At 50.9% G+C, this 71,185-nt stretch overlaps 1 protein-coding gene and 1 long non-coding RNA gene across 4 annotated transcripts; one reads left to right on the top strand and one right to left on the bottom strand.

Annotated features, from left to right (window-relative positions):
• Positions 1-22,799: 22,799 nt before the first annotated feature.
• On the bottom strand, positions 22,800-31,887 carry LOC123462929. Its single transcript, XR_006638568.1, has 4 exons — positions 31,630-31,887; positions 27,013-27,128; positions 26,130-26,326; positions 22,800-25,290 (listed from the first exon to the last, which is right to left on the bottom strand). It is a non-coding gene; the product is annotated as an uncharacterized LOC123462929 (long non-coding RNA).
• A 416-nt stretch (positions 31,888-32,303) lies between these two features.
• On the top strand, positions 32,304-40,657 carry Igf2 (insulin like growth factor 2). 3 transcript variants are annotated; one of them, XM_004654215.2, is made up of 4 exons: positions 32,304-32,468; positions 37,038-37,200; positions 38,657-38,805; positions 39,051-40,657. In XM_004654215.2, exons 1-4 carry the CDS (start codon positions 32,307-32,309, stop codon positions 39,285-39,287), a joined length of 711 nt encoding a protein of 236 aa, XP_004654272.1. In that variant the 5' UTR covers positions 32,304-32,306; the 3' UTR covers positions 39,288-40,657. The 3 variants fall into 3 exon arrangements, with proteins under 3 accessions (XP_004654272.1, XP_045013204.1, XP_004654273.1); XM_045157269.1 differs by having other exon boundaries at positions 38,648-38,805; XM_004654216.2 differs by lacking the exon at positions 32,304-32,468 and adding an exon at positions 34,203-34,392.
• Positions 40,658-71,185: the final 30,528 nt, after the last annotated feature.

The following is a 71,185-nucleotide window of genomic DNA, read 5'->3' as shown; positions in this document are numbered from 1 at the left end:
ACACAGACTCCAGGCATCTCTGTGTAACTCGCATAGACTCCAGGCACCTTTGGGTAACTCACATAGGCTCCAGTCTCCTTTGCGTAACTCAAACAGATACCAGGCCCCTCAGCGTAACTCACGTAATCCCCAGGCCCCTATCGGTTACTCACATAGATTCCAGGCCTCTTATGTAATTCACATAGACTCCAGGCCTCTTTTGGTAACTCACATAGATTCCACAGCACTGTGGGTAACTCAATTAGACTCCTGACCTCTTTTGGTTAGTCACATAGATAGCAGCCCCCCCCCCTGGTAATTCACATAGACTCCAGGCCATTTTTGGCCACTCACATAGACTCCAAGGCCCTTTGGGTAACCCCCATCTTCTTCAGGTCCCTTTGGGTAACTAACATAGACTCCAGGCCCCTTTTGGTAACCCACATAAGCTCCAATCCCCTTAGGTCACTCAAATAGACTCCAGGCCCCTTTAGGTAACTCACATAGGCTCCAGTCCCCTTTGAGTAAGTCACATAGACTCCAGGACCCTTTGGGTGATTCACATGGACTCCAGGCGCCTATGGGTTAATCACATATACTACCGGCCCCATAGGTAACTCACATATACTCCAGGCCTCTTTGGGTAACTCACATGCATTCCACGGCACAGTGGGTAACTCAAATAGTCTCCAAGCCTCATTGGATAATTCACCTAGACTGAGACCCTTCTGGGTAACTCACATAGACTCCAGGCCCCTTTGAATAACTCCCATAGCCTCCAGACTCTTTAGGTTACTAAAATATACTCCAGGCCTTTTGGGGAACTCTCATAGACTCCAGTTCCCTTTGGGTTACTCACATATATCCCACAGCACTATGGGTAACTCAAATACACTCCAGGCCACTTTGGGTAATTCACATAGGCTTCAGGCCTCTTTTGGCATCTCACATAGCTTCATGCCCCTTAGCAGACTCACATAGCCTCCAGGCTCCATTGGGCCACTCACATAAACTCCAGGCCCTTTATGATAACTCTCACAGATTCCAAGCACCTCTGGGTAACTCGCATACACTACAGGACCTATTGGGTAATGCACATAAACCCAGGCCTCTTTTGCTAACTCACATAGACTCCAGATGCCTTTGGGCAAATCATATAGACTCCAGGCATCTTTTGTTAACACACATAGGCTCCAGTTCTCTTTTGGCAACTCATATAGCCTTCAGGCACCTTTTAGTAAAACACATACACTCCAGGCCCCTTTTGGTAACTCACATAGGCTCTAGGCCCATAAAGTAACTCACATAGACTCCAAGCCCCTTTGCATAACTCTCATAGTCTCCAGGCCCCTTTTGGTTACTAACATTTACTCCAGGCACTATGGGTAACTCACATAAACTCCAGTCCCTTTTGGGCAAATCACATAGACTACAGGCACCTTTGGTCCATTCAGATAGACTCCAAGCCTCTTTGTGTAACTCACATACTCTACAGGCTCCTGTGGGTAACTCACATAGACTGGGAAATTCATATAGACTCCAGGCCCCTTTTATAACACACATAGGCTTCATGCCCCTTAGGAAACTCACATAGACTCCAGGCACCTTTGGTTAACTCACATAGGCTACAGGCCCTTTGCATTAACTCACATAGACTCCAGGCTCCATTGGGCCACTCACAAAGACTCCAGGCCCTTTGGGTAACTCACATAGACTCCAGGCCTAGTTGGGTAACTCACACAGATTCCAAGCACCTTTGGGTAACTCCCACATACTCCAGGACCCTTTGGATAATTCATGTAAACCCAGGCTTCTTTTGGTAACTCACATAGACTCCAGATGCCTTTGGGCAAATCACATAGACTACAGGCACCTCTGGTCCATTCACATAGACTCCAGGCCTCTTTGGGTAACTCACATACTCTACATGCTCCTGTGGGTAACTCACATAGACTACAGGCCCCTTTGGGTAATTCACACAGACTCCAGGCAACTCTAGGTAACTCTCATAGACTCCAGGCTCCTTTTGTTAACTCACATAGGCTCCAGTGCTCTTTGGGCAACTCACATAGCCTTTAGGCCCCTTTTAATAACACACATAGGCTCCAGGCCCCTTAGGTTACACATATACAATCAAGGCCCCTTTTGGTAACTCACATAGGCTCTAGACCCATAAGGTAACTCACATAGACTCTGGGTACCTTCGCATAGCTCCCATAGTCTCCAGGTCTCTTTTGGTTACTAACATATACTCCAGACACCATGGGTAACTCACATAGACTGCAGGCCCCTCTAGGTACTTCGCAGAGACTCCAGGCCCCTTTTGGTTACTCACATAGATTGCAGGCCTTTTTGGAAACTCACATAGGTTCTAGGAACCTTTGGCTAACTCACAGAGACTACAAGTCCCTTTTGGTAACTGACATAGGCTCCAGGCCCTTTTGGGAAACTCACATAGACTCCAGGCCCCTATGGGTTAATCACATATACTACAGGCTCCATAGATAACTTACATAGACTTAAGGCCCCTTTAGGTAGCTCAGATAGACTTCAGCTCCTTTGGGTAACTCACATAGGCTCCAGGCACCCTTGAGTAACTCACATTAATACCAAGGTCCTATGGGTAACTCACATAGACTCTAGGCCCCCTTAGGTAACTCACATAGACTTCAGCCTCCTTTGGGTAATTCACATAGAATCCAGGTCCCTTTGGGTCACTAACATAGACTCCAGGTCCTTTGGGTAACTCACATCCAATCCAGACCCCTTTGGGTAACTCACATAGGCTCCAGTCTTTTTTGGTAACTCACACAATGACAGACCCTTTAGTGTAGCTCACATAGTCTCCAGGTCCTATCAATTACTCACATAGAATCCAGGTCCCTTTGGGCAACTCACATACACTGCAGACTCCTATGGGTATCTCACATAGACTCCAGGCACCTTTGATTAACTCACATAGGCTCCAGGCCCCTTCGGGTAACTCACATAGATTCCTGGCCCCTGTGTGTAATTCACATAGACTCCAGGCTTCTTTTGGTAATTCACATATATTCCACAGCACTGTGGGTAACTCAAATCAACCCCAGGTCTCTTTGGGTAATTCACATAGTCTGCAGCCTGCTCTGGGGAATTCACATAGACTCCAGGCCCTTTTGGTAACACACATAGGATTCATGCCCCTTAGGTAACTCAAACAACCTCTCGGCCCTTTTGGGTAACTCACTTAGACTACAGGCCCCTTTTGGTAACTCAAATAGGCTCCAGGCCCCTTAGGTAACTCATGTAGACTCCAGGCCCCTTTGAGTAACTCACATACTCTCCAGACTCCTGTGGATAAGTCACATAGACTTCAACGCCCTTTTGGTAATGTACATTGGCTCCAGGCAACTTTGTTTAATTCACATAGAATCTAGGCACCTCTGGTTAACTCCCATAGACTCCAGATTCCTTCAGTAACTCACATAGACTCCAGGCCCCTTTGGGTAATGCACATAGATTACACTGTACTGTGAGTAATCAAATAGACTCCAAGCCACTTTGGGTAATTCACCTAGACTGCAGGCCCCTTTTGGTAACATAGACTTCATGCCCCTTAGATAACTCACATAGACTCCAGGCCCATTGGGACCACTCACATAGCCACCAGTCCCCTTTGGGTAACTCACATAGATTCCACGGCATTGTGGGTAACTCATATAGACTCCTGACCTCTTTGGGTAAGTCACATAGATGACAGCCCCCCCCCTGTTAATTCACATATACTCCAGGCCCCTTTAGGTAACTCACATAGGCTCTAGTCCCCTTTGAGTAAGTCACATAGAATCCAGGACCCTTTGGGTGATTCACATGGACTCCAGGCGCCTATGGGTTAATCACATATACTACAGGCCCAATAGGTAACTCACATAGACTCAAAGCCCCTTTAGGTTCTCAGATAGACTTCAGCTCCTTTGGGTAAATCACATAGACTTCAGTCCCCCTTGAGTAACTCACAATGACACCAGGGCCCTTTGGGTAACTCACATAGACTCCAGCCAGCTTTGAGTAATTCACTTAGAATCCAGGCCACTTTGGGTCACTAACATAGACTCCAGTTCCTTTGGGTAACTCACATATACTCCAGGCCTCTTTGGGTAACACACATGCAATTTACGGCACTCTGGGTAAGTCAAATAGACTCCAAGCCTCATTGGGTAATTCACCTAGACTGCAGGCCCTTCTGGGTAATTCACATAGACCCCAAGCCCCTTTTGAAACACACATAGGCATCATGAAACTTAGGTAACTCACATAGACTACAGGCCCATTGGAATAACTCCCATAGCCTCCAGGCATTTTAGGTAACTAAAATATACTCCAGGCCTTTTGGGGAACTCTCATAGACTCCAGTTCCCTTTGGGTTACTCATATATATCCCACAAAACTGTGGGTAACTCAAATACACTCCATGTCTCTTTGGGTAATTGACATAGACTGCAGGCCCCTTTTGCTAACACACATAGGCTTCATGCCCCTTAGGAAACTCACATAGACTCCAGGCCTAGTTGGGTAACTCACACAGATTCCAAACACCTCTGGGTAACTCCCATATACCCCAGAACCCTCTGGGTAATTCACATAAGCTCCAGGCCTCTTTGGTCATTCACATAGATGTCAGGTCCCTTTGTGTAACTCACATAGACTTCAGGCCCCTATGGGTAAATCTATAAACTCAAGGACTCTTTGAGTAACTCACATAGGCTCTAGGCCCCTTTGGGTAAGTCACATAGATTCCAGGCCCCTGTGTGTAATTCACATAAGCTCCAGTCCCCTTTGGACAACTCACAGAGACTCCTGGTCCCTTTGGATGATTCACATATACGCCAGGCCCAATTGGGTAACTCACATAGAATCCAGGACCCTTTGGGTTACTAACCTAGACTACAGGTCCCTTTGGTTAACTCACATATACTCCAGGCCCCATTGGGTAACTCACATACATTCCACCACACAGTGGGTAACTCAAATAGATTCCAGGCTGCTTTGTGTAATTGACATAACTCCAGGCCCCTTTTGGTAACATACATAGGCTTCACACCCTTAGGTAACTCACATAGACTCCAGGCCCCTTTAGTTAACTCACATAGTTTCCAGGCCCCTATGGGCCACTAACACAGACTCCTGGCCAGTTTGGGTAACTCACCTAGACTCCACCCCCTTTTGGGTAACCTACATAGACTCCAGATGCCTTTAGGTAACTCACATAGAATCTAGGACCTTTTGAATAACTCACAGAGACTCCAGGCCCCTTTAGGTAGTTCACATAGAGTCCAGGCCCCTTTTGGTAACTCACATAGAATCCAGGGCCCTCTCAAATAACTCAAATAGCCTCCAGGAGCATTTTGGCAATTCACATAGGCTCCAGGCAACTTTGGGTAACTCAAATAAACTACGGGCCCCTTTTGGTAACTCACATAGGTTTCATGCCCCTTAGATCACTCACAAACACTCCAGGCTCCTTTTGGTAACTCACATAGGCTCTGGACCCATAAGGTAACTCACATAGACTCTAAGCCCCTTTGAATAACTTCCATAGTCCCAGGCCCCTTTAGGTTACTAAAACCTACTGAGGCCCTTTGGGTAACTCACATAGACTTCAGGTCCCTTTGGGTAACTTACATATATTCCACAGAACTGTGGGTAACTCAAATAGACTCCAGGCCTTTTGGGTAATTCACATAGACTGTAGGCACTTCTGGCAAATTCACATAGACTCCAGGCCCCTTTTGGTAACACACATAGGCTTTATGTCCCTTAAAAAGCTCACATATACTCCAGGACCCTTTGGGTAATTCACATAACCCCAGGCTTCTTTTGGTAACTCACATAGATGTCATCACCCTTTGGTCCACTCACATAGACTCCAGGCCCCATTGGCTACCCCGTTGGATAACTCACATACTCTCCAGGCTCCTGTGGATAGTTCACATAGAATACAGGCCACTTTGGTTAAGTCAGATAGACTCCAGGCATCTCTCTGTGTAACTTGCATATACTCCAGGCCCCTTTGGGTAACTCACATAGGCTCCAGGCCCCTTTCTATAACTTGTATAGACTCCAGGCTTCTTTTCATAACTCACAAAGATTCCAGGCCTCTTAGCGTAGCTCACGTAGATTTCAGGGCCCTTTTGGTAACTCACATAGACTCCAGGCCCCTTTGGGGTGCTCACATAGTCCCCAGACCCCTCATGTAACTCACATAGGCTCCGGTCCTCTTTGGGAAACTCACATAGCCTTCAGGCCCTTTGGGTAACACACAAAGGCTCCATGCCCCTTAGCTCACTCACATACACTCAAGGCCCCTTTTGGTAACTCACATAGACTCCAAGCCCCTTCGCATAGCTCCTATACTCTCCAGGCCACTTTGGGTTACTAACATATACTCCAGGCCCTTTGGGTAACTCACATAGACTCCAGGACCCTTTCAATAACTTGCATAGGCTCAAGGCCTCTTTGGGCAACTCACATAGCCTTCAGACCCCTTTGGGTAACTCACGTTGGGTCCTTGCCCCTTAGGTAACTCATATACACTCTAGGTTCCTTTTGGTAACACACATAGGTTCTAGGCCAAAAAGTAACTCACATAGACTTCAAGCCCCTTTGCATAACTCCCATAGTCTCCAGGCCCCATTAGGATACTATCATAGACTTCAGGCCTCTTTGGGAAACTCATATATATTCCACGGCAGTGTGGGTAACTTAAATAGACTCCAAGCCTCATTGAGTAATTCAAATAGACTGCAGGCCCCTCTAGGTAATTCGCAGAGACTTCAGGCCCCTTTTGGTAACACACATAGGCTCCACGCCATTAGGAAACTCAAATAGACTCCAGGACCCTTTGGGCCACTCACATAGTATCCAAACCCTTTGGGTAACTTGCATACTCCCCAGGCTCCTGCGGGTAACTCACATAGAATACAAGCCCCTTTGAGTAACTCACATAATCTCCAGGCCTCTATTGGTTACTCACATAGATTTCCGTACCCTTTTGGTAACTCTTATAGTCTCCAGGCCCATTTGGGTAGCTCACATAATCCCCAGGCCCCTTACGTAGCTCACATAGACTCCAGGAGCCTTTTCGACAATCCCATAGGCTCCAGGCAACTTTGGGTAACTCACATAGACTATGGGCCCCTTTTGGTAACTCACATAGGCTCTAGGCCCATAAGGTAACTCACATAGACTCCAAGTCCCTTTGAATAACTCCCATAGTCTCCAGGCCCCTTTAGGTTACTAAAATATACTCCAGGCCCTTTGGGTAACTCTCATAGACTCCAGGTCCCTTTGGGTAACTCACATATATTCCACAGAACTCTGGGTAACTCAAATAGACTCCAGGCCTCTTTGGGTAATTCACACAGACTGCAGGCCACTCTGGGAAATTCACATAAACTCCAGTCCCCTTTTGGTAACATACATAGGCTTTATGCCCTTTAGTAAACTCACATAGACTCCAGGCCCTGTTGGGTAACTTACATACTCTCCAGGATCCTATGGGTAACTCACATACACTACAGACCCCTTTGGGTAATTCACATAGATTCCAGGCATCTCTGGGTAATTCACATAGACTCAAGGCCCCTTTGGGTAATTCACATAGGCTTCAGGCCTCTTTTGGCATCTCACATAGCTTCATGCCCCTTAGCAAACTCACATAGATTCCAGACTCCATTAGGCCACTCACATAAACTCCAGGCCCTTTTGGGTAACTCACACAGATTCCAAGCACCTCTGGGTAACTCCCATATACTCCAGGACCCTTTGGGTAATGCACATAAACCCAGGCCTCTTTTGGCAACTCACATAGACTCCAGATGCCTTTGGGCAAATCACATAGACTACAGGCACCTTTGTCTTTTGCCCCTTGGATTAACTCACATAGGCTCCAGGCCCCTTTGGGTAACTCACATATATTCCTGGCCCCTGTGTGAAATTCACATAGACTCCAGGCCCCTTTGGGTTAATCACATATACTACAGGCCCCAAGGTAATTCACATAGACTCAAGGCCCTTTAGGTAACTCAGATAGACTTCAGCTCTTTTGGGTACATCACATAGGGCACCAGGTCCCCTTGAGTAACTCACATTGACAATAGGCTATGGGTAACTCACATAGACTTCAGCTACCTTATGGTAATACACATAAAATCCAGGCTCCTTTGGGTCACTAACATCGACTGCAGGACCTTTGGGTAATTTACATATACTCCAGGCCACTTTGGATAACTCAAAAGGATTCCATGGCACTGTGGGTAACTCAAATAGACTCCAGGCCCCTTAGCATAACTACATAGTCTCCAGGTTCCTATCAGTTACTCACGTAGATTCCAGGCCCCTTATGTAATTCACATGGACTCTAGGCCTCTTTGGCCAACTCACATATTCTCCAGGCTCCTGTGTGTAACTTACGTAGACTACAGGCCCCTTTGGGTAATTCACACAGACCCCAGGCATCTCTGTGTAACTCGCATAGACTCCAGGCCCCTTTGGGTAACTCACATAGGCTCCAGTCTTTTTTGGTAACTCACACAATGACAGGCCCTTTAGCATAGCTCACATAGTCTCCAGGTCCCTATCGGTTACTCACATAGAATTCAGGCCCCTTTGGGCAACTCACATACACTGCAGGCCCCTATGGGTATCTCACACAGACTCCAGGCCCCTTTGATGAACTCACATAGACTCCTGGCCCCTGTGTGTAATTCACATAGACTCCAGGCCACTTTTGGTATTTCACATATATTCCACAGCACTGTGGGTAACTCAAATAATCCCCAGGCCTCTTTGGGTAATTCACATAGTCTGTAGCCCACTCTGGGGAATTCACATAGACTCCAGGCCCTTTTGGTAACACACATAGGATTCATGCCCCTTAGGTAACTCACACAAACTCTTGGCCTGTTTGGGTAACTCACATAGACTTCAGGCCCCTTTTGGTGTCTCAAATAGGCTCCAGGCCCCTTAGGTAACTCATGTAGACTCCAGGTCCCTTTGAGTAACTCATATACTCTCCAGGCTCCTGTGGGTAGCTCACATAGACTTCAGCGCACTTTTGGTAACGTACGTTGGCTCCAGATAACTTTGTTTAGTTCACACCAAATCCAGGCATCTCTGGTTAACTCCCATGGACTCCAGACCCCTTCAGGAACTCACATAGACTCCAGGCCCCTTTGGGTAACACACATAAATTCAACTGTACTGTGAGTAATCTAATAGACTCCAAGCCTCTTTGGGTAATTCACCTAGACTACAGGCCCCTATGGGAAATTCACATAGACTCCAGGCCCCTTTTGGTAACACACATAGGCTTCATGCCCCTTAGGTAACTCACATAGACTCCAGGCCCCTTTGGACCACTCACATAGAGTCGAGGGCCCTTTGGGTAACTCACATAGACTCCAGGCCCCTTTGAATAAGTAACGTAGATTTTAGGCCCCTTTTAGTAACCCACATAAGCTCCAAGCCCCTTAGGTCCCTCAAATAGACTCCAGGCCCCTTTAGGTAACTCACATAGGCTCCAGTCCCCTTTGAGTAAGTCACATAGAATCCAGGACCCTTTGGGTAGTTCACATACTTTCCAGGCACCTGAGGGTAACTCACATAGACTACAGGCCCCTTTGGTTAATTCCCACAGATTCCAGGCACCTCTGGGTAACTCCTATAGACTCCAGCCCCCTTTGGGTAACTCACAAAGATTCCAGGTCCCTTTGGGTAACTCACATAGACTCCAGGCCCCTTTTGGAAACTCACATAGACTCCATGACTCTTTGGGCAACTCACATAGCCTCTAGGGCTCTTTTGGTAACTCACATAGGCTCCAGGCAACTTTGGATAACTCACATAGACTACAGGCCCCTTTTTGCAACTGACATAGGCTCCATGGCCTTTTGGTAACTCACATAGACTCCAGGTACCTATGGGTATCTCACATAGACTCCAGGCCCCTTTGATTAACTCTAGTGGCCTCCAGTCCCCTTTGGGTAATTCACATATATTCCTGGCCCCTGTGTGTAATTCACATAGATTCCATGCCTCTTTCAGTAATTCACATGGACTCCAGGCCCCTATGGGTTAATCACATATACTATAGGCCCCATAGGTAACTCACATAGACTCAAGGCCCCTTTAGGTTCTCAGATAGACTTCAGCTCCTTTGGGTAACTCACATAGGCTCCAGGCCCCCTTGAGTAATTCACATTGACACCAGGGCCCTTTGGGTAACTCACATAGACCTTAGCCACCTTGGGTATTTTACATAGAATCCAGGCCCCTTTGGGTAATTCACATAAGCTCTAGTCCCCTTTAGGCAACTCACATAGACTCCAGGCCCCTTTGGGTAACAAACATAGGCTTCAAGCCCCTTAGAGAACTAACATAGACTCCAGGCTCTTTTGGGCCACTCACATAGACTGCAAGGCCCTTTGGGTAACCCCTGTCTTCTTTAGGCCCCTTTGGGTAACTCACATAGGCTCCAGGCCCCCTTGAGTAAATCACATTGACACCAGGACACTATGGGTAACTCATATAGACTCCAGCCACCTTTGGGCAACTCACAGAAACTCCAGGCCTCTTTGGGTAACTCACATGCATTCCACGGCACTGTGGATAACTCAAATAGACTCCAAGCCTCATTGGGTGATTCACCTAGACTGCAGACCCTTCTGGATAATTCACACAGATTCCAGGCCCCTTTTGGTAACACACATAGGCTTCGTGCAACTTAGGTAACTCACATAGACTCCAGGCCCTGTTGGGTAACTTACATACTCTCCAGGATCCTATGGGTAACTCACATACACTACAGACCCCTTTGGGTAATTCACATAGATTCCAGGCATCTCTGGGTAATTCACGTAGACTCCAGGCCCCATTGGGTAATTCACATAGACTTCAGACCCCTTAGGAAACTCACATAGACTACAGGCCCCTTTGGTTAATTCCCAGAGACTCCAGGCACCTCTGGGTAAGTCCCACAGACTCCAGACCCCTTTGGATAACTCACATACACTCCAGGCCCTTTTGGGTAACTCACCTAAACTCCACACCCCTTAGGGTAACTCACATATACTCCAGATCCCTTTTGGTACCTCACATAAGCTCCAGGACCCTTAGGTCACTCACATAGACTCCAGGCCCTTTGGGTAACTCACATAGGCTCCTGGACCCATTGGGTAATTCACATAGACTCCAAGCCTCTTTGGGTAACTTACATAGACTCCAGGCCCCTTTGAATAACTAACATAGATTCCAGGCAACTTTTGGTTACTCACATAAGCTCCAGGCCCTTAGGTCACTCACATAGACTCCAGGCCCCTTTAGGTAACACACAAAGGCTCCAGTCCCCTTTGAGTAACTCACATACTCTCCAGGGTCCTTTGGATAATTAACATAGACTCCAGGCCCCTTTTGGTATCTGAAATAGACTCCAGGCCCCTTTGGGTTAATCACATGCCCCAAGGTAACTCAGATAGACTTCAGCTCTTTTAGGTAAATCATATAGGCTCCAGGCCCCCTTGAATAACTCACATTGACAACAGAGCCCTATGGGTAACTCACATAGACTCCAGCCACCCTATGGTAATACACATAAAATCCAGGCTACTTTGGGTCACTAACATCGACTGCCAGCCGTTTGGGTAATTCACATATACTCCAGGCCTCTTTGGGTAACTCACATGGATTCCATGGCACTGTGGGTAACTCAAATAGACTCCAGGCCCTTTAGCATAACTCACATAGGCTCCTATCAGTTACTCACATAGATTCCAGGACCCTTTTGGTAACTCACATAGACTCCAGGCCTCTTTGGGCAACTCACATAGACTCCAGGGCCCTTTTGGTAACTCACATAGGTTCTAGGAAACTTTGGCTAACTCACATAGATTACAGGCCCCTTTTGGTAACTGACATAGGCTCCAGGCCCTTTTGGGAAACTCACATAGACTCCAGGCCCCTATGGGTTAATTACATATACTACAGGCCCCATAGATAACTCACATAGACTCAAGGCCCTTTAGGTAGCTCAGATAGACTTCAGCTCCTTTGGGTAACTCACATAGGCTCCAGGCACCCTTGAGTAACTCACATTGACACCAGGGCCCTATGGGTAACTCACATAGACTCTAGGCCCTTTTAGGTAACTCACAGAGACTCCTGCCACATTTGGGTAATTCACATAGAATCCAGGCCCCTTTGTGTCACTAACATAGACTCCAGGTCCTTTTGGTAACTCACATACACTCCAGGCCCCTTTGGGTAACTCACATAGGCTCCAGTCTTTTTTGGTAACTCACACAATGGCAGTCCCTTTAGCTTAGCTCACATAGTCTCCAGGTCCCTATCGGTTACTCACATAGAATTCAGGCCCTTTTGGGCAACTCACATACACTGCAGGCCCCTATGGGTATCTCACACAGACTCCAGGCCCCTTTGATGAACTCACATAGATTCCTTGCCCCTGTGTGTAATTCACATAGACTATAGGCCTCTTTTGGTATTTCACATATAGTCGACGGCACTGTGAGTAACTCAAATAAACCCCAGGCCTCTTTGGGTAATTCACATAGTCTGCTGCCCACTCTGGGGAATTCACATAGACTCCAGGCCCTTTTGGTAACACACATAGGATTCATGCCCCTTAGGTAACTCACACAAACTCTCGGCCCTTTTGGGTAACCCACTTAGACTCCAGGCCCCTTTGGGTAACTCACATAGACTACAGGCCCCTTTTGGTGTCTCAAATAGGCTCCAGGCCCCTTAGATAACTCATGTAGACTCCAGGTCCCTTTGAGGAACTCACATAATCTCCAGGCTCCTGTCGGTAACTCACATAGACTTCAGGGCCCTTTTGGTAATGTACATTGCCTCCAGGCAACTTCGTTTAATTCACACCAAATCCAGGCACCTCTGGTTAACAACCATAGACTCCAGACCCCTTCAGGAATTCACATAGACTCCAGGCTCCTTTGGGTAACGCATATAGATTCCACTACACTGTGAGTAATCAAATAGACTCCAAGCCTCTTTGGGTAATTCACCTATACTGCAGGCCCCTATGGGAAATTCACATAGGCTCCAGGCCCCTTTTGGTAACACACATAGGCTTCATGCCCCTTAGGTAACTCACATAGACTCCAGGCCCCTTTGGACCACTCACATAAGTCCAGGGCCCTTTAGGTAACTCACATAGTCTCTAGGCCCCTTTGGGTAACTCACATACTCTCCAGGCTCCTGTGTGTAACTCACATAGACTACAGGCCCCTTTTGGGTAATTCACACAGACTCCAGGCATCTCTGTGTAACTCGCATAGACTCCAGGCACCTTTGGGTAACTCACATAGGCTCCAGTCTCCTTTGTGTAACTCACACAGATACCAGGGCCCTTAGCATAACTCACATAGTCTCCAGGCTCCTATCGGTTACTCACATAGATTCCAGGCCCCTTCTGTAATTCACATAGACTCCAGGCCTCTTTGGGCAACTCAAATAGCCTCCAGGCCCCTTTGGGTAACTCACATAGATTCCATGACACTGTGGGTAACTCAAATAGACTCCTGACCTCTTTGGGTAAGTCACATAGATGGCACCGCTCTCCCCCTGGTAATTCCCATAGACTCCAGGCCTCTTTGGAAAGACACATAGGCTTCAAGGCCCTTAGGTAACTCACATAGACTCCAGGCCCCTTTGAATAAGTAACGTAGATTTTAGGCCCCTTTTAGTAACCCACATAAGCTCCAAGCCCCTTAGGTCCCTCAAATAGGCTCCAGGCCCCTTTAGGTAACTCACATAGGCTCCAGTCCCCTTTGAGTAAGTCACATAGAATCCAGGACCCTTTAGGTGATTCACATCAGCTCCAGGCCCCATTGGGTAACTCACATAGACTCCAGGACCCTTTTGGTAACTCACATAGACTCCAGGCTTCTTTGGGCAATTCACATAGCCTCTAGGGCCCTTTTGGTAACTCTCATAGGCTCCAAGCAACTTATGTAACTCACATAGACTACAGGTCCCTTTTGGTAACTGACATAGGCTCTAGGGCCTTTTGGGCAACTCACATAGACTCCAGGCACCTATGGGTATCTCACATAGACTCCAGGCCCCTTTGGGTAATTCACATATATTCCTGGCCCCTGTGTGTAATTCACATAGATTCCATGCCTCTTTCGGTAATTCACATGGACTCCAGGCCCCTATGGGTTAATCACATATACTACATGCCCCATAGGTGACTCGCATAGACTCAAGGCCCCTTTAGGTTCTCAGATAGACTTCAGCTCCTTTGGGTAAATCACATAGGCTCCAGGCCCCCTTGAGTAACTCACATTGACACTAGGGCCCTTTGGGTAACTCACATACACTCTAGCCACCTTTGGGTATTTTTCATAGAATCCAGGCCGCTTTGGGTAATTCACATAAGCTCCAGTCCCCTTTGGGCAACTCACATAGACTCCAGGCCCCTTTGGGTAACACATATAGGCTTCAAGCCCCTTAGGTAACTCACATAGACTCCAAGGCCCTTTGAGTAACCCCCAAATTCTTTAGGCCCCTTTGGGTAACTTACATAGGCTCCAGGCCCCCTTGAGTAAATCACATTGACACCAGGACCCTATGGGTAACTCACATAGACTCTAGGCCCCTTTAGGTAACTCACATAGACTCCAGCCACCTTTGGGTAATTCACATGGAATCCAGGCCCATGTGGGTCACTAACATAGACTTCAGTTCCTGTGGGCAACTCACATATACTCCAGGCCTCTTTGGGTAACTCACATGCATTCCACGGCACTGTGGGTAACTCAAGTAGACTCCAAGCCTCATTGGGTAATTCACCTAGACTGCAGGCCCTTCTGGCTAATTCACATAGACTTCAGGCCCCTTTTGGTAACACACCTTGCCTTCATGCAACTTAGGTAACTCACATAGACTCCAGGCTCCTTTGAATAACTCCCCCATAGCCTCCAGACCCCTTTGGTTTACTAAAATATACTCCAGGCCCTTTGGGGAACTCCCATATACTCCAGTTCCCTTTGGGTTACTTACATGTATCTCACAGCACTGTGGGTAACTCAAATACACTCCAGGTCTCTTTGAGTAATTGACTTAGACTGCAGGCCCCTTTTGCTAACACACATAGGCTTCACACCCCTTAGGAAACTCACATAGACTCCAGGCCTAGTTGGGTAACACACAGATTCCAAACACCTCTGGGTAACTCCCATATACTCCAGGACCGTTTGGGTAATTCACATAAGCTCCAGTTCTCTTTTGGTAACTCACATAGATGTCAAGTCCCTTTGGATAACTCACATACAGTCCAGTCCCGTTTGGGCAAATCACATAGACTCCAGGCCCCTTTGAGTAACTCACGTTTACTCTAGGCCACTTGGATAACTCACATAGGCTCCAGGCCCCTTTGGTAATTCGCATAGACTCAAGGCCCCTTCACATAACTCAGTTATACTTCAGCCATTTTGGGTAACTAGCACAGTGTTCCAGCCACTCACATAGGCTCCAGGCACCTTTGGGTTACTAAGATAGACTCCAGGCCCCTTTGAATAAATCACATAGACTCCAGGTCCCTTTGGGTAACTCACATAGATTCCATGGCACTGTGGGTAACTCTAAAAGACTCCTGACCTCTTTGAGTAGGTCACATAGATGGCAGGCCCTTCCTGGTAATTCACATAGACTCCAAGACCCTTTGGGTAACTCACATACTCTTCAGGCTCCTTTGGGTAACTCACGTAGAATCCAGGCCTTTTTTCAGTAACTCACAGAGACTCCAGGCCCCATTGGGTAATTCACAGAGACTCCAGGACTCTTTGGGAAACTCACATAAGCTCCAGTCCCCTTAGGTCACTCACATAGACTCCAGGCGCCTTTGGCTAACTAACATACATTCCACAGCACTGTGGGTAACTCAAATAAACCCCAAGCCTCTTTTGGTAATTCACCTAGACTTCAGGCCCCTCTGGGTAATCACATAGACTCCAGACCCTTTTAGGTAACTCACATCACATCCATCCCCTTGGGTAACTCACATAGACTCCAGGCCTAGTTGGGTAACTCGCACAGATTCCAAGCATCTCGGATAACTCCCATATACTCCAGGACCCTTTGGGTAATTCACATAAGCTCCAGGCCACTTTTGGTAACTCACATAGATGTCAGATCCCTTTGGGTAACTCACATAGACTCCAGTCCCCTTTGGGAAAGTCACATAAGCTCCAGTCCCCTGTGGGTAACTCACATATACTCCAAGCCTCTTTGGGTAACTCACTTAGACTCCAGGCAGGTTTGGGAAACTCACCTAGACACCACACCCCTTTATGTAACTCACGTAGACTCCAGGCCCCTTAGGTAACTCACAGAGACGCCTGACCCCTTAGGTAAGTCACATAGACTCCACATTCCTCTGGGTAACTCACATAGACTCCAAGCCCCTTTGGGCCACTCATATAGGCTCCAGGCCCTTTTGAGTAACTCACATTGCCCCAGGCCCCTTGGGTAACTCACATAGATTTCAGGCCAAGTTAGATAACTCACACAGACTCCAAGCACCTCTGGGTAAGTCCCATATACTCCAGGACCATTTGGGTAATTCATAAAAGCTCCAGGCCTCTTTTGATAACTCACATAGATGTCAGGCCCCTTTGGGTAACTCACAGAGACTCCATACCCATTTGGGTAAGTCACTTGGACACCACCCCCCCTTTGGGTAACTCACATAGACTCCAGACTCCTTTGGATAACTAACATAGACTCCAGGCCCCTTTTGGTATCTCACATATGCTCCAGGCCACTTTGAGTAACTCACATATCCTCAAGGCTCCTGTGGGTACCTCACATAGACTACAAACCCCCTTGATTAATTCCCACAGACTACAGGCACCTCTGGGTAACTCCCATAGACTTCAGCCCCCTTTGGGGAATTCACAAAGATTCCAGGCCCCTTTGGTAACTCACATAGTCTCCAGGCACCTTTGGGTAACTCACATAGACTACAGGCCCATTTGATGAATTCCCACAGACTCCAGGCTCCTCTGGGTAACTCTTGTAGACTCCATACCCCTTTGGTTAACTCACATAGACTCCAGGCCCCTTTGGGTAACTTACATAGATTCCACGGCACTGTGGGTAACTCACATAGACTCCAGGCTCCTGTGGGTAACTCACATATACTGCAGGCCCCTTTGGTTAATTCACACAGACTCCAGGCATCTCTGGGTAACTCCCATAGACTTCAGACCCCTTTGGGTAAGTCACATAGTCTCCAGTCCCCTTTGGGCAAATCCCATGACTCCAGGCCTCTATGGGTAACTCACATGGATACCAGGGCCCTATGGGTATCTCACATAGACTCTAGGCCCCTTTAGGAAACTCACATAGAATCCGGGCCCCTTTGGGTTACTAACATAGACTCCAGGCCCTTTGAGTAACTCACATAGACTCCAGGCCCCTTTGGGTAACTCACATAGATTCCACAGCACTGGGTAACTCAAATAGACTCCAGGCCCCTCTGTGTAATTCATATAGTCTCCAGCCCCCTTTTGGTAACTAACATAAGCTCCAGGCCCCTTAGGTAACTCAGATAGACTTCAGCCACTTTGGGTAACTCACATAGGGTTCAGGCCCCTTGGGTAACTCACATAGACTTTAGGCCCCTTTAGGGAACTCACATATACTCCAGGCCCCTTTGGGTAACTCACATAGACTCTAGGCCCCTTTGGGTAACTCACATAAACTCCAGGCCCGGTTGAGTAACTCATATAAACTCCAGGCTCTTTTGGGCAACTCACATAGACTCCAGACCCCTTTTGTTAACTAACATAGACACCAGGCCCCTTTGGGTAATTCACATAAGCTCCAGGCCCTTTTGGGTAATTCACTTAGGCTCCAGGCTCCTGTGGTTCACTCGCATAGACTCCAGGCCCCTTTTGGCAACTCACATAGATGTCAGGCCCCTTTGGTAGCTCACATAGGCTCCAGGCCCCTTTGCGTAACTCACCTAGATTCAAGGCCCCTGTGTGTAAGTCACATAGACTCCAGGCACCTCTGGGTAATTCACCTAGACTCCAGCACCCTTTGGGTAAGTCACATATATTCCAGGAGCCTTTTTGTAATTCACATAAGCTCCAGACCACTTTGGGTAATTCACTTAGGCTCCAGGCCCCTTTGGTTATCTCACATAAACTACAGGCCCCTTTGGGTAACTCACATAGATGTCATGCCCCTTTGGGGAACTCACATATACTCCAGGCCTGTTTGGGCTACAGACATAGACGCCAGGCCCCTTTGGGTATCTCAAATAGGTTCCAGGCTCCTTTGGGTAACTCACATAAACTCCAGGCCCCTATGGGTAACTCATATAGACTCTAGCCCACTTTAGCTAACTCACATAGACAGTAGTCCCCTTTGGATAAATTATATAGGCTCCAGGCCCCTTTGGGTAACTCACATAGAACCCAGGCCCCTATGGGTCACTCACATAGACTTTAGGCCCCTTTAGGTAACTCACATAGACTCCAGCCCACTTTGTGTAACTCACATAGACTCCAGGCCCCTCTGGGTAACTCACATAGGCTCCAGGACTCTTTAGGTAACTCACATATATTCCAGGCCCCTATGGGTAACTAACAGACTTCAGGCCACATTGGGTAATTCACATAGACACAGGCCTTTTGGGTAATTAACATAGACTCCAGGCTCATTTGGGTAATTCACATAAGCTCTAGGCCCCCTTGGTTAACTCATATAGACTCCAAGCCCCTTTTGGTAAGACACATAGCTGTCAGGCCCCTTTGGGTAACTCACATATACTCCAGGACACTTTGGATAATTCACTTAGATTCCAGGCCCCTTTGAGTAACTCACATAGATGTCGTTCCCCTGTGGGTAACTCACATAGAATCCAGGCCCCTATGGGTAACTCATATATACTCTATGCCCCTTCAGGTAACTCACATAAACTCCAGCCCCCTTTGGGTAACTCACAGAGACTCCAGACCCCATTGGGTAACTCACAGAGACTCCAGGGCCCTTTGGGTAACTCACATAGACTCCAGGCCCCTGTGGGTAACTCACTAGGCTCCAGGGCCCTTTGGATAAATCACATAGATGCCAGGCCCCTTTGGGTAACTCACATAGGCTCTACGCCCCTTTGTTTAGCTCACATAGACTCCAGGCCCCTTTGGGTAACTCACGTATATTCCAGGCCCTTTGGGTAACTCACATAGACTCCAGGCCCCTTTGGGTAATTCATGTAGACTCCAGGCCTCTTTGGGTAACTTATATAGGCTCCAGGCCCCTTTGGGTAACTCACAAAGGTTCCAGACCCCTTTGGGTAACTCATTTAGACTCCAGACCCCTTTGGGTAACTCACATAGTCTCTAGGCCCCTTTCAGTAACTCACATAGACTCCATGCCCCTTGGGCAACTCACAGTTTCCAGACCCCTTGGAGTAACTCACATAAACTCCACACCCCTTTGGGTAATTCACATAGGTTTTAGGCTCCTTTTGGCAATTCACATAGACTCCAGGCCCCTTACCTATGTTTCTGTGGTAAGCTGCTTCCTTTCACTTGACCTCCATTTGGATGGGAGCAGTAGGGCACCAATTCATTCTGGCTTTCTTTTTTTCAAAAAAAAATTGTTTATTTTTTATTTGTTTATTTGAGAGCAACAGACAGACGGAGAGAGAAAGAGAATTGGCACGCCAGTGCCTCCAGCTACTCAGAACGAACTCCAGATGCCACCTTGTGCTTCTGGCTCATGTGGGTTCTGGTGAATCAAGCCTCAAAGCAGGGTTCTTAGGCTTCACAGGCAAGCGCTTAACTGCTAAGCCATCCTTCCAACCCCAGTCTGGCTTTCATGTGAGTTTTGTGTGTATCAAGAGTCGGATTCAAATTCTGTAGAAAGCAGCTGTCTCTGTGGCTCCCAGCACTTCTGTGAATAGTGGCAGGGACAAGCTTCTGAGGGATGGAGGATGGAGTCCTGCACTCATCTTGTAGACATGAGCAGGATGAAAGCTAGCACTCAGGAGAGGCCAGAAGTACCACAGATCAAACGAGAGTGTCCTCTGGGCCCGAGGTTCATTGTGGAGGAGGAGCTCATTACGGTTCTTTGCTTCCCATCCCAGCACCCAAAACAGCATAAGCCAGTGTCTCCCCCCATTTGAAAAGCTCAGCACTCCATCAAGTGTCAGGTTTAGCTTAAGCAGGTAGAGGAGCCTACATGGACAGATGTTCTTGGGCAACACACTATTGGCTATACAGGCTGTATTCCACATGATTCCAGAAATGAATATGTTGGTGTGAGCTGCCCTGGAAGCCTGGGAGAAGACACACTTGCTTTTGGGTAAATGGTGTCTATTAAGGCACTGTTTGTGTGTGGCGTGTTGAACCCATGAAGTCATGAGGGGAAATGTAGCCTTGAGGTGGACTGGCTCCCCAAAGTTGATGATTGGGGTGAGTTGTGAACCAGGGCAACCACCAGCCTCTCTTGCCCACTCCACTTCTGTGGTCAGTGGTGATAGTAACTCAGAATGGTCCCTTAACTCCTGGCACAGGGATACCCAGGGCCTCCGTATTGCCCAAGGATGGCTATCAGGACAGGCAAGGGTTGGGGACAAGATTAACATGCCTGGTGGAAGTGAGGATTTGTTTTTGCTCTGTGCTGGGCATAGAATCCTCTCATCTTATGCATGCAAGGTACTGGAACTCTGCTAATGAGCTTACATGCTGAGTCCCGGCCTCCTCGTCTCTCACTTCCCAAGGCTTGATAAAGGGTTCTGTAATTGTACCAGGGCAATATGGATTTTGGGCAAATTCAGGGGCTTTCTGATGCTACAGGTGCAATTTCGGAAGTGTCCACCAGATGGAAAGCTTGAGCCATGTTTGCAAACTCCCTTTCCAACGTACAGCAAAGGACTGTGAAAGGTAGTTTCAGATTTTGGGGGGCAGAGGACGCTTTGTGCACCCACAATTTCACAAGCCCTTGCAATAGGGAAAGGCCCAGAGAAAGGAATTCCTGATAGCAATTCTGTAACTCCAAGAAAGAGGCAAAAAGACAGTCTCATGTACAAGGCTGCAGAACTCATTTGCACCCTGATGTCGCAGATGGTCTCCCTCAGCCACATAGAAATAAAGGTCACAGGGGCATTTCCCATCATTTCCCCTCCCAGAGTACCGATAAATTTAATTCCTACAAGTTTTGGATTGTACTGGTGTCATTCCATAAATGGCCACCAGATGTCAGCATGCGGCCATTTAAGCAGCTCTTCAGGGAAACCAGTACTAGGGATTTCTAGGTGTACCTCAGATCTGTCTTTCATAGGTAAGGATGATATGACTCTCTTGGGCCTAACTGGGGGAGAGTAAGGAGCTTTTTTGCTGTGCAGTTCTATGTTCCTGCACCCCAGTATTTTTTTTAAATGATCCCTTTCAGCTGAGTCCCTAATAGGCTATGCCTCACCTACCACCATAGGAAATCCAATGCTCTAAGGGCCACAGTCATCAACCCCAATTCGCTGGTGCCTCAGTAGCACCAAGGCTTAGCCGTCCCCCATGTACCCTCTCCACCTTGCTCCCTTTTCTTTGCTTCCTTGTTTGTACATCCTGATGAGACCATGGAAGAATAAGATCGACCTGGGCATGGCCACAAGTGGGAATACATTCCAGGGCAGAGCTTGGATTCACTTGGGAGATGGAAAACTCCATGCTTCCAGTATCCCTGTGGGATGTAGCCTACTGTCTCCTCCGGTCCTGTAGCTGCCCCATCTGCTAAGAAGGTACTCCCTCTTGTGGGCTTCCCATGGAATACCCTCTCTCCAGCCCTTCACCGCCCCATGCCAATCTTCAACTTGGGAATTCCCAGCCAACTGTCCCTAGAGGGCTCCAGTAGGAGCCTCTCGAAACATCCAGGCGTATTGCAGCAGACACTAGGGGGCAGCGCGTACCACACACCTCCAGCCATAAGGCCTCAAAGCAGATCTAGTCAGCATGAGAAAGTGCTTAAGTAAGGGATGCCCTTTGCTTTGTGTTTCAGACCTGACTTGGGGGCCATTGCTATGCCTGTATATCTCGTCAGCAATCATAGTGAGTAGTTCCACCCAAACCCCTGCAATGGAGTATAGATCTGGGTACCGTGTTGGGTCACTCTATCAGATATGAATCACCCTCAAACTTGACTCTCTTCTCCATTGAAAAACCTCATTCTCTCCACACATGCCCTATCATTCCCACTAAGTCAAAGATTCTAAGTGTGACTTGGACAACAAAAGGAGAGGGAATAATTAAATTGCAGTTTGAGCTGATAAGCTGGGAAAGATAAACACCCAGAGTTAAGTGGCTGGGGTGCAAGCGTGCAGAAATGGTGGAGACTGGTGTCTCTCTAGGGAATGCACATGTCTTTGCTTCTTCCTGAATATTTGCCCTTTCTCCTGCTCTCAATGCTAGGAACAGAAGTTTCAAACTCTTAGTGCTTCTGAGTCCTTCTCTAGTTGCTGCCAGCTCTTAATCTGTTCTTGAAATGGATTTCAGCCAAGCTTAAAAGGCTGTCAGTCCAGCCTGTCATCCTCCTTAAAGTGCATACAAGTGTCATTACGTGCTGGATGCCAATTATACCAGTGGGCTTAGTACCTAGCCCCACACATGGGGGGGGTTGTGGGCCAGGTCTCATGTGACTGGGAAAGACTTCAAGTTATGTCCTCTACTCATGGAACATCAAAAGACATGGCGGTGTTGGACCACAGATGCACTGGAAGCACTTGTAAAGCAATATTTATTTTTATTCTCGAACCCTATAGGGTACTCATTAGGCCACGCCCCCTTTTTACCAGTGCCACGCCCACATTCCAGGGTATCAGGTGACTGCCAAATGTCACTCTAGTAAAGGTCCACCCACTCCCCACCCCTTCAACACAGTCCCCACCCTCTAGCTAACAGGAAGTGCTTCAAGCTCCTGTCCATGCCCCCATAGAGTCTTTCCGCCTGTCAAGGGTAGGCCAAAGCTCCACCCCTTAATGCCCTCATGCCCTAGTGTGGGAAAGTGCCAGTCAGCTGCTGCCCCAGCAGTCCTTGTTCTACTGAGTTGGCACGAACCTGCCCAAATTTGGAGGGGCTTGGGGACAGGCGTGGAGGGGACGAGGAGGTGAGGAGCAAGACCTTAGCTTCAGTTGGCATTTGAGCAGGTGCCGCGCTCAGTGGTGCAGAGGCAAGCCCACTCCTAGGGGCCCTGTTACCATGCACACTCTAAAAGTGCCCTTCATCATTTCTCCAGCCTCAGCCTCGTCCCCTTCCACGGCTTCCTCCACGTCCACCCGGCTGGAGGGTCTGGGCACCACGGCCAGAGCACCCCCTGCTTTGGCGGAGGCTGCTAATATTGGCCCAGCCAGCGGATCATCGTCCGGGCAGTTTCGTCCGAGAGCCTTGGGCACCAGCGACTCCCCAGTCCTCTTTATCCACCGTCCAGGAGCTGCGGGGACTACGCAGCGACTAGAGTACAGGTAACTGGCTTCCCTTCCTCGCACTGAGCATTTTAGGTGTTGGGGTTGGGGGCTGCCATCGAAGTTTTCACGTGTGGGTGAATGAGCTGAGGGCTTGAAGCAGTCAGCACCCTGCTCCCTGAAGAAGACTGCTGCTGTTGCTGGAGGGCCTGCTGAGTTAGGCTAAGAGTAACTTTCCGAGGGGACAGAAAAGACATCTGGGCAGGCAAGCCTTCGAGAGGGCTACACACAGCCACAGAGCCTTTTGCAAGAAAACCTAAGTTTCCTTCACTAATGGGCCAAGCAAAGTGGGAGTGGCAGGGGATGGGGGGGGGGAGGCTGCTTTTCCCAGCAGGAGTGCACAGCTGTTTGTGCAAATGGAGAAGGAAGTATTTTTCCGAGATGTTTCCTTTTGCTGCACACACGCCCCCTCCCACCACCACCACCCCTATCCTAAACAGGGGAGTGTACAGAGGGGCCAGGAGACTATTCTTGAATACCTATAAACCATTTTAAAAGGAACATTTTTCACTGTCTCCACCTCCTGACTACCATCAGGATTCTGAAGACTAAGCAGAGGGTCATGAAAAGCTGTTGTCATTTGCTCTCTCCCAGCAGGGTTTCAAGAACAAAACCTTACTTTTCTCCTGAACATACCAGTCCCCCTAAATAACCTCAGCCTCCCCTATGCACAGACCTGAGTGCAGGGCAATAGCAGCACCCCTGGGTGTGTGTCCACTTGCCCATGACATTTTTCTTCCTGCATTTGGGATCCCAGACTCTTCCATTCACCCAGTGTGGTGTTTATGGGAAGGGGATTCATATCTATGAGACACCCATGCACCTCTCTCTCGGGTTGCCTTCCTAAAGCACAGCCAGGTGTCCTTTGACTTCTCTCCCCTCTTTGCTTCCATGTAAGATGGGAGTGCTGGGGAGAAGCGTGGGAATCTCACATTGTGTCCTATGACCTTTCAAGACAAGCTGTTTGTGGGCAGCTCCCCCTCCCCAACCCAGTGCCCAGGCAGAAGCCCACCCTCAACCAGGAAGGGGTCAGCATGTCCTTCCCAAAGCATGTCCTCTTCCTAGGCAGTTGTCAGTCTTGACAAAGTGAATTCTCACCAGTCCCCACTTTGAAGAAGGGCCAGAAAAGGGAAGACAGTGCCTGAACCATTACAAGGTGACCCTGCAGGCCTCCCTACCCAGAATCCTAAGGGGAGGGGGCAAGGCTCAGCTGCAGGGGAGTTCTTGCTTTCAGGGTACAATCTCAAGGCTATGCTTTGCTTCTCCCTCAGGGGCAAAGTAGTCACCCCAGAACTCCAGCAGCAGCAGCAGCAGCAGCAGCAGCAGCAGCAGCAGGAGGAACCCAGCCCCCCAGCCCAGGACGCTGCATCTCCTCAGGCTGAGCAGCCTGCCCAGCCTGTGCCCCAGCCTGATCCCCAAGAGGCCAGAGCTACTCAAGAGTCCAGCTCCGAAGTGAGCTGCTGTGGCCTGTGGCTCAGGAGAGCTCCACGCTCCCAGAACTGAAGCCAGTCAGGCGCCCCAGTCCATCCCCAGAGGTAAGTGTCCATCAGGCATGTAGCGGAGCACAGGCATTTGCTGGCACATCTCTCAAGGTGTTGCATCAGGAACCCTGAAGATTTGGTCCCCACCCCCCCCCAGGCCAAGCTGGGAGGTACGTATGGAGTCCAGTTGCTATCTGAATTCAGGTGGGCTCCAGGTGCCTCTCCCTGGGGATGCAGGTGTGGCTTGGCAGTCTCTTTAGCATGGAGGTCCATAGAGCTGTGCTCCTGGGAGACGGAGGATAAAGGTGGCAGGGGCCCGAGGAGAAGAGCAGGTGGCCCAAGGTGGGAAGGCAGGAGTTCCGGGTCCAGGAGAAGAGAGGGGGGACCGGGGAGGAAAAAGAAATCATTAGCTGGGTGGAAGTGGGAAGCCCTAGGAATGCTGGGCTCAACTGGGAGGGCATGAGGGGCTGTTCTCCCTCCCTGCGCTCTGCAGCCACAGCTGGGAGGCCTTTGCACCAGTGGCTTCAACTGTGTGTCTGTCCCCATTTGTCGAAGTGGCTGATAGTCTCAGGCTTCCTGGCTAAACTGTGGACAGCAAATGCGATAATGTCCAAAGAGGCATTCTGAGAGCTGTGAAGGGCCTTGACAAGTGCTAGTGTCCCGATTCCATTGTGTTCTGGAGGCCGTCTGGGCTTCCTGTGTGTGAGTGGGGGTGGGTGGTAGCTAGAAAGGGCCCGAGGCCAGAGACAGCAGCTGCTGACTCTGCAGGAGCAAGCACTTCTGAGGTGGCTGCCTGGTGTGGTGCACTGGTCAGGTACTGGGGCCACGGGTGGGACGGGGGCTCTGGGTCTTGAGGAGCATTGGCGTGGGGAGGGGGTATGGATCTGCATTTGTGCCCCGAGCCACAAGTGACACAGGCCTCCCAGGGTCTGCAGGGTGGGGCCCAGCAGGTGGCCCCTTCCGGGCTGCCCATGCCAGGGAGAAGGCAGAAGCCTTCTGTTAAAGGTTAGTTCAGACACTAAAGAAAGTAAGATAGTGGTACGACCTCCCCTCCATTCGTCCCAGCACACACCCCTCCCTAATGACCCAGTTCCCTGGTACCCCCACACTAAACTCTTACGTACTTTTGCCTTTGAGTTTATCAACTGCCCAGTGGTTTGTGTCATCGTAGTTGGTTAGTTCCGGTTCGGGCGTTGGTCCTTTGCTCCGTTGGTCCTTTGGCTTGTGGGAGGACACTGAGCAGCGACTGTGTCCTCCTGGTGCAGAGTCCCCGGTAAAGTTGTGCCAAGAAGAGCTGGGGGGGCCAATGTCAGCAGGCACCCTACAGGGGGTGAGGAGAGCACCCCGGGGACCCTTGAAAACGAGAGCTGGGAGTGGAGACTGGCTAGATCAGAACTCTTCCGAGAAGGGGGGGGGTCACAGGGAATGAGAAAGGCCCACTGCCCAGCAGGACAAACAGCGGAAGACAAGCAACCCTTAGCAAGCAGAGCTACAGGCTGGGGGTGCCAACCGGGCTCAGTGGGTGAGTCCAATCTGGTTTAGTTTCTTCAGATTTGAGTTTTCCAGCCCACAGAGAAGACCAGGGCTACCGCAGCCTTGGGGCAGGGTAGGGATAGGGGTGCCCTTAGGACTGAAGTCTAAAGGGATCAGGACCTGGCTAGAGGAGACCCCAGCCCCAACACACCCTAAGACTACTGAAGATCCCTTCCTACCTTGGGGGACAGAAAGTAGGGGGAAGGAGACGGCGTTGGGGAAGGATCCAGTCACTGGTCCTGGCTGACGGTGGGCTGTGTGCTTTTGAGCCCCAGGGTGACCTGGCTATGCCCCAGCCTGTCGCCTGCCCATCAGCCACACTTTTGACTAAATAAGGCCTTGAGAAGGCTCTGTGGGCAGCCATGTGGGGGAGGGAGAACATGCGTGACCCCGACCCGCCCTCCTGCCCTGGCATGGCCCTGTTCCCTGTGGCTCTTCAGTGAGCAAGCCTCATGTGTCCTCTTGTCTCCCTACCTGGGAAGGTCCAGTAGTGGGTCTCAGGGCATGGCAGTTCCTCCTCCCTGGTAGTTACAGCTGCAGGGCAGAGAGCAGAGCAGGCCCCCAAACAGGCCATTTGGTATGATTGCCCCCTTTGGAACAGGAAAAGAGAGTCAGAATTGGGGCTCTGGCCCGTGTCTTTCCTATACCCAGCCTGAGATGCACACCGGAGAGAAAGGCGCTCTTCCTCGACCCCCATTCCCAGCGGGGTCATCAGAGCCACCAAGCTCTGTGCTTATCCCTAATAGAGACCCCCCCCCCCAGGATTTGAAATCAGATCGGGCCTCAAAGGGAGTAGGGGTGTGGACAAGCACTTTTTTTTCAGTGCTCCTCACCCCCATATTTACTAGTCTCTCTAGAGTGGGAAATATCACCACACCCCCAGTCTTTTTAGCTAGAGGCTCCCTGTAGTCTATAGGCACACCCCAGCAGGCCAGGGAAGAGAGACTGCAGGAGGCTGGTGGAAGGAGGGAGGGGGAAGCAGCAAGGGTGGTGGGGGGGGGGGGAGACAGGCCAGATGTTCTTGGAATGGGACACGGGTGTGATTGATGTGGACTGGAATTTGAACGGGGCACATTCTCCACGTGCCTCCTGCTCCAAGTGGAAAATGGGGTGGGGGTGCCCACTCAGTCCTGCCAAGCTAAAATGAAGGAGATGCCTCACCCTGCCTGGGTCCCCACACCTGTCCAATGACATTAACCCCTGCCTCCCCAGAGTGCCAAGCTCTGAGACACCCCTCTCCTGGGCTGGGTGTTTCTACGCAGTAGCATAGCAGGGTCAAGCAATGCTTACAGCTAGAGCCCCAGGTTTCCCATCATCCTGTGTGGCCCCTTGCAGCTCCCTCCTCTGGCATCCCTCTACCCCACAGGTCCCCCTAGAGTCACCTCCTCTCACCTCCCACATTACCCTATGCGAGGGGGTGGCCTTGTTCCTAGCAGCAAAAAGGTCGCGCCTGAGTGGGGCTTTAATATTTGCCTTTAAGGAGTTTGATTTTCCCCAGCCCGGGTAGAGAGGCTAGTCGCAAAAATTCTCTGAGAAAACGAAAGGAGACCCCTGGCATGTGGCCACCATGCCATTCTGACCCCATCTCTTTGCCCTCATTTTCTCCTTCACTTCCCTGGTTCCTCTTCTCTTTCACGCTTCCCAAACAAAACCGGTGCCTAGGTCTTTAGGGGATGGCGAAGGCCCTGACGGCGCGCGCGGAGCGCCGGGGCAGGCGGGGGGTGGCCGCCTGGGGTGCTCCTGGACCCCAAGCCGAGCCAGGGACGAGCCTGCCCCCGGCGGCCGCATGGCTGCGGCTTCGCCTAGGCTCGCAGCACCGGAGCGCGTGGGGCGCAGGGGCGGCGGGGAGCCCGCGGGCTTGCTGCGCGGCGGCCGAGCGGGGCGCCCTAAGCCCCGGAGCGATGCCCAGCCGCTCGCTCGCCGCCCTCGCAGCTCCCCTTCCAGCATCGACGCCTGCCCGACCGGGGCTCTCACCATTCAAGCCCTCTGGGTGGCCAGAGGGCCAAAGTGGGGGGAAAAAACAGTCCCAGTTGTTTGGCGTGCGCTCCAGGGCGCCGGTAATCCCAGTCCGAGACGCCTGCTCCCCCTTCAAGCGCTCGATTTCCCCCCGCACCCTCCCCTCCTAGGGCGCCCCAGCTCCGCGCGGGTCCCCAGGCACCGCAGATCCTGGCGGCACGGTCTTTCCCAGCCCGAGAGCTCGAAGTCTCAAATGCAGCCCCATGTCTCTGGGGTTCCAATGCAGCCAGGGCAATTTTCCTGCTTTCCTGCAAATAGGGCATTAGATTTGTCTAGGATCTTCGAAATTTAAGCCTTGTACAGCAGGCCCTCCAAAAGAAGTTCAGCATAAGAACTGTTCACAATCATGGGTTGTTTTTTTTTTTTTTGACGTTAATTTCCAAATATTTAAAACACACACACACACACACACACACACACACACACACGAGGAGTCTCTTCTGGCTTCCTCAGATTTAGGCTATGTGGCCTGGCTCCCCAGATTTGTATCTTCCTGAACTCTCCAACAATTTCAAATGCACCCTCCCTCAAGCACCTACAGATTTAACTAAAAAACACCAACCCCACTCTTCTAAAATTTAAACTTAAGTTCCTAGGTTATATGGTCGTGATAACAAATTTTCCTGTCTTACCAAAGAGTGGGCAGTAGTTTTCCTAGCATTAAGGCACTGTGCCCTCAAATGGAACCTGCTTTCCCTATGTCCCTATCAGTTTATACAGCTCCAAAGTCTCCCAAACTAGCTGTCTCTGGTCAACTTCCCCGCATTTTGGCCCAGTTTTCCTGTTTCTTCACTCAGGGTGGGACATTTATTCACTGGCTTCCAGTGTCTATTGCCCCCCAACTCCAAATTTTACCCACTGGATCCCACTCAGGTCTCCCTAACACATAACAATTTTTCTGACATTGTTCGAAGTCTGAGCCTAGTCTCCTGTGCCTTCCCGCACACCTAAGCACCTCAGACAGCTTGCATTTTCATTTCCTGAGTTCCATAAAATTGAGAGTGCCTCTCACCCCCCCCCCCCACCTTACTGAATACATACATCCTTGGGCCACAAGGATTTAGGATATTCATTTCCAGGACCCCTGCAAGCTCCCTAGAAACTTTTAAAATGTAGATATTGAAACCCAGGTCCCCAAAGCAAGCTGAGCAGTGCCCCAAGGTATGTTCACATATGACAAAGGTTTTTTCCCATGCTCTCCCAAGTCACACACGGTGGGTGCCCCATGTTTTTGTGGGTCACAGCAGGCACAAAGCTAACCTTTGGACAGAGCCCATTGCTTGTTACGCTAGACTCTGTTGAAAGCCCTCAGTCCCCAGATATTCTGAATACTTCTGCACCACAACGTTAAGAATCCCTGTGTCCCCCCTGTTTTACTGACTAATCTAAATTTCAAACATCAATCCCCAATTCCAGGAACATCCTGAATCTTTCTCCTTATCCCCTGTGTTTGTACATGCTGGGTTCCTCAAACATTAGGCAATACCTTCCAGGCCCTATCCTTGGGTCACAGAAAGGCTTTAATAGCTCTGGCTGCAATGCCAGCCAAGCACCCCACACAGTCCCTCACATTTCAGCAATATTTTTTTTTTTACAGGAACACTACACAGATCACAAATTTGGGGCACTTATTCTTAGATCTTTTGACTTAGGAACTTCTAATCTCCATTTATTAAGATTTAGGAATTGACCCCAAGTCCTCCCAATTCTTGAGAAACACTAGATTTAAAAAAATTATTTTTCCTGGGGTCCCCAATTTAAAAAAAAAAAACAACTTCAAAACAAATTGAAATTTTTTCTTTCATGCAACTGAGCTTTTATTAAATGTTAAGGGGCTTTGTTGAACTTTACGACCTACTCAAGTCCCCCGACATTTAGACAATGTTTCATGTCTCCCCCTCCCCAAGCACACTAAAAAATGTCCCCGGGTCACAGCAATTTTAGGTTTTACAGGTCTGTGTCTTATAAGTTTCCTAGTCACTTTTCATTCCATTCCCTGAAACTTAGATTCCAGTCTCCACTAGGTAACTTCCACAGATCCCTAAAATTTGGACTGCATTTTATTGGGGTTACCCAAGTGTATACATTATCCATGAAAATGTATAGGAGCTTTCCCCTTGTTTAACAAAAACAAATGTGTTTTACACATTAAAATATTAAATGACATGGCTTTTCTGTCTCCCTCAAATGTACTGCTCACAATCCCGGTTCCCCCAAATTTAGGCACTGCTTCTCCAGTCTTAAAAGAACATAAAAGAATCTTCCCTGGAGCCACAGTAATTATGGGGGTTACTTTCCTGCGTACTACAAGGGCCACGGACCTGTATTCTTTAAATGTACGCATTAATCCCATGCTCCCCTCGCCACTAAAAATTCACCTGGAACCCCGAAATTTGCTCATTGCGTTTATGCCACAATTTTATACCAGTGTCCTTTCTAGGTTGACAATTTTCTTTCATTTGCTCAACCCAAAATAAATGAAAATTTAAAATCCAACATCTAAATCCTACAAATTAATCTGGGATTTTGTGGGTTCCCTAAAGCTTGCTGACCAAGATGTTGGGTCGTCTCATTTTAGATCTGGATCACTATGCTCCCCATTTTTGCATGGAATAATTTTCCTCACCCCCCAAACTTGGATTTTTTTTTTTTCTGCAACCTCGGACTTCGACATTAATCACAGTCCCCATTTACACAGTCTCTCCTGGGTCTCCCTATTTTGGGGACGCTCATTCTCTGGGCTACAAATCAGACACAGCTCTAATTCGGGATCCCCGATATTTGGGCATTGTTTCCGCCAATTTAGGCAACTTCCCTCATCCCGCGCACAATAAACTCTGGTTTTGGACTCTTCGCTTCTCTTACGGAGCTTGGATTTTGGAACCTTCTCTGTGTGCGCCCCAAACACAGGACAGCCGCGCGGCCGCCAGGACGTGGGCAGTGCTTCTCCGGCGTCCAGGAAAACGACTGGGCATTGCCCCCAGTTTCCCCCAAATTTGGGCATTGTCCCCGGGTCTTTGAACGGACTGGGCGTTGCCCCTGGACACTGGGGACTGCCCCCGGGGTCTCGCTCACCTTCAGCAGCGTCCACTGCCCTCCACACAGCGCTCGCCCGCCCGCCGCCTCCGCTCCTCGCGCGCCTGCGACACAGCGTTGGGTCCCGCGGTGAGCTCCCCGGCGCACGGGTCTTGCGGTCCCCACCCGCTGCGGTCCTGCCTGGCCCGGGCGCCCTACGGGTTCCCACCGGAGCAGGCTGCAGGTTTCCCTCTGGGCGGCCACCTTGTCTCGGGTTGGGCACCCCGAAACTGGCTGCACTTTTCTTTTATTCTTTGCAAAACAACAATAACAACAACAACAAAACCCCCCAAAAACAAAACAAAACACCGCCGCGTTGGGGAAAGTGGCCTAGTGGCCGCGGAGCGGGGCGGGCAGAGGGTTGGGTTGGACGGACTCCGGGAGAGAGACGCTACCCGCCCCGGAGGCGCGGAGCGTTCAGCCCGCCGGGCCGAGGGCTTGAGGAGGTGTGCGTCGAGCGCGGGCACAGTGATTGATGGCGGGGCCGGGGGGGATTAGCTGGCGGCATGCGGGTTTCCGCAACTCCCGGGCCCCTTCCTCTCGGTGAGGCGTGGGCCTCAGGCTGGGCACGGTGTGCGGACTTGTGAGTGGCTTTCGACACGATTAAAAAAAAAAAATCTATCTATCTATCTATATATCTCACAATGCCTTCTTACATCGTCCAAACTCTCCAGGAGATGGTTTCATCAGACCCCCAAATTATCGTGGTGGCCCCCGGGGCTGAACCCGCGTCTACTCAAGTTCAACGCACTGAGGACGGGGGAACCATTATCCGGATATTTTGGGTGGGCCCCAAACGCGAGCTGCTTAGACGCATCCCGGTGAGCTCGGTCGCGCAGGTAGGACTGGAGCTAAATTTCCCGCCCTGCGCCTGTTCCCTCGGCGGGCGCAACCTCCGCACAGTTTTCAAAGCCTGGCGGGCTAGGCTGGCCTTTCCCCGCGTCGCGCACCTGGTTGCAGCCGGGGCTGCAGAACGCAGCACCGGGGGGCGCTCGGGGTCTGGCAGCAGCACGAAGGTGCCTCGCAGCCCGCTCGGCCTGCTTAGGCAGGTGGCGGCTGCGCGCTCCGCCCTGGTAACCGTCCCTCGCCGGGCAGCTCACAGTGGGGACACCCTCCGCCCCCCACACCTGTGCTTGCACTCAGTCGGGACTCCCTTACAGTGCAACCTCCAGCGGGGCGCCAGGACCCCCGCTACAACCGGGGCCTGTGATGCTACACACGCGTACTCGTAGCGCGCCCGTGGCGCACCAGTACAGGGCGCCCGAGCACCTCCGAAACCTGAGATAAAGCCCCCCGAATTCTTTAGATCAGGGATTTAGAATTTCGGTCACTTTCGGCAGCGCCCAGCCCCCACTCCCACCACAGGTTGGCGACCATCACCCCACCGCCCCCCCCATCGTCGCCCCTGGCCCAAAGCCCCCCAGCCCGCTTTCCCTCCGGTGGCTCGAGTTGCGGGGGCGGTCCCGGGGCGGGGCGAGGGCCCCGCGGGCGCCCATTGGCGCGGGCGTAAGGCCAGCGGGGCCCGAGCGGGCGCGGAGCAGTGGGGTGGCGCGGCTATAAGAACCGGGCGTTGGCGCCCGCAGTTCGCCTGCTCTCCGGCGGAGCTGCGTGAGGCCAGGCCGGCCCCCCGGCCCCCCCCTTCCGGCCGCCCCCGCCTCCTGGCCCACGCCCGCCCGCGCTCGGCCCGCCAGCGCCTCCATCCGGGCTGGCGGCCCCGCGTCGACGCCGTCCGCCGTTTTGCTGCTAACTCCCGTGCTGGGCGCCGTCGGCGGGGTCGCGCTCCGTCGGGCCTGCGGATTCCCCGCCGCCTCCTCCTCCATCTACCTCAACGCCCGTCCCCGCTTCGCCAGAGGAGGCGGTCCCCCCCGCAGGCAGTCCGGCTTCGCAGGCCGCCGGCGTTGTCATCCCCCCGCGCTCCCCCCCCATCTCCAGCCCTCCCCGGCGCGCGCGCGCGTGGCCCGGTCGCTTCCCCTGTTCCGTGCTGCGTTCCCGAATGGCCGAGGCCCGTCGCCACGCCAGTCCACGACCACCCCCCTGAGGTCCCGGGCTAACGACGGCAGAGGGCTCCGTCGGCCCAAACCGAGCTGGGCGCCCTAGACCCGGGTGACATCTCCAACTTCCTCCCCTGTCAGCACCTTCCCAGAGCCCCTCGACGTTGCACCCTTTCCTCTGCTCGCGCTGCGCCCCGCGCCTGGCGCGGCCGGCGCGCGCACTTCCCCGCCACCTTTCCTGAGCTCCCTCCCGCCCCCTCCCGGTTCCTCGCCTCCGACTCCCTCCCCCCCTTTCACGCCCGCCCTCTGCCTTCGCCTACCCAAGTGGATTAATTATACGCTTTCTGTTTCTCTCCGTGCTGTTCTCTCCCGCTGTGAGCCTGCCCGCCTCTCGCTGTCCTCTCTCCCTCTCGCCCTCTCTGTGATCCCCCCCTTTTCACGTTCACTCTGTCTCTCTCACTATCTCTGCCCCCTACTCTATCCTTGGTACAACAGCTGACCTCATTTCCCGATACCCTTTCCCCCCCGAAAAGTACAACATCTCGCCCGCCCCAGCCCGAAGACAATCCGTCCTCCCTAAAAGAAGCAGAAGAGATTTCCCTCCCCCGTAAAAAAAAGCCATCCCCCCCGCTCTGTCCCGTCGCACATTCGGCCCCCTGCGACTCGGCCAGAGCGGCGCTGGCAGAGGAGTGTCCGGCAGGAGGGCCTTCGCCCGCTGTTCGGTTTGCGATCACGCAGCAGGGAGGTGGGCGGCAGCGACGCCGGCTTCCAGGTAAGCGGCGCTCTGGGGGACACCCCCGTGGTGCCGGGAACCAGGTCGGTGCGCCGGACGACGCCTGGCCCTTCCTTGCGCGCCCCCTCTGCTTGGCCTGGGTTCGGTGGGGCCAAGGGTGGGGGTTGGGGGTCCGGGTCCCTCTTCGAGCCCCGCGCTCCCCCTTGCGCCGTGGAGTGGGGGGAGGGGCGTGGGCGTGGGGACGCGCCGGGGAGGTGTGAGCCGTCCCGTACAAACGACTTCCTGGTGGGTTGATGTGTGTGTTGGTGGTGGGGGGAGAGGTTCTGCTGCAGAAAATGTATGATTTGTGTCGTACGGGCCCTGTCCCCCCAGGGTGCTGGGTGATGAGGAGGGTGGGGGCGGCAGAGTCCCCGAAGCCCACCCTGGTATGTTGATTTGGTGCCAGCAAGACTGAAGAGAGGAAAACTGGGTGGGCGGGGCCAGAAAGGGGGCTGAGTTGGCAAAGGAGTCAGGCCAGACGCCACATTTACACCACGTTCCCCCCTACACATCCCATAACTCTGTCCCCAACGATCCCAACCTGGAATCTGGGGAGAGGGGCTATTCAGAGGCTCAGAAGGGCAGGAAAGTACAGCCTAGAGAGGGATAAGTGCCCCCATCCTTGGGCTGGGTGGAAGTTTCCATTGGAGGAGGTAGAAGGGAGCCCCCATCCCCGCCTCCATTGCTCTGTGCAGAGATGGGCTAGGGGTGAACTATGAGCCCCCCCCCCCCTTTCGTGGTACTTTGCTAGGGGATGGTCTTGAGCTAATCGTTGGGGGTGCAGGAGAGAAGGGACTGGCTGGAAGGAGGGAGGGGGCGGGCGCAAAGGGGGCGGGGGGAGTGGTCAGCGGGGAGGGGGGTGGGGGGTAGGGTGGAGCCGGGGCTGGGCGGAGCCGACTCAGACATAAAAGCCGAGGCACTGACCAGTTTGCAAGCTGGACATTGGCTTCTCCTCTGAGAGACGTCCAGCCTCTTCCTTGTCTTCCTTCTCCTCCAGTCCCAGCGGCCTCCAGTCCTACTGCAGGTAATGGGGGCTGTGAAGCCAGGACCCTGCTGCTACCCTGCTCCTGCCTGCCCAGTGGGGCCGCAGGTCAGGACACCAGCCAGCCTTGGGCCTCTGCCCCTGCAGCGGGGCCTGCCGCCTTTCACATGCCTTCGTTCTCCCTGGTGGGCCTCTGCCTGCCCTGTGCTTCCACCGCCTGACTGACTTCCTCTCCTCTTCTTACGTTCCCTTGTATCTCCCTCCTCTAGCAACTTTGGGCTTTCCCTGGGCCTTCACCTGTCTCTACCTCCACATGCCTCTTGGTCAGTCTCCTGCCTGCTTCTGCTGGCCTGTGGGCTGGACCTGGAGCCATTGTGGTCAGGCTGGGAGAAGGGACCTCGAGGGCAGTAGATGAAGCTGCCTGTGAGTGGCCGCTAGCTGCAAGCGGCGGCAGAGGGGACAGTGGGGAGGCCGGTCTGAGGTGAGCAAGGTGACTTTTAGATCATCCTGTGGAACTGGTCACGGCTTCTGCAGAAGCCTGAACAGCGTTGTTTCTGGTTCACTCCGTGCTGTTCTCACATGATTGATTTATTGCACGAAATCCCCTGGGCCTGTGGAGGGGAGGCTGGGACTGCCAGCCCGTAGGCTCTCCTCTCTGCAGGGACAAGAGCTGTTTGCTGGGCCTCTGGTTCCTAAAGAAGATAACTTAAGTCTTGCCCCAGTCTGTGGCCACAAGGCCTGTTGAGGGGGGTGTGTCTCTCCAGTCTGGACCTGGTGGGATGGGGCATTTCAGCCCGTGAGGTTGCCTCACCTGCTCTCAAAGCTTTGGGTAGAATTTCCTTCCTAATCTGGTGGTCACAGAGGGGCTGTGGGGTCCCTGGCCCTGGCTGGTATAGGTGGAGGCCTAGAAAGGGGACTTCAGGCTCTCTCGGTGAGCTTTGGAGTACCCAGGGTTAGGCTGGACTTGGAGGACTGGGTGACCCTGGAGAGCAAGGCTCTCAGGAGTGGGGGCGGAGGAGTGGGGGCGGCTCGATGCCACGCTAACCATTGGATCCTTGACCTAGTCTTGGCTCAGCACAGTTGTGGGGGGGGGCGGGGGGCGGAGGGAAGAGATGAGGCTAGCTTAGTTACTTAGGGAACAGGTGGTCTTTCTGGACCCTCCTGCTCAGCTTGGGGGCGGGGATCCTGGGACTGGTCCTCTTGGATAGGAGGCACACTCCCCAGTGGGGTGGGACTAGCTGCCATCTTGGCCAGTTCTTGGAGGCCAGAGTAGGGGTGGCCATGGTGACTTGTCCTTGGGCTGGCCCCACCCCCTTGATGTCATAGGATGGAGGCCAGGTCCAGTGCTGGCCCTGCAGCTATGGGTGTGGCTGAGCTGCAATTGTACCCATGGGTTGGTGGTCCCCACGTAAAACCCGTTGACGTTTCTTGCCAATCAAACAAAGCGTTAGCTGTCTGTTCCATATTCAAAGTGGGTCCCAGTGGCCTCTGCAGTTCAAGCGTGTGTATTAAATAATGTTAATAAGAAAGCTGTCTTTCAGGTTTCAATTGAGTTTTCATTTAGGAGACGACGGGTGCCTTTGGTTGGCATCTTAGTACCAGGGGCGTGGACCCGGGACTGCCCACGTAAAGCCTTTTTGTTTGTTTTTTTTCTGTCCCCCAGATACCAATGGGGATCCCAATGGGGAAGTCGATGCTGGTGCTTCTCATTTCCTTGGCCTTCGCCTCGTGCTGCTTTGCTGCTTACCGCCCCAGTGAGACCCTGTGCGGTGGGGAGCTGGTAGACACCCTCCAATTCGTCTGTGGGGACCGCGGCTTTTACTTCAGTAAGCATCTCCAAAGGGGTGGGGCCGGGCGGGGGGCGGGGGTCTAAGCAAGCGCAATCTAGGTGGAGTCCTATCTCTTGGAGTGACAGTTAAGACCCCACAGCCTGGCTTTGGGCGTGGCAAAGGGACACTCCAAGGTGCCACCCTTCTCTGATAATTCCAGAGGGGTTGGGCCCGCAGCCTGCATTCATTTGGGTACCTACGGTGCCCTGTGGCACCCCTCATGTGGCAGGAGGCAAGGGCCTGGAGACTGAACTCACAGGGGGTGCAAACCCCTGGTACAGGGACAGGCTTAAGGCCCCCTACTGCTAAGCCACCGTGCCCCTTGGGCAGGGCTGTGGACTCATCCATCCTCATTGGATAATCAGACTTAAGATCTGATAGGTTTCAAGGTCAATAAAGTGAACGCAAGGCAGACGGTTGGGTGGCGGGGCTGGGGTACGCACAGGTGGAGAGCTGGACCCCAGCCATCAGAACAGGGAATGTGGACTACTCACCTGCTTCATTCAACATGGCTTACCCTTTTCTCTTCATTTTCCAGCCTGGGGGGTTGGGACTGGGGTTGGGCTCACTGCTCACCGAAGAGGGACACTGGCAGATGCCTGGGTGGGGCATGCCTGGGAGGGGGAGGGGCACCAGAAAGTGTGACTCTCCTTGCTGGCATGAGCCATTCTGTTTCCCCCACATGGGCCACCACACGCTCTCCTTCTCTGCACCTCTACTCCCTGGAAAGTGCTCCTGCTACTGGATGCTCTGAAGCCCCTGCTACCTGGCTTCTCTCTTGTGTTCTCCTCTCACCTTGCCTCCTTTGGGGGCAAAGCATGGTACTACAGGGCCTGGCCTCGCCCTGGGAGCTGCTCCTGCCCAGGGGGCTTCTCTAAGAGGAGGGCCCAAGGTGGGGTTCCCCCACCCCTGCTTGCCCTTTGGTGCTGCAGGTGGCTCTGCTCCCCCAGCCTTAGCCTCGCCTAGGACCTGAGTGCGTGGGGGAGAGGGGGAAGACGGGAGAAGAGAAGGGAGTGGTTTATGGGTGCCTCACTCCTCCCCTCCCGTCTTGTTCTCTCCTGCCTGATCCTCCCCGTCTCAGCACAGCGCTGGGGGTTGGGGGGTGGGCCCCTCAGTGTCCACCATGGCCCCCTCTGGTCTCTATGGTGGTAGCTATGGGACAGAGAGGACTATGCCATGACAGGCACCAGGCAGGAGGCACCAGAGGCCAGGGACTGGCTCTACAGCATGCACCCTCCATCTGTCCTTTCTGGGCACCTTGGCCTGCCTGGCACACGCTTCTGTCCCATCCTTTTAGGGTGACTGAGGGTCCGGCCTAGCCTGAGGGTAGGGGGTATTTGCTTCTTATTGAAGTCTTCCCTGGGGTGGGGGAGGGAACTGGGGAGGCCACCCTAGTGGATGCCAACCTCCTGGTGGGTGCTTACTGTGGTTCTCCGTCCTATGGGTCTTCCAGGCAGGCCCTCAAGCCGCGCCAACCGCCGCAGCCGTGGCATCGTGGAGGAGTGCTGCTTCCGCAGCTGTGATCTGGCCCTCCTGGAGACCTACTGTGCCACCCCCGCCAAGTCCGAGAGGGACGTGTCTACCTCTACGACCGTGCTTCCGGTAAGGCTCAGGACAGAGGGCTGGGTGATAGGTGGTCAAGTGTCCTTTTTAGCACCTGAGGCCTCTTGGGGAGGGGGGCCAAGGAAGCAACTAACTGCTTTGTTTAGAAAGTCCTGGAGGGTCACCCACACCTTACTGTCAGACATAGCTGGCCTGACCTTTGTGGGGGTGGGGGGTGGGGGTAGGGGTGGAGGGGAACAGGGAGTAGACACCCTAACACTTTTTGACTAGAACTTCCTCCTCAGGACGACTTCCCCAGATACCCCGTGGGCAAATTTTTCCAATATGACACCTGGAAGCAGTCCGCCCAACGCCTGCGCAGAGGCCTGCCTGCCCTCCTGCGTGCCCGCCGGGGTCGCATGCTAGCCAAGGAGCTCGAAGCGTTCAGAGAGGCCAAGCGTCACCGTCCCCTGATCGTCTTGCCACCTAATGAGCCCGCCCACGGGGGTGCCTCTTCGGAGATGTCCAGCAATCAGAAGTGAAGCAAATTGCGTGGTAATTCTGTAATGTAGTACCATCATCCTGTGACCTCCTCTTGACCAGGGACAGTTCCATCATGTCCTCCAGCTAACCAAGATCTCTCTGGTTCCACTTCCGCCCCAGGCTTCTCTCTACCTGCCCCCATGCCCCGCCTCCCCACATCAGGCTGCTCCCCCCATCCGGGCCCCCCACCAACGGGCTCAAGAATCCCAGTAATTGTTCAAAACCAAACTAATTGGCTATTTATATCCTTCCAACCCCCCCCCCCCAAGTTATATGTGCATATCAAAAAAACTTAAGTCCCCTTAAAACTAATTGCATTTAAAAAAACACTAGAAACATGAATTAGCTTAAAACAAAACAAAACAAAACACAAAACAAACCAATTGGCTAAAAAAAATACAAAAATCAAATTGGCTTAAAAATAATGATTGGCACTTCAAACCCCCTTCCTCCTCTCCCCCCCTTGGTCCCTGAGTCACATTGACTTCGACTTGGGCACCAGAACCCAAGAGTAAGGAAGGGAACCCAGAAATTTACAGGTGGGCATGTCATTGGTTCTGTGCCATCTCCTTCCTTGTCACATCTTGGACCATGTTACAGCGTAAGCTGGCTGTGAACAGCAATAGCAAACTCATTCTTCACGGTCTTTTCTATCACAGATGTCATCATGGGGCTGGGTGGAGGGACCCCGTGAGACTTAAGGAGGGGAACAGAGCTTAGATACCGCAAACAGAACTCAATTGGCGCAACCCCCTGCCCCACAAAATCTCACATTTCAGACACATGCATCCCTGCTGACACACGGCACACAGATTCACGGCACCGCACACATAGATACACACACCCCCTACACACACACACACACACACACACACACACACACACACACACACAGAGCCCAGATAGGCCAAGGTCTATCCCAAATTCCCTAAGCGGTTCACAAGGTCCCAGCTCCCCTCCCATCCAATTCCATCTCGGCTCTGCTGCTTGTGGGTCCTGTTTGTGCCCTGACTTACCCTCTGCTGCCCTTTTCACTGCTTGACTGGGGCTTGGATGGCTGAGACCAGGGTATGCAGCAGCCCTCCCCACCCTGCAGCGCGAGCCCAGGTCCTCCCCGCCCCCCACCACCGTCAGACGCCTTGTACCTGCTGTGCGTCGGAGTGAAGAATGAGTTTGCCCTGACGGAGATGGCACTGCCAAGTGACATGCTGCCCCGAGTAGCCTGACTCCCTGGGTGTGCTTCGGGGAGAAAGATCAAGGGGACAATCCCCCACCCCCGCACACCTAGGGGCCATCTTTGCCAGTCTCCAGGGGAGCCCCCTTCTTGAGGGACTCCCCTGGAGACTCGCACTGATGGCGGGGAGTGTGGGAAGTCTGGCGGTTGGAGGGGTGGGTGGGGGGCAGTGGGGGCTGGGTGGGGGGAGCTATGGGGTAGGAAGTAGTCCTGGGAGATTTTGGATGAGTCAAGAGGAAAATAACAGGTCAACTTGCAGAATTACAGAAAGAAATCAGACCCCAAATTTTATGCCAATTGATCTTTTCCCCCCTTTCAATTTGCTGGGGCATTTTTTTCCTTTTTTTTTTTTTCTTTTTTTTTTGAACCCTCCTTAGCTTTGTATGCGCTCATAACCAAATTATACCCACTCCCTATGTAACAGGGGAGCAGCGACGAAAGTAAAATGAACGCACCAAGCTACCACCAACACCAACCAACCAAGTCCTGCTCTCCGCCATTTATCTCCCTTGATTTGATATTTTTGTTTTTAATCTGTCACTGTCGCTTGGGCTGAGTTGGGAGTGGAGTCTCCGTGGGGTGTAGCCACAGCAACTCACGGAGAAGTCAGGGGAATTGAGAAGGCCTCTGCCTGGCCTGGCTTCCAGGGACAGTGGCTGGTCCTTGGAGGTTCTGAGGGGTGGAGGGGAGGTGTGACAGAGTCTCCCCAGGTGTCAGGAAGGTGCTCGGAGGCCACAGAGATGGGGCCCTTGGCTAGCTGTCGCTAGCCAGGGGGGAAGGGGTCGTAGTTGTGAGATTTGAGGGACTCCATCAGGCGGGAGCTGGTGGCCGCCTTCTGAGCACTTGGGGAGTCCTGCCTCCTCCCTCAGTGACACCTTGCCCACTCCTCAGCACTTCATCTTGTTCTCAGGAGATTTAGAACTCTGCTGGTCTCCTGTGGACAGGGTGGGGTGAGGTCGGTAGTTGGGGAGGCCAAGAGGTTTGGAGCCTGCAGAGCTTGAGAGCTGCCTAGAAAGGGGTCGCCTGGGCCCCGAGGCCCGCGGGGTCTGGTGATGCCGTAACAGCCACCTCACGGTGCCTAGGACTGTGGCAGGGACCAGGGCGGCTGGAGGTTTACCTCACCCCCACTTCTGCCTCCAGTGCAGCCCCCCGCCCAACAGTCCGACTAGTAGTCTAGAGGCCCGAGGCTTCTGGGCCCAAGTGACAGAGCTGGGCCACCCAGGGGGCGGTCGGTTGCCAGCTCAACCAAAGCACAGAGAGTCCCTCAGCAAGCGCCTCAAAAGAATGGGCCATTCGGAACATTGGATAGAAACCCCAAGAGCAGATTGTTACAATTGGAGCACACAAATTGGCCTGAGACTCAAAAGATATCGAGGCACCCTAAATTCCTTGCCCATTTGACCAGACACCTTCCCACCCAGTGTTATCATTTGCCTCGCCCGGGATTGGTGCTCCTGGGAGGCGTTTGCTGGCCACCCTCTGTGTCCCCACATTTTGCGCTCTCCCTTGGTCACCAGTCATCTGACCCGGGCACCTGCCTGGTCTCCCACGCCTGTTGTGGCCTTCCACCTAGTCTCTTCCCCACTGTTGTCTTCAGCGGGATCCCCTCTTGGGTCCCTCCCTTTGTCATCTCAGGAAGACTTCCCACGCGCTGAAAGCCAAATGTCACCGTGCTGCTGTCCTGTCATCTCACAGTGGCCCCAGGGCTATTCGCCTCAACTTAGCCCCTTTAACATGCAAATATTTCTGGCAAAACCCAGGGCTTGGGTTTTGTCTTTTAACCTGTTAATGCTCGCAATCCTAATAAAGCATTTAAAATTACTATTTTTGAGTCCTTGGCTCTTTACTTGGGTACTGGAGGGAGGGAGGGGGAAAGGGAAGGAGGAGGGAGGGAAAAAGGGCAAGAGGAGGGAGGGAAAAGGAAGGAAGGAGAAAGGGAAGGAGGAGGGAGGGAAAAAGGGAAGGGAGAAGCAGGGGAAAAGGGGAAGAGGAGGGGGTGCCAAGTATCTGGGAGGCAGGCGGGTGGAGGTGGAAAGTGGACGCCCCCACAGTCAGTACCCGGAGGGTATATACAGAAAGACTCAGGGAAGTGCTCCCTGGAGAAGCCAGAGGGTCTGGGGCAATCTCAAAGATGGAGTGTTATGGGGTGAGGGGCCACATGGAGTCTTTTCCAAGGAATGAATCAAATGCCATCAGTGCCCACCGCAGGGAATGTCACCCTTAGTCTTGGAGGGCTGGGGGAGGGGGGAAGCGGACTGCTTCTGGAAGGTTCTAGGAACCACAGCTGGCGCTTGGACACCTGGGACAGGTTCCATTCTCACACAGTCACCTCCACTGTCCTCTCCTTCAAAGGTTGTCCTGTAGCCCACCCCCTCCAGACACGGCAGATCTACCTGCCCAGCAGTGTTGGCCTTTGAAAACTGAACTTGGGAGAAGGGTGTGGCCGCTGCCCAGCTGCTTGAGGTCAAGCTTGGCCCCTTCCCTTCATCCCGCTGCCCCCAGCCCTTTGCAATATCCTCATTAGCAGACGGACGTTTCTTGTCCTCCCCCATTGTGGGAGGGGTGGGGGAGCATGAGGTGGCCAGTGAGGCCCTGCGCCCTGGCACCCAGGATTCGTCCTTTTCCTTACTCTTCTTAGCCATTGTTCCGCTCTGGGGTTTCTTATTTTGGGGTTTGTTTGGTTGTGTTTTTTTAAAATTTCATTCTGTACCCCCAAACTCCTCTCCAACTTGTGCCAGTACTGCCTCAGTCTTGTGATTGCAGGCATGAATCACTGTTACCAGTCCGCATCGTTTTTGTTTGCTTTTGTTTTGGCTGTCCTATCTCTTGCCGGTGAGGCCATGGGTGGTGATCCAGCCCCTGGGAGTCTGCATCCGCAGGGCAGACTTATTGCCCACCCACCCAATAGCTGCTCCAAGCCTTTCTGGTGGTCAGAGGCAGCTGCCTAGAGGAGGGTTGGGGGATGGGCAACAGGAAGTTGGATGTGGAAGGTACTGGACCCCTCCTGGGCAGCCCCGGTTGAACAAAGGCAAGGCTGGTGTGGGGCCTGTATGTGTACCAGATGCTATAGGCAGCAGACCTCCCCCTCCTCCACAGGGAGCTCTCAGAGTCCCTTCCAGGGCTGCTGTGGTGGAAGGGAAATGCTGCTCATCCCCCAGCCAGCAGCAGTGGGTGTCCCACCAGGCCCAAGCAGAGCCCCTTCTGAAAGCCCACTGCATGCCTGGTTCATGCCTCCCCTCAGCCCTGTGGCCACCAGGTTCTCAGGAGCTGGGCTTAGGGGGTCCGGGCTCCCGGTTTCTGATTTCTTTTCTCAGGCTGATCGGCTAGCCCAGATCACTTCAGCACTGGCCTTCTTAGCCTCTTCTGGCCAACTCCATCCCTAGCGCTCCTGAGGCAGCCATCTCATTCCTGATGCAGGGAGCCTCTACCTTCATTCCTGCATCCCATTGCTACAGGCATCCATCTTCTCCAAACCTCCATGACTTCCCCGAAGTCCGGGTTATACCCAACAACTTTGCCCAGTACTCTAGGGTTAATCCTTGCCTCTCAACAGTCCCCTTAGGGCTGCCCCACCCCCCACCCAGGGTGTTCCAGAACTGCCTCAGGCCCTCTTTGATCTCTGCTCTGCAAATTCTATTTATTATAGAAGCTCAACTCCGCTGACCCAATCATCCATCCACCCATCTATCCACCCACCAACCCAGCCACCTACTCACCCACCCACCTTGTGAGACCACCAATATATCCACCATCCACCTATCCATCTACCCATCCATCCATCTATCATCTAATTCACCTACTCACTCATCCATCCATCTACCCGCTCATCCATTTATTCATCCATCCATCCATCCACTTACCCATTCACCCATCATCCATCCACTTACTCATTTGCTCATCTGTTCATCCACTCATTCATTCACTCATCTGCCATCCACTCACCTCATCCAGCTGTCCACCTACCTACTCACATCCACTCATCTATTTTCCCATCCATCCACTTACCCATCTGTCCACCCACACATGCATCCACTCATTCACTCACCCATTCATCATCCACCCAGTCATCTTCCCACCCATCTATATTAGTTCAGTTGATCGATCTATCTATCTACCTATCTATCTACCTACCTACCTACCTACCTACCTACCTACCTACCTACCTACCTACCTATTTACCCATCCATCCAACTCATTCATCCATCTACACACCCATACATCTTCCTATCTATTCACTTATCTATCCACCCGTTCATTTATCTACCCATTTATTATCGATCCACCCACCCATCCATCTACTCATCTACTCATGCAGATATCTAATCATCTGCCCATCCACCCACCTACCCATCTACTCACTCATCCACCTTCCATCCACCTATCTACTCATCTATCTATTTATCCATTCATCCATCCAACCATTCACCCACCCATCTGCTCACCCATACATTCACCCACCCACCCCTCTTTCCATCATCCATCATTTATTCAACATCTACCCATTCACACGTGGGCGGGCACTCTTCATGTTCAGGACTTCCTGACTGGGATCCGGATGTGTGGCATGGAGGTGCTGGTGTGCTCTTTTAAATAGGATAGGCCTCGTGGAGAAGCTGACACCCAAGTAGAGACCCACAGAAGGTGAGGAGGAAGATTAAGGTGTGTGGGAAAGAACATGTGAATGGGTCTAGGGTACTGGAGAACATTCAGGGGGTGTGCTAGGCACTGCACCAGCAGGAGGGAGGCCAGCATAGATGACAAGGTCAGAGCTGGGATAGGGGTAGGTCACGTGGGCCATCCGTGCCATTGATATTCACTCAACAAACCTAACACCGCCCCCCCACACACATCCTGTAGTGGGTTGAATGGTGCTTCTCCCTGCTACCTTCCTGATACCAAAGCCTGGGAATGTGACCTTATTTAGAGAAAGAGTCTTCACAGATGTAACTAGAAGAAAGATCTTACAATGACATCATTTTGGATTTAGGATGAGGCTAACTTAAATGACAGATATCCTCGGCAGGGAAGAGAAGGGGAAATGTTAAGCAAGGAATAAAGCCACACAAAAAAAGAACTAGAGCCAGGCATGGTGGCACACACCTTTAATCATAGCACTCAGGTGGTCAAAGTAGGATAGCTGTGGGTTCTAGGCCAGCCTGGGACTACAGAGTGAATTCCAGGTCAGCCTGAGTGAGACTCTACCTCTAAAACACACACACACACACACACACACACACACACACACACACACACACACAAGGGGGAGGGGGCTAGAGTGATTATGTTAAAGGATGCCTAGAGCCCTCACAAGCTGGAAGAGGAAGGAAGGATCTTCTGCAGCCTTCAGAGGAAGTGTGAAGTGATGCACCTTCATGTCAGGGCCCTGGTCTCTGAGCTATGACAGAACGTGTTTCTGTCATGGGATCATGTGATGGTTCATTCTCTGGTTGTCAACTTGACAGGCTTGAGAAGCACCAGGAAAACAACTCTCTGGCCGAGTCTGTAAGGGAGTATCTAGATTAAGCTCACGGAGGCAGTAGGAAGACTGCCCTTGGCTGTGGGCACCATCACCCCGTGGACGGGGTTCCTGGTCTCTCTAAGGAGGAGGAAGCTGACTGGGCAATCAGCGGTTATCATTCCACGTCATCTCTGCTGATGTGCTTCAGATTTTTAGGTCAGGTCTGCTGCACCTTCCTTGCCCGGACAGACCGGAGCCTCAACTTGATGCTAAAATAAACCTTCTTCCCTTAAACTGATTTTGCCTCTGCAATGAGAAGTTGATTAATACATGAGCCCCAAGTTAGGGGTCATCTAGGCAATGAATTACACTGGGATGCCCTCATTCTGCCCCAGCCCTGTGCTGGACCCTCGGGGGGACTGCAGCTAATGATACCACAAAGAGCTTTCATTTCAGGGTCTGTACCCTTGTCAGGCCACATCCCCATGTCCTCTGCCTCCTCGGCCCCTGACCTCCCTGTACACCAGCGTGGTGGGCTTTGATAACATCAGACTTGGTTCCACTTGAGTTCTGATCATGCTAGTGGCTCTTCGGTTTCCTAAGGACAAGTCAGCAATCTCAGGGTGACCTGCGAGGCTATGTTGAACCACCCATCACCACCACCTTGACATTTGTCCCAATCACAAAGACCCTATGTCTGGAGGCCTCAAAACCTTTGCATGGGATGTCCTGCCTGTGTCACTTCCCCTGAGACACCTGCCCTGCCCATTTTTGCTTGACTGTACCCTCCTACATGAGATCTGGCCCTGAGCAATAGTAGCTCATATTGATGTCCTCCATGGAATGAAGAGGACAAGCTTCCAAAGGGCACATCCAGAGTTGTGTAGCTCCTCAAAACTTTCTGAAGACCCCTCCACCCAGTGCCCCCATGCCCACAGCCCACTAATTCTAGGCTCCTCTGCCCCTCTTCTTATCTCACACTTGAGTCAAATCAACAAGATTCAGATTTACCTGCCCTTCTGGCCACACACTTGAAATCAGAATGATGGGTCTAGAGTCTTCCACTTGCCACCTAGAGCCCTTTGTGGCTTCCATGGACTGTTTGGTAAAACCCAGACCCTGGTCAGGCTTTGATTTCTTCAGCATGCAGCTTCCTCTCCATGCCTCGATTGCATCATGTCTTCCTTTGTCCCCCGACTCCTATATTCCTACTCCCAGTCCTATAAGTGCACCCTTTCCTAGGTCCTCTGGCATCTGTAACCACCTGGTACTACCCTACATACCCTCTGCTGCGCTGGCCATGCGTGCTGGCCCCTCTAAGTCCACGTGTTTGGTCTCCTATGTAGACAGCAGTCTCTGATGACCGTGGCACAAGAGACCTGCTGTCAAATCCTCCCAAAGCTTGTTGGGATTTCTTTGCAGGCTCCAGGGCAGAGCCAGCCAGAGAGAGAACACGTGTGTGTAGGGGTCCTGGGGACACCTGCGCAGGCTTCTCTTCTCTCCTGTCCATCACGGGAAGTCCCAGCCTTCTGTGGCTGGCTGTCCTTGGTGGTCCCTTTTCTTCAGCTCCACCCTTCTGCAGTCCTGACTTCCAGGATCCCCTGCTACTCCTCAGTTGCCCAGACTTGATCCTGGCTGGTATTCCTATACAAATGCAATGAGGCTAGAATTTGGGGGACAATCCCAGGCTGACAGTGCCCCCAGGCCTAGCCTCTACCTGTTCTGCTCTCCCCACCCCCCCTGCCCTGCCCAGCCCCCTCCAGGCCACTGGGCCCAGGCCGTAGGCCTCATTAGCGCAGCCTCCATCCTTTCCCGCTCCCAGCCCCAGCCAGCCCAGGCCTCTGCCGGCCAGAACCCAAGGAGAAAATGCCTGTTTATGCCAGTTAGGCCGAAAGCAAAACAGTTTGTGGTTTGTGACCCAAATTTTTTGCCTTTTTTTTTTTTTTCAGAACATAACAAAGCCCAAGACAACTCCCTCCCCGCCCCCAGCCCTCCCCCCAGGCAGGCAGAACTGATCTGTTTACACTGGCCACAGTACACCCCATCAGCCTCAGCTCAGGCTGAGCCTTCATCCCAGGCGCTGGGAGCCCCAGGGAAGGGATGGCAGGCCTGAGGAGGTGGTGGAGAAAAAGCAGGGAGTCAGGGGAGGTGGACTGCCTGCTGGGGGCTGGGAGTATTGGGGTACCGCAGGGTTGATCTGCTTTGAACCAGGATGGCTGGACAGCAGAGGAACCACCATCCACAGTTGTTTCCTAAATCTTCTCAGTAGGTCAAACGTCCTTCTCTACTTCTTCAAGAGACAGCTGCTTAGACGCATGGATGATGGGCCCCTCAGAGCCACTGGCCTCCTTCTGGTATTTCTTCAACCCTCGTGGCCCATGGTGTCCTGGCTGTGCTGGCTCTGGAGCCCACAGAGCAGGCAAGTCCTTTGCCGTTGGCTCCGCTCAGTCCCAGGAAGATACTGGTCAGAGGGGTGCCAGATAGACAGGTGACCCTGGACTGTGTTTGGGGGCGTCTAAGGAGCTCTCGGGAGGTGGCTGGGTTCAGGGACTGGGCATCTATTGAAGCCCAGTGGTCAGTGCTCTGGCCAGACACGGAGGAAGGACGGGATTCTTTTCTGCATGGAGAAGAACATAGTGAGACAAGGAGGGTCTGGAAGGGCGTCTTGGCAGAGGGAACCTAAGGGCAGCTTTGGAACTAACAGGAGCTCAGAGGTGCCGAATCCTGAAGCTGACTCTGACTGTGTCCTGCTGAGGGACCTGGGAAACAAGGGAAAGGTTTCAGAGGGAAAGGGAGGCTCACAGATGTGAGTTCTGGAAAGATGGTCTAAGGGAGCAGTGTTGGACCCAGGGAGAACCTGGGGGGCAATGTTGGTTGGAGGCGAGGGGTTGAAGTGGGGTGGGGAGTGGGAAAGGCGTTCCAGCTGGGAGGAGCTCAGCTTGATGGCCTGACACCACTGTACACTGCACACAGGGGTGCGGGGTGGCCTTCCCATCCGTCCCAGCCCCACAGAGGCCAGGCCCTGGCTCCCCTACAGAGGGAGGGGCAGGGAGCCGGAGGACTGTTGCCTCTGGCCTTGGAGGCCATCAGGGCTGCCCCTAGCCAGGATGGCAAGCTTCCCACGACTGGCTTGGCCCAGCAGCAGCATCGTGTTGGGAAGGTCTGACCAGCACCTCTTCTTTCCCCTCCCCTGCCTGTCATCCCTGGCCTCCCCTGGATCAGGAACAGATGTGCCTTAGAGCAGGAATTCTAGCTATTTGGTTAGGTAGCAGCTTGCTGCTGGGAGTTTCTGATAAAGCAAATTGGTTTCTCTGCAAGCCGGTGAAGGGGGAGGAGAGAGGACACGATGCTCACCCCCACCTTCCTGGTTCCTGGGGATCCCCAGCCAAGTCCCTGGCACGGCTCTGGTGTCCTCTTCTGCCACTGGACTGGTAGAGGGCATGCTAGCACCCAGGAGCTGAGGTGGGCCGAGGCTGGGAGACCTTCCCCACTTGGCACACGTGGCTCTCAGGTCTTCTATATTGCCAGGTCCAGCACAACATGGGGACTCTCTAGGTTGTTCAGTATTGAGATCTCCCTCCCTCCCAGCCATGGGTCCTTCCTGTCTACATTTGTACCAGACCTTGGAGGAACCCCTGGAGCCACAAACATGGATAGAGTCCCATTTGGGTCCTCGCTGGCCATAGTGAACTAGAAAGATGCATTGTCATAGTCAGCTGGGCTGAGGAGGTGACCAGGTCATCACCATACAAAGTCTTGTCCTGCTCCTTCCCCTGCCCCCAATGAGTTCTGCACTCTGTATCCTCCCCAGGAATCCCCTCCTGACCTGTTCTGTGGGCTCTATGACAGCTTTCCTGCTTAGAACCTGGGGAGTTACTTGTCCTAAAATTAAGAATTGAGCCTGGCAAGGTGACACATGCCTTTAATCCCAGAACTTTGGAAGCAGAGGTAGGAGTATTGCCATGAGTTCAAGGCCAGCCTGAGTCTATATAGTGATTTCCAGATCAGCCTGGGCTAGAGCAAGACCCTTTCTCAAAAAACCAAACATACAAAATAAATAAATAAATAAATAAGTAAGTAAGTAAGTAAGTAAATAAATAAATAAATAAATAAATTCAGATCTGTCTCTCTGGAGCCTTGGTTCCTTGGATTCCAGAAAGGTATCTTGTATCTTAGTTTGTCAATGATTTTAGCTTGTGAGGGTCATTTTGAATCTCAACTTGGTCATCTAGCATTTGCCTATTAGATTGCCCAGTGCTGGACCCTCAGTGCCTAGAATAGCATACAGTAGACAAGAAACATGTATTCATGGCCCCATGAATACATGGGTAGACAGATGTTTGAATGAATGAATGCATCAGTGGATGGATGGATGCATAAATGTATGGATGAATGTGTGGACGGATGGATGTGTGAATGGATGGATCAATGCATGAATGTGTAGATGGATGGAAGGATAAGTAAAGGATAAATGCATAAACATGTGGATGGGTAGATGCATTAATGCATGAATGTGTTACTGGATGGATGGAAGGGTGGATGGGTGGATGATGTATGAATGGATGGTTGGAGGTATAGCTGTATGAAATGTGTGCGTGGATAGATAGATGGGTGGATGGATAGATATATGAATTTGAGGGTGGCTGGATTCATACACATACAAATGGGTGAGTAGATGTGCAGAAGGGTGGGTAGTACAAGTCAATGGTACCTGCACAGATATCTACTTGGGTTCGCATTTGAGATAGTCTTCACGGGGATTAAGTGAACACAGCAAAGGTCCTGCAGTTTGTTTAGCATTTATTCTCATGGAGAGGCTATTGAACTAGTTACCTTCTCGTTGCTGGGGGCCAAACACCCAACTGCAAGGGGCTTATTGGGAGGATAGAGTTTATTTTGGCTCTCAGCTTCCAGGGCAAGTTCCATCATGCCAGAGAAAGCATGGCAGAACAGGCTCTGGGGCATCACATCTCCCCACAGCAGTAGGAAGTCAGTAGTCTCAGCGAGGTAGCTCTGAACGCTCAGTGGGCTGGGCTCATAAACCTCAAGGCCTGCCTCCAGTAACACTTCTCTACCTTATTTCCTGAGACAGTGTCTTTCACTGAAGCTACAGCTTATCAATTTGGCTAAATACCTCCTCCAGCAAGGTTTTGCCTCTCAAAGGCTCCACAATTGATCTCAAAGTGTCACTAGCTGGGGACCAAATATTCAAAACACGTGAGGCTATGGGGGACATACTGCATGCATCTATACTCCAGCTCAAGTTGTAATAAATGCTCCTTTCAGGGTCAGGCATAGCATAGAGGTCGAAAGATACTTGTTCAGTAAGTGGAATTTAAAGTGAACATCTATCTGGAAACTCTCTCCATAGAATAACCAGATTTCCAATATGAAGTTAAAAAATTCTACTCCAGAAAAAGACTCGGGTACCACAGTTTTATGAGAAAGTTTCTTTTGAAGTCTCAAGAGCATTCTTTTACTATACAAAACACAGACAATGGCAATAGTGTGTTATCATAGTCCCCAACACAAAAACTATTATGGTACCATAAAAAAGAAAACCTGTAGCTCAAAGTCACATGTAAAGATGGGTGCAAAATGTATCCACAAAGAACTGAGCCTATTAAATCCAGAACTGTAGTGAATGAAAGTAGCAATACACCATGAGCAAGTAGAGTTGGCTTCTAGTAAGGTAATGACTCTTCATTAAGAAGCTCTTGGGCTGGAGAGATGGCTTAGAGGTTAAGGCACCTGCCTACAAAATCTAACAACCCAAGTTCGATTCCCCAGTACCCATATAGAGCCAGATACTCAAAGTGGTGTCTATCTGGAGTTTGTTTGCAGTGGCTGGAAGTCCTGGTGCACCCAGTCTCTCTGTCTGTTCTCTTTATCTCTCTCTGCTTACAAATAAATAAATACATTCTTTTTTTTAAAAAAAAAAAAACAACGGTGCTTGTATTAAAAAAAAGAAATTCTTAGCCGGGCGTGGTGGCATACGCCTTTAATCCCAGCACTCGGGAGGCAGAGGTAGGAGGATTGCCGAGAGTTCGAGGCCACCCTGAGACTACATAGTGAATTCCAGGTCAGCCTGAGCCAGAGTGAGACCCTTCCTCAAAAAACCAAAAAAAAAAAAAAAAAAAAAAGAAAAGAAAAGAAAGAAATTCTTTAACATTATCATGTGTATAGGCCAGAGGAAGACCCACTATATGATAGTACTGAGAAGTGACACAAACATATTTTTAAAAATTGTGTCTATGTGTTTGTATGTGTGTGGGTGCACATGTGTGTGTGGATATACTTGTAAAGGCCAACATCAGGTGTCTTCCTCAATCATTTTCTGCTTTATTTTTCCGAGACAGGGTCTCTTCCTGAACCTAGAGCTCACCCATTTGGCTAGACTGGCTGGCCAGAGAACCCTGGGGACCCTCCTATCTCCACCTCTCCAGTATTGGGATTACAAGCGCATGTCGCCATGCTTGGTATTTTACCTAGGCACTGGGGATCTGAACTCAGGTCCACATGTTTTTGAGTAAGTACTTGACCCACTAAGCCATCTCCACAGCCCCCAAACATATTTAGTAAAATCTCAATGAGTTTCCAGTTATAATGGATGTATCACGGGCTAGGACTCAGCATAAACTTCCTGCCCCTGAGAGATTTTTGCATCCTGAGTCTCCTGATTGATAGTCCATCTCCACAGAGACTGCACTCTTCTTCGTGACTGTCTCCAAGCTTCCTGCAGCTAAAATGCAACAGATACTTTTCTTCACCAGACTTTCCTGCTTAGCCACGCTTGCTGCTCTTGCCATACCCAGAAACCTCTCTGGGTTCTGACTCCAATGAAGGTCTAATAAACCAGTGCTCCTGCAGAGAGAAGCTATAAATCCCCAGCAATAAGCAAGAAAACAAACAAACAAAAAAAAGTCTACATGTGTGTTCTAGAAAATGAGCTAAAGCAGGCAGATTCTGAAGGGAAAACAAGACATTATGTAGGTGTCAAAATCCCAATAGCAATATGGTAATCATTCTGGCTGGATAGACCAGGAGAGAGATCCTGTGGTCATCAGAGTCACTGGAGAGTGAGACAAGAATCCAAAATATGGGGCTGGAGAGATGGCTTAGCGGTTAAGCGCTTGCCTGTGAAGCCTAAGGACCCCGGTTCGAGGCTCGGTTCCCCAAGTCCCATGTTAGCCAGATGCACAAGGGGGCGCACGCGTCTGGAGTTCGTTTGCAGAGGCTGGAAGCCCTGGCGTGCCCATTCTCTCTCTCTCCCCCTCTATCTGTCTTTCTGTGTCTGTCGCTCTCAAATAAATAAATAAATAATAAAAGGAAATTAAAAAAAAAAAGAATCCAAAACATGTCAGAGAAGGATGCATGTGTTACTTTCTCATTGCTGTGACCAAATACGTGACAAAAAGCAATTTAGGGAGAACAGGTTTGCTTGGGTTCAGAGTTTTAGGGGCTATAAACCATCATGGTGGCAAGAGTGGCCCCATCATGGTGGTGAGAGCAGCTTGTTACTGTGGTGGTGGGGGCTTGCTCACTCACATCTGCATGGGTCAGGAAGTAGAGTGTGGATCAGAAGCAGGCTGATGGATAACCTGAAGGCCCACCTTCTAGACCTACTTTCTCCAGCTAGGCTCCACCCCTTAAGAGTTCTAAAATCCTCCCCAAACCAGCTGGGGATCAAGCATTGGAACACATGAGCCTGTGGGGGGCATTTCATATCCAAACTACAACCAAGGGGTATCTTAAATGCTGTGTAAAAATGCTGTCTACATACTAAGCAAGGGCAGCCTGAGAGTCACTTGAGAGTGAGTGCCAAGGCTCTACTCATCTTGGAGGAGACAGCCCCACAGGTGGAACATGGTCATGCCAATCATCTGCTGAGACCTGGCCCTGGTGCTCTCCTGAGAAGCATTAACACTGTTTCCACAATGTAACCTTCGCAAAGGCACTATCCCAAATCACATGACATACCTAAGGCCAGCTCTGATGTTCAATGACTGAAGAGGAAGGTACATTTCAATGCATAATGACATCTTAGTAGACAAACAAAAGTTATTATAATAGCTAAAGATTTTTTAGAATGCTGAACTGTCTCTAAAATTAAAAGGAAAAAAGTATCTGGAGGAGGGACAACTGAAGAAAGAGGAAGGCAGGAGAAAGAGTGTGAGAATGTGGGCTTGAGAGATGGCTTAGTGGTTAAGGTGTCTGTGAAGCCTAAGGACCCGGGTTCTATTCCCCAGTGCCCATATAAGCCAGATTACACAAGATGGTGCACATTTCTGGAGTTCGTTTACAGTGGGTAGAAGCACTGGTACACTCATTCTCTTTTTCTCCCCCTCTACTTCTCAAATAAATCAATCAATAAAATATTTTTTTAAAAGAGTGTGAGAGGCTGGTTGTGATGGCATATGCCTTTAATCCCAGCACTCAGGAGGTAGAGGTAGAAGGATTATCGTGAGTTTGAGGTTACCTTGAGACTACATAGTTAATTCCAGGTTAGCCTGAGCTTGACTGAGACCCTACCTCAAAACAACAAAAAGAAAAAAAAAGACTGTGAGAAACTAGAGCAAGACAACATATCCAAAGTGAAGAAGAGAAAGAGAAAACAATTTAAAATATGAATGGAGATTCAAGGACATAAGGATGGTGTTCAAGTTTTAATAGGTAACTGGAATGCCAAAAGGTCAGGAAAAGGAATTAAAGAACTAGCTAAAAACTTTTGAACTTGGTTGAAAAGCCCATCAAGGGGCTGGAGAGATGGCTTATCATTTAAGGCACTTGCCTGCAAAGCCAAAGGTCCCAGGTTCAATTCCCCAGGACCCATGTAAGCCAGATGCACAAGGTGGCGCGTGCATTTGGAGTTTGGTTGCAGCAGCTAGATGCCCACTCTCTATTTATCTGCCCCATTCTCTCTCTCTCTTTTTCTCTCTCTCAAATAAATAAAATTTTTAAAAACATTTTTTAAAAGTCCACCCAGATTCAAAGACTTCATCAAAAACCAAAACAGGATTGTATGTCAGTTGCTCTGTCTTTGCTGTGAACAAATACCCGACCAGAAACTTCTTAGGGAAGGAAAGAGTTTGTTTGGTTTATGGTTCCAGAGGGCAGAGGCCATCATGGCGGGGAAGGTGTGGCAGGCCTGAGCAGGAAGCCTGAGGCACATCACCAGGGAGGAAGCAGAACAAAGAACCAGGGAGGCTGGACTGTGAAAGCCCAGAGCCCAACATTTCCCAGCCAGGCTCCACTTCCTAAAGGTTCCACAACTTTCTAGAACAGTACTGCCAGCTGAAGATTGAGCATTCAACTCTGCAAACCTATGGGACACATTTTACATACAGAACTGTCACAGACCAGTTTAAAGAGGATTGGGCTTGAGCCCATCAAACTCAAATTGATGAAAATGAAAAAAAGAAAAAAAAAAGTTCATTTTGATTTTCGAGGTAGGGTCTCACTCTGGTCCAGGCTGTCCTGGAATTCACTATGTAGTCTCAGGGTGGCCTTGAACTCATGGCGATCCTCCTACCTCTGCCTCCCAAGTGCTGGGATTAAAGGCGTGCGCCACCATGCCTGGCCTAAAAAAAAAAAAAAATAACATTTTAAAAGAAGAAACAACCTGATATCTAATGGGATGATGGATTGAAGGACCACAGACTTCTCAGAAACCATCGTGGCCAGAAAATCATGGAAATGCAGCTGTCAGAATCTTGAACTCACTCTCCTCAGCTGCTGCTGTGATTGCTTGACCTAGCTTGTCCATTGTTTTGTTTACTTTTTAAAAAAATTTATTTGTTTTTATTTATTTATTTGAGAGCAACAGAGAGAGAAAGAGGCAGAGAGACAGAGAGAATGGGTGCTCCAGGGCCTCCAGCCACTGCAAACGAACTCCAGATGCAGGCATCACCTTGTGCATCTGGCTTATTTGGGTGCTGGGGAATCAAGCCTCAAATGGCTTCCTTAGAAGTCCTTAGGCTTCACAGGCAAGTGCTTAATGGCTAAGCCATCTCCCCAGCCCTTGTTTTGATTACTTTTTGATCCCCCTTTTTTATTCTTATGGGGCATGTGCCTGAGGTGTCCTGACTATTCCCTCTTTTCTGACTTTGCCCTCTGAGTGATATTCCTACAGCTTGAGTCATCATATCCTGGATACCTCCCAAGTGTGGTCCTTTTGTTCTACAGTCCTGAATTTGCACATCTGCCTCGCATCTGCTCAGTTTACCCACAAGGACTTGACCTTCACAGTATGCTACCTACCTTCAGGGTCCCAGGCACCCAGTTCCCCGAGGTAGGAAGGACCCTGGGTATCAGTCAGCAATCCCCCTCTACTGTGGAACACTGTCCTCTAGGCAAGACATGGCCATGGCCACACTGATACCAGCACAGATACAATTCCTCACACAGCGGTTCCTCACAAGATGAGCCTATTAACATTCCCTGCTAAGAAAGAGGGAGCGGGGAAGGTCATTATTCTCTTACCTGATATTTTAGCTATTCCTTCCTGGACCTCCCTTTCAGGGGTAGATAATCTTGTCCCAGCTGCACATGGTCTCAGAAGGTTCTAGAATGTATAGGAGGCGGAAGGTTAACTGAAGGAGGCATCCTTCAGTTTCCAGGGACGCAGGGGCCACTCAATGCCACCTGCTGTTCGTTCTTTCTGTCACTTTTTCCTCAAAGGTGCCGCTTATTCTGCCCATTTTGTTGATGGCTAACCAAGAAAGGCAGACCTGTCGGTGGTGGTCCCCTTGTTCTGGAGTGTCCCGAGTCAGGCACTGTGCTGGACACTGCCACAGAGAGCTGCTTGCTCCTGGAGGGACGCAGTGATGGCTAACAAGGACTTTAATGAGCTGATTACATAATTACGGGCTGTGGAGAATAACAGGGCCCCTGGATCTGCCCATTCGAAAGCTCCCCAGTCCTCCTGTGGTTGGGGGCGGTGCCCAGCTTGCCTCCCAAGGCCAGAGCTGTTTGTGGACCTGTCTTGCTCAGTCTGCAGCCTTGGCTTAGAGGCACCTCCTCCTTCCTTTGGCAGGTGCAGGCTCTGAGATTGCAAGTGGAGTGGAAGCACCAAGGGGTCTCCCGCAGCCCCAACGCGGCATCTGTGGAGCCTCCACGAGGACCTCAAGCCCTCTAAGTGCCTCATCCCAGGTAAGGGGAGAGTGAAGATAGTGCCTGGGCCCTGACCTGGAGCCAAGGTGAATCTGGTCCAGGCCAGGAGGAGGGAAGGGACAGCTGGATGGAGCCTGGTGTGGGAACAGATACCCCACCTGGCCTGGGGCTCTGTGCAAAGTACCAAGATCCAGATAAGAAGCCCAAAGTGGCACGAACGGGTCTAATCCTTGCCCATAGTTATTCCTCCAAGCAGACATGGGATTCGGCATCTAATTCCTGGTGACATTCTAGAAAGTTCCTTACAGACCGTTTCCCCTGAGAAGAAACTTGGGGCAGGGTCCGTCACATTGAAGAGCTACATGTTTGCTTATACCACATCTGTGTGTGAGTACCACAGAGAGGCAGGATTTGCTCAACAGGGTCAAAAGGAGTCCAGAACCCCAGAATCCTGTTGCTGGAGGACAGATATGATGCACTTCTACTCAGGAAGAGCAGGAGATAATCATTAGATAAGAGGAGTAAGAGGGTTGGGGGTAGTGGCTGGTGGTGGGGACAGGGGTCAGGGGGTGGGGGGAGGGGCTCTGCTGAGATAAATTCATATCCTGGTATGGGAAAGCTTGGGAACATACTAGATGGTGAAGGATGGGCTGAGAGAGCGTCTGGAATGGGTTTCCAGGCTGACCAGTAGGACTTCCTGCAGAGGGGAAGGTCTTGGAGGAGTTTAATCTTGAGAAGGGAGAAATGGTGAAGGGTGAAGGGCATGGAGAGCAGAGAAGGTCTACAGCGGGCCTGGGGCACCCACCAAGTTCCCCTGGCAAGGGAACTATGGCTGAGTATGGGGCTAGCCTGGAGACCTTTGGGCACATGGGGTTTATTCTGAGAAGTAGCAGTCAGGCTGTCTGCCAGCTTCCCGGAGGAATGCTCTGGATGGAGAAGTTAACTTTTTTAATTCTATTAAATCTTGACCCAGAGCGTGTCACTTTAATATTCAGTGTGAGGAGCCAGAGGTAAACATAGATTCGCTGGAGACCAGGAGCTCCGGTGTGGCAGCTTGAGTTACAAGATCACATGGCACAGGCAGCAAAAGTTGTCTCCTCAGAGAAGAATTGCCCAGTTGCCCAAAGGGAAACAATGAGTTTTGCTCTTGGCAATCACATGTGAATTTTCAAGCACACATCAGAATTTTGGGAAATCTGCTGTTGGGTCTGGAGCGCCTTTCTAAGAAGCTCAGTGGTGACAGGGACAAATGGGTTTTCCATAAGATATGCACTATCAGCAGCTCTGTATTCTTTCTTCTCCTTCTCCCCTTCCTCCTCTGAAAAGGCAAGATAGACATGTGCATTGTCCGCACCCCCCAGCACCCCCTAACCCCGCCAGCGAGGGTTTGATTTGTGAGTTTGCAGGCCGGCTGCACGCATTGCAGAATTTCTGAACTCTGTGCTCCCACATATTCCCACTGCTGACTTTTTATGTCACTGTTGTTTCTCAGCCTATGACTACATAGCCAGCTAGGTTCACCCATAGAAGGTACCCAGGTTTGTGTTTCTGTCCTCTTTCCATCTCAGGGTCCCTTTGGGGTCCACGCCACCCTAGTTTTATTTTTCTTTGAGGCAGGGTCTCAACTCTAAGCCAGGATGACCTGGAACTCTGTACGCTAGAATTCATAGCGATCCCCTTACCTCAGCCTCCCAGAGGTGTGTACCACCATGCTCAGCAGTTTCTTAAGCACATGTTTTTTTATTTATTTTTATTTATTTATTTTTTGTTTTGTTTTTTTTGAGGTAGGGTCTCACTCTGGTCTGGGCTGACCTGAAATTAACTGTGTAGTCTCAGGGTGGCCTTGAACTCATGGCAATCCTCCTACCTCAGCCTCCCGAGTGCTGTGATTAAAGGTGTGCGCCGCCACTCCCAGCTTCAAGCACATGTATTTTAATGTAACAGAGACTGAGGAGTTTGTTGACAGACAGGCTCCACATTGTACCTAGTATATATATTTTTGTATATGTATGTATATGTGGTGTGCGTATGTGCCCATATATGTATGGGTCCACATACGTGTTCATCTGTGTGGAAGCCAAAAGTTGATATCACAGGTTTTTCACAATTGCTCTCCACCTTAGATTTTGAGACAGGGTCCAGTGAGTCTGGAGCTCACTGGTCTGGCCAGACTAGCTAACCAGGGAACCCTGGGCTCCCCTCTGCTCTGTCTCTTTGGTGCTGGGAGTATGGGCGCATGCTGCCGCATCCAGCTTCTGTATGATGAGGATCTAAACACAGGGCCTCACGCCCGCATGGCAAGTGCTGAGCTTCTCCCCAGCTCGTCTTTATGAATCCACTGCGGGTCACGTTCACGTTTTGGGACCGTATCAAAAAGAAAACTCCCAACCATGTGGGAAGGTTATTAAAATATCCCCCCCCACACACACATACTTTTTGACCACATAGGTTCCTGTTTTCACTGGATTCTTCCCACAGATTGAGTGAGAAAACATGATTATCTGAGTGAAGAGAGAGGAATTTTGCCTCCTCCTATGTGATGGTTCGTGTGTGTGTGTGTTTGTGTGTGTGTATGGTGTACACATGTGTGCTCCATATGCACATGTGTTGAGGCTAGAGGAAGACATCAGGTGCCTTGTTTGTTTTAGGCAGAGACTCCCACTGAACCTGGGGCTGTATTCTTTCAGTCAGGTTGGCTGGCTGGAAAGCCTTACGATCCTCTTGTCTCTGCCTCCTTAGTGTTGGGGCTACACACATGTGTGGCCATGTGCCCCCTTTTTATGTGGGTGCTGGGGATTGAGCTCAGGTCCTTATGCTTGTGAAGCAAGTGCTTTTATCTACTGAACATCTCTCCATTGTGATTGTCAACTTGATTGAGCTGAGAATCATGTAGTAAAACACACCCGCAGATGTGTCTCTGAATGTGAGCTCTTTTCCAGAGACAATTAGTCCCCAGGAAAAAAAAAATAAGCTGATGGCATTGTTAGGAAGGATTGAAAGGTAGGATGTGGGCCTGCTTGGAGGCACAGAGTCACTGAGGATGTGTTCATGGGAGCTGCGTCATGCCTGGGTCTCTTCCGATATTTACTTTCTTGGCTTAGTTTCTCTGCTCCTGGTTCCCCATGATGTGAACAGCCTCTGCCCCATACTCCTGCGGCCATGATGTTTGGCCCAAGAGCAGAGAGCCACGTGACCATGAACTGAACCCTTTGAAACTGTGAGCCCAAACAAGTCCTTCCTTCTTCTTAAAAAAATTATTTATTTATTTGACAAATAAGAGAAGGGGGTTGGGGAGAATGGACATGCCAGGGCCTCTTGCTGCTGCTAATGAACTCCAGGCATATGTGCTACTTTGTGCATTTGGCTTTACATAGGTTCTAGGGAATCAAACCCAGGCCACCAGGCTTTGCAAGGGTCTTTAACTGCTGAGCAGCCTTCCAAGCCATCCTTTCTTCAAGTTGTTTATTTCAGGTGCTTGTCATAGCAACACAAAAGTAATACAGCTAACAAACCACAAAGCTCTGCAAAATATGAAGCACTGTACGCTTCTTGCTACATTTGTTTTGTTGTTGAAAGTCAGTTATTTTTATAAAGATATTTTGCTACTATCTAATGATTTTATTATTTTGGGGAAGTTAGTTTATTTAACCTATTTTAAATCTAATTCTGTCATTAAAACTGAAAAAAACTGAACATCATAGCTGTAACTTCTACTGTGATGAATATTAACAGGCATAACCTTATCCCAACCACAGCACTTTGGGACTTCTTCTAGGACTCTAAAGGGGTTTTGAGGCCAGAGTGTGGGAAAAATAAAGTCCCAGAGGTTAGCCTTAGGAGCCACCAGCTCTACCTATAATCAGCCCGAACGAGACTGCTCTCCATATTCCAATCCTGACATGTTGCCCATCTTCTATGTACCTCAGTTTCCCCTTGTGTTCAACAGAGACCCAATTATCACTGGCCTTATACAGGATGAGCTGTGTAAACAACCTGGCTTTTGTCTTGTTTCTCACAAAAGGAATTTGTGGCCATAGCATCAAAGAACCAAGATAGACAGTCTTTGTCAAGACAAAAGAAAACAAAAATAACCTCAGGTCCAAGTTCCATGTGCCCTTTCCATTCATCCCACACCCAGCTTCCCCTGTCACTACCAGCTTCCACTGGTGGAGGATTTGGGTTCAAACTAGTCCGTGCCGGCATACTGAGCTGACTGGACTGCTCCACTCGTATCAGGGCCACTCTTGGAATCCCATGTTCTATGAACTGAGACAAATGTGTTATGTGTCCATACGACTGCTAATCTCAGCTGTCAACTTGATCGGACCAGGAATCAAGTGAGATGACAGCCTTTCAGGAGAGTGCGTGAGGGAATTTCCCGGAAAGTTTAACTGGGGGGGGGGATATCCTCCCCCAGCATGGGCAACCCTTCTGGCAGTAAACCTAGATATCAAAAGGTCTGAAGGAAAAGCAGAACTGTTTTGGTCTGCCTGTCTTTGCCCCTTGCTGGTGAGTGCATTACGCTCTTGCTGATGTCCTTTGCAGACATCAGGACCCAGCATCTTTGGCCTGATAACGTGGACTCAAGGCCAGCGGTTCTCCAGGAATCCTTCAGACCTTCAAAGTCAGATTGCGACACATGCATCCAGTCTTGTGGTCTGAGAAGCTTCTGAGTTTTCAGACTCTCCAGCCATTGCTGGACTGCCTGATCCGTGCCATGGAAGCCAACCTATTAGATGTCTTCATTATAGTACATATTCATTCTACTGGCCCGGGATATCTCCGTTATAATGCATATTCATTCTACTGGTTCGGTTCCTCTCGAGAGCCCTGACTCACACAGTCCACTATCATAGAGTCACACAGAAGAGTTTGACTGTCCCTCACATTCCCTGGGTTCTGCCTGCCTCTCCTCCTCCCACAGCTCCAGTAACTGTGCTTCTAGTACTGTTTGGTGGTCTTGACTCCCGAAGAATGCTGCAGAGGAGTGGGCTTTCCAGCCTGGCTTCTTGACCTTAGTCACCTGCATCTGGGAGCCCGTGTCTCTGGCGGTTGACAACTAACTACTTTAGCGCCGAGCAGCACTCCTTCTCATCAGTGCTTCAGAACTGTTCATCCACTCATCCTATCCGCCTGGATTGCTTCCAAGGGTGGGCAGCTGTGAAGGAGGTTGATACAAGCATTGTGTGCAGGTTTTTGAAAAGTATTTACTTACACATGTGCGTCTATGGGTTTGCCAGGGTCTCCTTGTTTAAAATTATTTTTATTAACTTATTTGAGAGAGAGATAGACAGAAAGAAAGAGGCAGACACACAGAGAATATATGCATGCCAGATCCTCCTGCCATAGCAAACAAACTCTACGTGCATGCACCACTTTGTGCATCTGGCCTTAAGTGGGTACTAGAACCAGGTGCGAGCAAGCACCTTTAACCACTAAGCCATCCCTCCAGCCCCCTCCCAAGGTCTCTTGCCACTGCAAATGAACACCAGAGGCTTGTGTCACTTTTTGCACCTGGCTTTTCATGGATGCTGGGTAATTGAACTTGCTTGCTTTGCAAGCAAGCACCTTTAACCTCTGGGCAATCTCCCCAGCCCTGTGTGCAGGTTTTGATGTTGATGAGTTCTAAGGGACTTTCTCTTTGCTTCTACGTATGGCCTCATATGAAATGAGCTCTGCTCCATGCTCCATTTGTATGCTCTGATGGGTACCTTTCTGTTCGCCTGGTGGGCTCCTTTCTGTATGTCCTCTTCCTGGCTGGCCTATGTCTCCATCTCTGCTGGCTCTGCTCAATAGTTCCTAGTTAAGAATGGGCCCTTTAGTGGAGGACATTTCTGTAGCACTTGGCTCTCATATTTAACATTGACAGACCCCTGGCTCAGACACAACTTGGCGCATGGTCACCTATATGGAGTCAGTGTCTCCAACCTGCCTGAGCCTCAGATTTGGGCAGTATAGATGCCTGCATTTATAAGCAGGCTCTTGGCTTTTAGTCTTATTTTAAAAAATGTGTGTGTGTGTGTGTGTGTGTGTGTGTGTGTGTTATGTATGTGGTGTATGTATGGGTGTGTGTGTTGAGTGTGTGTGTGGTACATTATGTGTGGCATATGCATGTGTGTGTGTTTTGAGTGTGTGTGTGTTATATGTGGTGTATGCATGTGTGTGTAGAGTATGTGTGTGTGGTGTGGTATATGCATGCATGTATGCATGTGTGTGCGTAGAGTGTGTATGGTGTGGTATATGCGTGCATGAACACATAGAGTGTGTGTGTAGTATGGTGTGTGCATGCGTGTATGTGTAGAGCATGTGTGTGGTGTGTATGCATGTGTGTATGAAGCGTGTGTGTGTGTGTGTGGTGTATGCATGTGTGTGCATGTAGAGCATGTGTGTGGTGTGTATGTATGCATGTATGAAGTGTGTGTGTGTGTGATGTGTGCATGCACGTGTGTGTGTGGTGTATGCAGGCATGTGTGTGTGGTGTATGCATGAGTGTGTGTGTAGAGAATGCATGTGTGTGTGTGGTATACGCATGAGTGTGTATGTAGAGAATATGTGTGTGTGTGTGGTGTATGCATGAGTGTGTGTGTAGAGAATATGTGTGTGTGGTGTTTGCATGCATGTGTGTGTAGAGCATGTGTGTGGTGTGTATGTATGCATGTATGAAGCATGTGTGTGTGTGGTGTGTGCATGTGTGTGTGTGTGGTGTATGCATGAGTGTGTGTGTAGAGAATATGTGTGTGTGTGCATGTGGTGTATGCATGAGTGTGTGTAGAGAATATGTGTGTGTAGAGAATGTGTGTGTGGTGTATGCATGAGTGTGTGTGTACAGAATATGTGTGTGTGGTGTGTGCATGTGTATGTGTGTAGAGAATGTGTGTGTATGCATGTGTGTGTAGAGTATGTGTGTGTGTGTGTTGCAGTCAGGTTCACATTGCTGGTAGAAATCACCCAACCAAGAGTACCTTCTGGGAAAAAGAGGTTTATTTTGGCTTACAGGCTCGAGGGGAAGCTTCACAATGGCAGGGGAAAACGATGGCATGAGCAGAAGGTGGACATCACCCCCTGGCCAACATAAGATGGACCACAGCAACAGGAGGGTGTGCCAAACACTGGCATGGGGAAACTGGCTATAAAGCCCATAAGCCCGCCCCCAACAATACACTCCCTCCAGGAGGCATTAATTCCCAAATATCCATCAGCTGGGAACCTAGCATTCCGAACACCTAAGTTTATGGGGGACACCTGAATCAAACCACCACATTCCGCCCCTGGCCCCCATAAACTGATATCCATACATGATGTAAAATATAATGCATTCATCTCATTTTAAAAGTCCCCATAGTTTTTAATCAATCCCAATGATGTTCATACATCCCCATAGTCCAAGATCTTTTAACTGAGCCATAATACCAAAAAATAACCTCAAAAAACCCATAATGGCACAGAATAAATATTCACACTGCAGTAGATGGCATTGGGCATAGCAAAGAAAGATTCAACCAATACAAGATTTAAAACAACCAGGGCAAACATTTGTAGCTTCAATTCCAACAACTCTAGCCAGTGAGAAATCTTCAAGTCTGATAATTCTAACCAGCAACAAGTCTCTGTCATTCCAATTCCGCCCCTCCAGCTAGGCTACTCAGTCCTGGAAAACTTCATCAGGGCCGGCAGCACCTCGGCAGCCATCTCATGGTCCCGGCATCTCCACTGGGTCTCCACTGCAAGCCAGGGTTCATCCTCATGGCCCCATGGGGTCTCTATGCAGGCAACCAGCAAACCTGCTTCACACTGCCCATGGCCATTTCCAAAACACAAGACCATGTTGCAAACTCAATGACTTTCTTTCCAGCATTTCTTATACTCTACGATACCAGGTAGGGTGCCAATTTGTTAATCCAGGGGGGAATAAAGCAAACTTTGAAGAACAGGGCACTCCTTGAGCACTCAGGCCCCTTCAAAAGAGTCGACATTCTTTTTGTTGCCCCAGCGCAGGTCAGCTAGCCCAGTCTCAAAGGTTGTAATCTCTCAGTTGCAGCTGAACGGGCAGCAGTTCACCCAAAGATTTTTCTTTCTGTGCCATATCCCTCTGCACACACCAGTTCATTTCTACGCAAAGCAACCCTGCACAACTTCTTAGGACATGGACACAAGAGCAAGCTTCTCACACAAACTGCTAGCCCAGTCCAGGCAAAGCTCTTTCTCACCCTCATAAGCCAAACCTCCCAGTCCATAGTTCTTACTGCCTTCAGGTCTTTCAGCTCAGACCAGGATAGACCATCAAGCTGTACTTACAGCACTGCAAAGCATCTCTTAGGCCAAGGTTTCAACTCCTTCCACTTTCCTCTTGAAAATCAGCTCCAAAAAGGCTGAAGCCGCATAGTCAGGTGTCTAGCAGCAATCCCACTCCTTGGTACCACTTTACTGTTGCAGTCCAGTTTGCATTGCTGGTAGAAATCACCCAACCAAGAGTACCTTCTGGGAAAAAGAGGTTTATTTTGGCTTACAGGCTTGAGGGGAAGCTTCACAATGGCAGGGGAAAACGATGGCATGAGCAGAAGGTGGACATTACCCCCTGGCCAACATAAGATGGACCACAGCAACAGGAGGGTGTGCCAAACACTGGCATGGGGAAACTGGCTATAAAGCGCATAAGCCCGCCCCCAACAATACACTCCCTCCAGGAGGCATTAATTCCCAAATATCCATCAGCTGGGAACCTAGCATTCCGAACACCTAAGTTTATGGGGGACACCTGAATCAAACCACCACAGTGTGTGTGTGTGGGGTGTATGCATGCATGTGTGTGTAGAGTATGTGTGTGTATGTGTGTGGTGCATGCACGTGTGCGTGCTCCCATGTGTGTGTGCAGTGATCAGAGGAGAACCCTGGGTTCAGCAACCCCCAGCAATTTTTTGATCCCTCTCTCTTCCTTAGACTGACCAAACTAGCTTTTGTGGGTTCTGGGGAATCTAATGTGAGTGGTCTCAGGCCCTCTAAGGCTCTCATGCTTAAGCAGCAAGCATTTTTTTTATTAAGTAGAAAGCTGTATGGATACATCAAATGTTAGTGCCATCATTTCCATCCTCCCTGCCCCATCCGGCTGAGGGCCCTCCGCAGCGGGATGCAGTAAGCATTCTTAACCGCTAAACCATCTCCCTAGCCACACCCACCCATCCACCTTTTAAAGAAGGGGTCTGCCATTAACGTGGAACTTGCCAGTTAGGCTCGATTGGCTAGTCAGGAAGCCCTAGGGATTCACTTGTCTCTACCTGTCCAGTCCTGGGATTACAGGTGGCTGCTACCACGTCGGACATGGGTGTGGGGGATCAAACTCAGGTCCAACGCTTTGCTGCCTGGGTCATCTCCCCAGCTTTGGATTTTAGCTTTGTTTAAAAAGTATACTTTAGTTTTATTTATGAGAGGGAAGAGAGAGGAAAATGGAGAGAGTGGGAGAATGAATGGGCACATCAGGGCCTCCAGCTGCTGCAAACTCCAGGTACATGCACCACGCTATGCAATGGGGAATCAAACCTAGGTCCTTTGGCTTTGCCAGGAAGCGCCTTAACCACTAAGCCATTTCTCCAGCCCAGATTTTAGCTTTCTCATTGAAGCCTACGTATACTTGAGTTCTTACCATGTGCTCAACCCTGAACAGGGTGGCCCCATTCAGGCTCTGCTGCTCTGAGAGAGGCAGTGAGTAGTCATCAGTGTGTCCATGCAGAGACCCATCCCGTTGCACCTGGGGCCTCACTTGGACGCGCCCGTGGACAGGGAACTCACTTCTGACAAGGCTGACAGCGTTACCCACTCCTGGCTCTGGATCTCCTCCTGGGATCCCACCGGTCTCTTCGTCAAAGCAGCTGGCTGGAGGGCTTCTTGTGAGCCTGGACTGGGTTGAACTGAGGTTCCCACAGCGCCTGTTTGTCTTAGTTAATTTTTCTCATTGCTGTAACAAACAAAACTGACAAAAGCAACTTAAGGAAGGAAGTGTTTATTTCAGCTTACAGTTCAAGAGGGCCCAGTCCCTCATGGTGGGGAAGGCGCACAACAGGAGCATGAAGCAGGGGTCACACTGCATCTGCAGTCGGGGAGCAGGGAGAGATGAATGCTCTGCTCAGCTCGCTGTCTCCTTTAAAAAAATTACTCACCGGCAAGGAGTGAGGGGTTGGGGAGAGAACGGGCACTCCAGAGCTTCTTGTCACCACAGACGAGCTCCAGATGCACATGCCATGGCTTTACATAGGTACTGGGGAATTGAGCCCAGGCTAGCAAGATGTGCAAGCAAGTGCCTTTAACTGCTGAGCCATCTTCCCGGTCTTCCCAAGCCCTCGCTGCTGCATTTTCTCTTTTTCATAAAGTCCAGGACTCCAGACCCTGGAATAGTGCTGTCCACAAAGTTGGGGTGGGCCTTGGCACCTCAATTTATCCAGTCTAGAAACCCCCTCACAGACATGCCCAGAAGTTTGTTTCCATAGTGATTCTAAATCCCATCACACTGTTCCTGCTCCCAGCGTTCCCTTCTGAGCCTCACTGTCTCCCTTGGATCATTCCTGGGGTTCAATTTCAGCATTGCTCCACAACAGGTTTAATGAGCCAGCCCCTCCCCCAGGGGCTCCAGAGCTTCCAAAGGTGGAAACCCACCTCTTCCATGCCTAGAATGGAGTCAGCATTGTCACTATGGAAGGAGCTGTTTGGAGCGGGGGGGGGGGGGGGGGGTGAGGGGGCAGCTTTTCTTATGCCCTTATCTGTTTTCCAGGCCCTGGCACCCCAGCAGGGCAGTGTCCACTTTACTTTGTGGGCAAGTCTGTCCAGTACTTACTAGCCTTTCTGCTGATAGCCACCACACAGCAATTGCCCCCACAGTGGTTGTGGGTGCTGGGGAACCATTCTCTTGGTGCTCTGGGCCTCTCTGGATTTAGATAGAGAGCCCAGGGGTCCTCAGGGTCCTAGATCACCATGTCTTTGGTGGCCAAGACAGCCCCCAATCCAGCTTAGTGCCAGGTTCCAGCACCCCCATGGAAGCAGCTGGAGTTCTAGGGACCCCAGGCCTCTCCTCATGTTTAGGAAAAAGCAGCTGCTTCCTGTTTGTGTCCATAGTTTGGTTGTTTTCCTGCACTAAGGGTCTGCGCGCTGTGAGCCAGTCCTCCTAACTTTGCAGGGCTCGCTGTTCTGAGGAGAAACTTAATCACTTTGTTTTCTTGGTTTAGGTTTTGCTTTTTAATAAAAAAAAAAAAAATGACCCTGCTCTGCTCCAGCCTCAGGGCCTTCCACGTTCCTTGCATAACAGGCGTCAATTTAAATGCTCTGCCCCAGCTGGTAGTGTTGGGCTGTGGGCTCCAGTGTGGGGGAGCGAGGGGGCAGTGGACCTAGGGGCCCCAGCTTGTCTGGTCCCAGCGCTGGCCGGGCACTGTGGGCACTGCAAAGAAAAGACACGAGACAGGCCAGAAAGGAGTCGGCTGGTTCCTTATCCACCAGCCCTGGTGGCAGAGCCTCGGTGGAGGAGACTTGACCTCTCCCAGCCATGGGTCAGTGCTGAGAAGAGCCCTGGATGCTGTGCCTGGTCTGGGGCCCCACAGAGGAAGAGGGTGAGGGGTGGCAGGGTGCAGGACCTCTGGGCAGCCTGACTTCCAGCCAGCCTTGCAGGAGTCCCCCCCCCCATCCTTCACTCCTTTCTTCCTTTCCCCCTTCCTTTCCTCCTCTCTCCTTCTCTTTCATCCTCTTCTTCCCTTCCTCCCTCCTTCCTTTCCTCTCTCCCTTCATTCCTCTCTCCTCTCTTTTGCCCAGGGAATGTGGAGTGGACCTGTACTCTCTTATCTCAGAGGCCACAGCAGATAGACTGTGTCCACAGGTCCTGGCTGGGGAGGGGATAGCTTCACAGGGAGGGCACCCTGGGGTGTCTTTAGGACTTGTTGTGTGTTTCACAAAGGACCCCAGTTCCCTTCTTGCTGTGGTTTGGTTGTGAATCTGCCAAGTTTGGGGGCCTGGGGAAGGGGACAGTAACGAGCGCCTGTCCTCCATGACAGCATTGTTGGGGTTCTGGGCCCAGGGGACCCCAGTAACATGCATGGGCACATTCTTAGGGCTTCGTACATCCTGTTCCTAGCACTACTGTTTGGTGTCATTCTGTGGTGGGGGAGGGGGACCTGTTTTCAAGATGAGGGGCCACAAGCGGAAAGTGACTGTCGAGAGGGGGCAGGAGGGGCTGCGCAGGGACTGAATGGTAGAGGGCTATGCAGGGCGGGTCTTCCAGGGCCATGCAGAGGTGGGAGAAAAGTAGAAGGTAGTGGGTGTGTGTGGGTGTGGAGCAGGTCTGTCAGGGACATGAGTGACTTATCTTGAGGCAGGAGGTGGGGCTGTGGAGTAGGAGGACTTGGGAGGGGAGGGGACAGAAGGACTCCTGGAGGGGGTGAAGGAAAGAGGCCTGAGGTATTGGCCAGGCAGGCTGATCACCAGGGCAAGCACAGGAAGGGGACGATGGGTGCTGGGCTACAGCAGAGGCTGCTGTTCTCATTCTGTGCTATGCTGAGGAAGAAGCCCTTTGGCTCCTGCTCTTGGGAGCCAGCCTCCAAGATGGCCCCAGGGAGACTGGCCTCTGGCATCCTGCAGAATATAGTTCCTCCCCCGCTACTAGGACCAACTGTAACCAGCCCTGTGAAGCCCTGTCTTTGGGCTCACCTATGCTCTGTGAGGGTGCTCAAAGGCCTATGCACAGGACTGCACAGAGAGGAACTTGGACACCTTGAAGCTGATGGCTTCAGCCCAGATGACTCTTCCAACAATTTAAGTGCAGCCCACATATGAAAGACCCTGCACTAGGACCACAGCAGAGCAGCCGGCCCTGCACACAGAGACGAGATAATCAAGGCTTAGCTGTGTTTGTAGTTTTAAGCTTGGGGGTAATTTGTTTCATTTTTTATTTTAACATTTCATTATTTTTATTTATTTACTTGGGAAAGAGAGGGAGAGAGAGAGAGAGAAAGAGAGGCAGAGAGAGAGAGAGAGAGAGAGAAAAGGGGGGGGGACACAATGGGTGCACCAGGGCCTCCAGCCACTGCAAACAAACTCCAGACACATGCACCGCCTTGTGTAGCTGGCTTATGTGGGTCCTAGGGAATTGAACCTGAGTCTTTTGGCTTTGTAGGAAAGTGCCTTAACCACTAAGCCATTTCCCCAGCCCTTATTTTTTACTTTTATTTTTTGCTTTTTTGAGGTAGGGTCTTGCTCTAGCCTAGGCTGACCCAGAATTCACTATGTGGTCTCAGGGTGGCCTCAAACTCATGCCATTCTCCTACCTCTGCCTTCCAAGTGCCGGGATTAAAGGCGTGAACCACCACACCTGGCTCCCAGCCCTTATTTTTAATTTTAAATGTTTGGATTTATTTGCAAGAACAGAGAGAGACAAAGAGAGAGAGAATGAGAATGGGTGAGCCAGGACCTCCTGTCACTGCAGACATGTAAACACATGGGCCACTTTGTGCATCTGGCTTTACATGGGTACTAGAGAATCGAACCTGGGATGCCAAGCTTTGCGGACAGGTGCCTTCAACCACTGAGCCATCTCTCCAGCCCCTGGGGGTAATTTATTATGCAGAGGTACAAAATTCTGGTAGGTGTGGACCAGAAACTACTAGAATTGAGGGTAAGAAAGAGATGGGAGGAAGACTTGTGAGGACACAGCTGTGGAGCAAGCTATGTGATGTGATGAGAGCCAGCCTCAGGAGTCCCAGCGAGGGGTCTGCCCGGAGCTACACTGTACTGGGCAGGGCTGCCCTCTCCCCAAACGACAGTGATGGTATGTCGCAGAGGAAGATATGTAGCAGCATAGGGAAGATCAATGTGTCACATGAAGGGGGACAGCAGAGGGGCTTGGCTCAGAGGGGCTTGCCTTGAGGCCAGATTCCACAGAATCACCAGGGTGGGCTACAGATGGCTCAGAGTTGCCATCTCCCCAGAAGAGTCACTAGGGAATACAGTATAGCACATCTTGAAAAAGCTGGCATTCTGGAAGCCAGTACTACTTAAATTCTGCTGGGCATCTTTGAAGTTAGGCCCAATAGTTATCTTAAGGCCATGCCTTTTCATTAGATTGG

The sequence above is a fragment of the Jaculus jaculus genome, chromosome 1, assembly GCF_020740685.1.
Source record: "Jaculus jaculus isolate mJacJac1 chromosome 1, mJacJac1.mat.Y.cur, whole genome shotgun sequence".
NCBI classification, from domain to species: Eukaryota; Metazoa; Chordata; class Mammalia; order Rodentia; family Dipodidae; genus Jaculus; species Jaculus jaculus.
Note: the sequence above shows the minus strand (reverse complement) of the source record. Positions and strands in the feature narration are given on the sequence as shown.

Excerpts from the sequence above, each read along its gene's own strand:
- Igf2 (XM_045157269.1), top strand. The coding sequence starts at position 32,307 with ATGGTTTCATCAGACCCCCAAATTATCGTGGTGGCCCCCGGGGCTGAA. Across the intron at positions 32,469-37,037 it reads CGGTGAGCTCGGTCGCGCAG|ATACCAATGGGGATCCCAAT; the intron begins GTAGGACTGGAG and ends TCTGTCCCCCAG. Across the intron at positions 38,806-39,050 it reads CCTCTACGACCGTGCTTCCG|GACGACTTCCCCAGATACCC; the intron begins GTAAGGCTCAGG and ends CTTCCTCCTCAG.